This window comes from Mchenga conophoros, linkage group LG11, assembly GCF_057382185.1.
Source record: "Mchenga conophoros isolate Kocher_MC1m ecotype Shallow Benthic linkage group LG11, M_conophoros_male_GT1.1, whole genome shotgun sequence".
In the NCBI taxonomy this organism is placed as follows: domain Eukaryota; kingdom Metazoa; phylum Chordata; class Actinopteri; order Cichliformes; family Cichlidae; genus Mchenga; species Mchenga conophoros.
The window spans coordinates 2,311,128-2,370,729 of record NC_140536.1 but is presented as its reverse complement, the minus strand read 5'-3'; the positions used below and the strand labels follow the sequence as shown (position 1 = coordinate 2,370,729).

The window sequence follows — 59,602 nt, the reverse complement described above, 5'->3', positions numbered from 1 at the left end:
CTCTTCTTCTTTCATTCTCCCCCCTCCCTCTCCCGTTTCTACTTCAATCATGAAACTGATCAATGATCAGCTGATCGGCTCTCTTGTTTGTTTATCGCCCACTTTGCGGCAGAAGCAGGAAACCAGCAGATGTCGCGTTAAACAACAGCAGCACTTTTAAGCTTGATCAGCTGTTGTTAGAATTTATTTAATATTAATTTCTAGTATCAGCTGATGTTTGCTGGTCATGATATGGTTTGGTTATCTGGTGAGAGGGAAACATGAAGATGAAACCAGGAGATGTCCTTACTGAATCATCAGAGCTGAACAGGTGATGGAGAAACAGGTTTACCTTTTAGGTGACATGAATGAGTTATGAACTGTTTCTGAGAGACAAATAACACCAGGATCCTTTTTTATGTAGCAGACAGCTGGTAACTGTGCAGGGGCGGGTCTAGCAAAGTGTTGCCAGGGGGCCAGGTAGGGCATTAACGGGGAGAGGGGGGCACAAAGAAATACTTTTCTTTCTTATTCTCATTTCAAATGTCTCGCTTTTAATAAATAATTATCTGAATCTTACAACAAACGATTGATAGATTGATGCATATATACCATCAGAACAGTGTACATCACTGTCACAACAGTGTTTATTTTCATTCAAAGGCTTTATGATTTTTCCTATAATGGTGGGCCGGTCTCTAGTCAAAATGCCCGGGCTGATTTTTTGTCCCAGTCCAGCCCTGTATGCAGCTCAGCTGCAGTCTGCTGTTACCTACATCTTCCTATTCAGAAGGCAGAATTTCCGAGTTCTGAGTACAATCAAAAGCACCACGACTGCAGTTTTTGTGTTGGATGTAAAAGGCGCACATGACGCTGTGACGTAGGCTAGAATCATGGCGGCGGTCAATGACCGTCCAGGCGTGGGATTTCTCTCGTGGAAATGTGCACATTATCTTTTCCTTTGGTAGGTGGCACAGTGCACTTGTGGCAAGTAAGCAAGCTAGAAGACTGGCAAAGTTATGGAAGCAACACATTAACAAGAGAATTCTGAGTTAAACCAAAGTTACTTTCCCTAGTAACTAGTTACTCTGAAAGTAACGAGTAACTCGAAGTAACTGAGTTACTTTTGATAGAAGTAACTAGTAATGTAACTAAGTTACTAATTTAAAGTAACTTACCCAACACTGATGATTACACAGTTACACAATCATACCAAAACTCTGTCCTGATAGTTTCCACTTTCTCTTTTGTATCAGACATACTGAGACAATATTCGGGATAAATAACCATGAAAACAATTTATTTATTCAGTTTAGAGGTTTACACATCACATCATTATAATTAAAGAGCCTTTTTCACTTGAATCGTTCACTTGATGGCGCAGTAGAGCAAATGAATCATCACAATGCTTCGAACCTTGAGTCGACCAGTTGGATGGAAAGCTTCAGTTCATCGCGAGGTTTCATCTCAGCATCACGACGTTAGTGCTTTGCTTCTATGTCTCGTCGTCCCCAATTGGCTCCAGCTGTCATGCCACCTGTTCCTCGTTCCCTCATGTTCCAGTTTGTGTATTTATAGTGTGTGTCATCTCATGCTTGTTGCTGGTTCATCGGTGTTGTTTCCCCGAGTCTCCCTGCGTCTGTTTAAAGGTTTCTGGTTTATTTTTCTTAGTTTTTCCAGTTTAGGTATTCTTAGGTTCTGCATGCCATCCTCACTGCTGTTTGTACTGTCACTGTTAAAATAAAGCTCACTCGCCACAGAAGCCGTGCTTGCATCAAGGGGCATTCTCAAACACCACATGTCTCTGTGCGCTCTGGGTGAAGTAGTCTCCCATCTTAAGCCCTCTATGTGTCACCTCGACACTCTCCCCTCTCGCCTTTCCAAAGAAGTCTTTGACACTATTGGACCTAATTTATTAAACCTCCCTTCTAATGCGAACCATCCCAGCTGATCTTAAGCATGCTACAGTGCACCCATTTCTCAACAAAACAAATCTTCATGCAACAGCTCTCTCAAATTTTAGACCAATCTCTGAACTCCCCTTCCTGCCCCAAATCCTCAAAGAAATGATCTTCCTTCAGCTCCAGGCTTTTCTGGAAATGAATGACACATTTCAGTCTGGTTTCAAAGCATTACTGATCAGCCAGGTTCTGCTCTCTCGACTTCAGCGTGTTCAGGATGCTGCAGCCCGACTCTTGACAGGCACTTGTAAACACGACCATCTTTCTCCAGTCTTGGCTCGTTTGCATTGTCTTCCTGTATGTTATAGAATTGATTTAAAGATTTTATTCCTTGTTTTTAAGTCTCTAAATGGATTAGCTCTGTCTTACCTCTTAACCTGTTAACTAAAAATACTCCAATTAGCACTCTTAGGTCAGCTGATAAGTTACTTCTGATTGTTCCTAAAACCCAGAGGAGACCGGGCCTTTGTGATTGCTGCACTTTGGAACAGTCTGCCTCTTCAAATTAGTGTCTCTTCAACACTCAACATCTTTAAAACCCATCTGAAAACCCATCTTTACTCACTAGCTTTTAATTGTGACTGAGGTTTTTACTGTTTACTGTGTACAACACTTTGATCAACCTGTGTTGCTTTTAAATGTGCTTATAAATAAATATATTGATTGAATGAAACGGTGCAGGTGGCTCCAGCAGATTATTAAACAGAATATGTGACAGCAATTGTTCCTTTGTAAAAAAACAAAAAACATGCAGCTGCTATATGTCAGGCAAGTGACCCCAGATTCTTCAGCATTGCGTGATATCAGTAAATATGATGTGAGGGAAATGAATGACACTCCTCCTTTGGTGGTGATATTGTAAGTGAGGTTATTTATTGAGCGCTTTTTGTAGACAGGCAGTCACAAAGCGCTGTACACAAGGGTTAAAATAAAGAAAACATTAAGTAATAAAATAGACAATGTAAATAATGCAAATTCAAAACAATTCAAAAGTGTTGATTCACAGAAGGCCTGTTGAAACAAAAACGTTTTTAACTGCTTTTTGTCACGGTCCGCTGTGACGGACCGAGTGGAGAATGCGTGTAATGGACCCAGGTGCGTACACAAGTGAACAGACGGGAGTGAACTTTAACAGAAGGCGAGCCTTTAATATGGCTGAAAACAAGGTGTGCAAATACAGCAGGGATGGCGTGGCTAAACAAAAACCTAAACTGGGAACAAACTATGGTGAGGCTATGGCTTAGAAGACAACAGCCCAGGCATGGAAACACGGAGGGTGGGAACACAGACGACGCAACACAGACTGTAAGAAACACAGAGACTAAATACACATGAGGGATGATCAGGGGAAGTGGCCACACATGGGAACGCAGCTGACACACATGAACTTAACGACAGGACAGGAGGAGTGAGCTGAATACACAGACAGTGAATGCAGGCCTTCAAAGTAAAACAGGAAACATGAGACATGAACGGGGGAGACGTAGTACAGGGGGAGGTGACATGACTGACAGCATGAACTTGACAGTACAAGACACACAGACGTAAACACACGAAGGGCAAGGGAGACGTAATGCAAGGGTAACATAATTACAAAAGGACTGGACTACCTTAAAGAACCTAAGCAAACAATAAACATCAAAATAGGTTAAGCATAACACACTGGGTCACACGACCCAGGACCATGACACTTTTTAAAGGATTCCACAGAGTCAACCAAACGTAGCTGTGGAGGTAAACTGTTCCACAGCCTTGGTGCAACAGACTGAAAGGTTCCGCCCCTTTAGTCTTCAGTTGTGTAACAACGAGCGGAGACAACGAGTAGCAGTGTATTTTATAAGAAGCTTGGATAAATAATCTGGGGCCATTTAGTGCTCTACTTGTTAAAACAAGAATTTTAAAACAAATTCTAAAATCTATTGGGAGCCAATGTAAAGAATATAAGATGGGAGTAATGTGAGCTCGCTTGCTAGAACATGTTAGTAGCCTGGCCACTGCATTTTGTATAGCTTGGAGGCAAGAAAGAGATGATTTATCCAAGCTGGTAAACAGGGAATTACAATAACCTGAACGCGATGACACAAATGCATGAACAATTGGTGCAATATATTGCACCAATTGTTCATGCATTTGTGTTAATGAGTTAATGAGTTAATCACTTGTTCTCCTTCTAAGCAGCCTGTGAGACTGCCACAAAAGTACCATTGAAATACCTGCTGAGAAATTTCACAAAGGGAGCCTCTCCAAATTACAATGTGCTTTGAGAAAGCCAGCTACCAGGCTGACTGTCTGACTGACTGTCGGACACGTGATCAGGTCTCTGTAAAAAGGATTGCAGTGATTTCTGGCATGACTTCCAGAGTATGGCTGGGTAAGTGGATACCCAACTAGGCTGAGCGAGGGGCTCCACTATTAGCAATGATACACAGGAGGGGAACTGACTCCAAATGACAAACTGAAATAGACTGGTGAGCAAACAAAAGCTTTCACTGACTTTACAAACTGCATTAAGTGTGCCTGTAAATGTTAGAATGTAAGGTAAAACTGCTAAGGTGTAGATAAAAAAATGAGTAGTAGTAGTAAAAAGCATTGTGAATGTTCAAACTTAAGTAGAATGTGCTATATAAGTACCAGTTCATAAACCATCCATTTGCCAACTCTAGGATCATGATGACAAACTATTTATTTCAGACAGTGGATGGAAAATGTTCATACATGACGTGTGTTTTATTGCACAGGGTATGGCTGTTCCCGTGTTCCATGACCAGGACATCGTGATTTGAGGTATGACTTATGGATTTGATTCAGTTGAGTTTTATTTATACAGCCCCAAATCAGAACAAGGTGCTTTAAATTGTAGAGAAAACTCCAACCATCATATGACCCCCTATGAGCAGCACTTTGGCGACATTGGGAAGGAAAAACTCCCTTTTAACAGGAAGAAACCTCCAGCAGAACCAGGCTCAGGGAGGGGCGGGGCCATCTGCTGTGATCGGTTGGGGTGAGAGAAGGAAGACAGGATAAAGACATGCTGTGGAAGAGAGACAGAGGTTAATAACAGATATGATTCAATGCAGAGAGGTCTGTTAACACATAGTGAGTGAAGAAGAAACACCCAGTGCATCATGGGAATCCCCCAGCAGCCTACACCAATCAAGAGCACCTGGCTGCAGCCACTGGGGAGCGCCATATTGTGACCTCCACAGTAACCGGAAACACGTAACTTCAGTTAAATCGACTTTGACAGCGAAAACTAAATTGTGTTTTTGTTACTATTGATGCTGATGAGAAATAAACATGGTTTAAAATGTTTTTTAACACTCTGGGTTTGTTTAAAAAAATCACCATCCCTTCAGCGTGTTCGTTGCCAAAAGTGTCCATGTTTTATGTTTTTGTTTTGGTTTTTTTGCTACTTTTCCTTTTGGCTCTCGGAGGAGGTGGACGCCCTTTTTCTCCTCTCCCTTATCTTCCCTGCTTAGTTCTTATGTCCTTGTCTAGTCTCGTGTTTTTGTATTACTTTCCCTGGAACACTCTCTCACAGTCTGTTTCTAAAACCTAAAGAGAATTATGGATTTGATCAACTGGTCTCTGAATGCTATTGACTCCCTTTTCTCAACGAGAAGTCTGGGCTCGGGAGAGCCCGAGTGCCCTGGAGGGACTTTCCCTGCCGGATACACGATGGACGGGTGGCAGACATGGAGGATCGTGTGCCTGGTGGGACTGTCGATCGAGGACGCTGAAGATATCTACCTATTCGGAACCATGGTAACAGGGTTCTTGCTGATCGGAGCTGGCTTGGCTCTGGCTTATCGGAGGATTAAGAAAGCCGAACCGGCTGTTCAAACCCCCACAAAGCTGCCCGCTGGGATTGAAATGATGGGACGAGACGCGACTTCTCAGAACGGGCTCATTGAGAGCAGCATGGTTAAGAGCTTGGAGACGCTTACAGCTGCCGTGAATACTCAGAATAAGACATCTGAGCGTATATTGGATTACATCAAGGAAAAGTCCACTCAGAACAACATCTCTGAGCGGACGTTGGATTACATCTTGGAAAAAGCTGACTGCGGTCGTGAGGTCTCAGAATCTGCTCTTTGAGCAAAAGAATGACAAGACCACGGAAATGAAGGTTAATACCATCATGGGGAAGCTCGGGGTTCTCCAACGGGAGATTGAGAGACCAGTGTCGGAGTGTTAAAGAACAGCTTTGAAATTCTCACGAGTTGTCGCAAAAGAAAAATCACCATCATAATCCAGCTACCCCTTCGGAGCCAGCTGTAGGCTCAAGGCTGGAGCCGAACAAAAGCTCCCTGATAATGACTGTGTTTAGTCTGTTCTTCCCATTCCCTACAAGGTTGGCTGGGTTGGCTGGAAGACTGTTTACTTAGCCTGGCAGGGCGAAGGACACTGTCTCAGCTGAACTATGGACACACACACACATACATATACTGATAAGCACTCACTGACGCATCACCCTCCCTACGCCGGATCCAACGCCACCTCCAACGCTTACCTCCCCTCTGATGTGGACATCGGGGCAGCTGGAGGCGCAGTCGAAGATTGCAGCGGTCCCAGATCAGGTGTACACACTGGGACTCTTTCCCATGTTGCTGTCTGTGTTTATTGTGCTATGGTGTGTTGATATCTGTGCATTCCTGTATTATCCTTCTGTGTTACACATTTCGATGTTTTTTTTCTCGCTACCTGGCCTGACCTAGTATAACCAATGTGATGTTTGTATTGTATGTACGGTCGGCAAGGTCTGTCATCTCGGTTGTGGGTAAAAGACCTGCAACTGACAAATAAAGGTTATCTCATCATCTCATCATCTCATCAAGTTTTTTTCATAAATATAAAATAGTCATTACTTTTTACATTTTCAATCCTTCAAGCACCTTTTTTTTGTACAATGCACTTGTTTGAAGACAACCTCAAAACTCACCATATCAGCAGTGCTACTGGAAATTATTGTACGGTGGTCCCTCACTATAACGCGGTTTACCTTTCGCGGACTCGCTGTTACGCTGATTTTTTATTTTTTAATTTACAGCACATTGTGTTGTGCGTTCTGATTGCTGTAGACCATTGTCAATCAATCTAGTGGCATGTCTCCTGTACAGCAGCGGTCCCCAACACCCGGGCCGTGAGAGCTGAGGCTCGGGTGTGAAATGTATGGTTTTCTGAGGTTTTATCGTTAATTCGGTTTCCCTGGGTCTTTTGCCGTGTTGTAGTCGTGTGTCCTATTTTGAAAGAACTATTTACGCGTTACCGTAGCGACCAGAGAGCATTAAGAAGCAGAGAGGAGGATGTTACTCTCAATGTTGTTGGCGCATTTCAGGAGGATGCTGCTAATAAAATTACACAATTACACAGTGAATTCACGTTTATTATTATATTTACAAAATACCACATTTTTTGTCTTGGTCGTATCATTTTATTTTGTTGTATTTATCCGCGACATCTTAAAGGCCGGTCCATGAAAATATTGTCTGACATTAAACTGGTCCGTGGAGCAAAAAAGGTTGGGGACCGCTGCTGTACAGCTCAGAATGCGTTCAGCTTGTCTTGAAGATTGTAAGTTTTCTCCCCAACAAACACAACAATGCCGACGAAACGTTTTGCATTCTATAATACTGGACTTATGTTTCTACGAAGGTTTGAACTGTTTAAACAAAAGAGAAAAGTGTGAAAATGTTCGTGCCTGTCTGAGGAAAGTAAAGCATGTAGTGAGGGAGTTTTACAGTTTTAAAACATCTATAATAATTGTAAAAAATAAAGTTGGCTACTTTGCAGATTTCACCTGCCGCGGGGGACATCTAATTGATTAACATCAACATTGATTATTGTGCTCTATTATTTTTGTTCAAGGAGAGCAAAAAATATAAAACTCTCTCTCAGCTTGTTCGTTGCCAAAAATGGCCACTTTTGTGTATGTTCACAAAATGCTATAAAATGTATATTTATTAAAACATTTTTCTACTTTTACCGACTTGACTCTTTAAATTAGCTCCAGTCCTTTTCATCAAAACCAAAATTTTATCTACATTCTTTTTTTACTCTTTAAATGCCAGTTAGGTTATATATATTACCAGTAACCTTTCAGATAAAAAGGTTTATTTATTTATCTTTTCATCTGAGCATCGGGGACAAGGCTGTCTTGCACTTGTTGAGGTCACTATAGTGTGCGCCCCATTTCTTCCAGGATCACTCTTCATTTGTAGGTTTTAGTGGACTCCTACTACTGTGAAGTGATTTTCATGGGACAGAGGCTTGTATTCCAAGATCTGGGAGATTGTAGAAATGAGCAGTGATGCCCTTCTTGCCATCTTTCCAGAAAAATAAGTGATCTAGAAGCTGTTAGGCTTATTTACAGCAGCAGCACTTTCTGCACCTGCATAAACTCCAGGACACATTTACTAACAGTGTTTGTTGCTGTATGTGCTGCAGCTTTGAATTTGTTTTTGAGAGTTAATATTTTGGCTATGGTGTCTTGTTGTGAACTCTACAAGAGTAAAACGGTTTTTAGCAGGTGCTTCAAAGCTAAGTTTGACTGGGAAACTCAAACTCAACAGAAATTCAATGCAGCCTGTGTAATATTTAATGCGTCATTTTTTCCCCCAGTCTATCTTGCAAACACATATTTGTGCTGCAATGCCATGCACAAACTATTGGTGTCGCGGAGGAGCAGGGAGGACTCGGCGCAGACTGAAATCTCAGAAAAAACAGGTTTATTTACACACTCCAGGTGCACTATATACAGGTGAAGGAGAAGGGGGCCAGGGTTCCCAGGGGTGCAGAGCGGGGTCGGGAAAAGCGTCCAGAGTCTCCAAACCAAACACGAGAAATCTGCATACAGAGAACAAGGGTTAGCACGGAACTTTCACGGACAGAGCTCAAAACTGGCTGAGGCTAAAGTAGCACTGACGAGCGTTATTCAATAGTCCAGCGGCGAGGTGCTCTCAGTCACTGCCTTAAGTAGCGGGAGCAAACAAGGTGAGGAGCCACAGGTGATTGCCTACAGGTGGTGGAGGCCGGGAGCTCACAATGAGCTCCGCCCAGGCAGCGAGCAGAGAGAGAGGAGAGAGAGAAAAGACAAAACATAACATGTAGCCACACAGGGCCAGCCGAGCAGGCACGGGGACCATGACAATTGGACCCTTAAGATCAAACCTATGTCATTCTTTTGGTCCACTGCGGTGTAGTAAGCCATCAAACACCCCTGTTTGAAACTAAAAATATTACATGAAATTTGTTGTTCAGCCAAAAATGGGTAAATGATGTAATTTGGTTAAAAAAACAAAAAAAACAACAACAACAACCATAATTTTTATGTGCTGAGTTTAGAATAAAAGCAATTTTACCTAAATTGCATGATTTAGCACTGTCAACAACAAGGAATTTAAAAATGTCATAATAATGGGTTTCAAGTGGCCAAAAGCTGAAAACAATCTAGACCCTTTCATTCCATTTGCATTAACACAGCAAAAATGGTCAAAAAAAGAAAGAAAAAGGAAGTGAAGTGGCCACATAAGGCCAGGATAGAGCCCAGAGGGTTAATGCGTAAAATGTATAAAAATATTATGGATTACAGGGTAATACATTAATGTTAATAGCAACTGTAAGCTTTTTATTTTGAAGTTACAAGTATAAACAATTCTGTTACATTTACACTTAATTTTTTTACTATAAGTATGGACATGGAAACAAGTAAACAACATTTTATAACAAGTTTAACTGGAATTCTGTACACTGAAAAAAAACCAACCCAACAACACATAAAAACACAAACAAGCAGCCAGTGCCTTCATCTGTCCATTAAGTGTCAAACGTCACATGACCCGTAGTCCCTGCTCGTCAGCACATGCTTTTAAAAAGAGCTCCATGTCCTCTGCAAACTGAAAAACATAAATAAAGTATGAAATAGTAAATGCCATGAAGTGCAGTGAAAAATACACAAATAAAACGAAACATAGAGTGGCTAGATGAACATAGTTGTCAAGTTGAATGCTTCTGTGAGAAAGAGAAAGGATAATTACATTTTTGCAAATCATTTTGCTCGCTTTTGTTTTGTTTGTCTTTAATATTAGCTACATAGAGATGTGAGAGATGTTTGTGCAGCAGCATAGATGTCCTCTCTGTCTGGTCGAGGTGAGTTGGACTATTTGCTGGATGGAAGAAAGTGATTGTGGCTGCTCTATCTGGGACAGCAGAGAAGGACACTGAGGAGTGAAGAGAAATGAGGTGCCAGTTTGTGACCTATTTATGGAGGATAAGAGAGTTTATGTCTTTGGGACGTACTGCGTGTGTCTGTGCACATATTTGGTAACACACATGAGACTCATTTGCAGGTATTTATCTCCATACATATCATCAGACAGCTAACACCAGCTATTTTTAGGGCCTGGACAGTCTGTGTATGTGTGAGTGACTCTGTCCATGAATATGAGAGCAGTCTTCAGTCTGAGAGCTCAGATAGCCATACATGACAAAGGGACAGAATTATTGTTGGTGTGTATGCAGAAAGAAGGCCGTGTGGTTGCTACTGTCGAGCAGCATATGTGTCTAGTCGAACACCACCGTCCCCCAAAACACACTCCCCAAAGTGACGTAATTAATCTCATGAGCCTCCGTGTTATGGCCAGTACTATTTTATTTTTAGCCATGCATAGTAGAACACATTGGGCAGAGTCACACTTGCATTGCTCCATTCCAGAAGGTCTCAGGTTGCCACAGATCACACTCACCAGTGTATGTGGTCTAGGAGCTCTCCCCAGAGGTTTGTAGTTGTAAACTGTGATTTGCTCAGAACTCATTGTTGCATTTTGTTTAAAAAGTAAACATACTCCTGTACAAACGCCATCCACTGGACCAGGTCTAGGCACTTTTTTGGGTGAAATCAGTCAGGGGGCTGGGCAGGTCCGCAAAACCGGTCATGAACCAAAAATAGCAACGAGCCAATCCCAAGAACTGCCTAATTAGTCAATAAGACTCTGGAGAGTCTGGAGAAAAGAGAATCTGCCAGTAGTCCTGGTTATTTCCAGTTTGGAAATCCAGGGGCTCGTCAAACCGGGGCATGGAATAAGCACCAAGCTGAGACACTTCATTCAGTTTAAAACTCTTCTTAACACATTTTTATTTGCTGAAGCCTTTTGCCCTCTTTAAGGGGTTAACTCAGTTTGTTTTAACATGTTTTATCTTATTTATTCATTTATTTATTTTATCTTATTGTATCTTATTTTATTTTACTTTGCTTATGCTTTTTGTATATGTACAGCACTTTGTGAACCCTGGTTTTATGTTAAAGTGCTTTATAAATAAAGCTGATATGGTATAATTATAATTATAGTTGCAGTACAGTGGCCCTTGTTTATCGCAGGAGTTATGTTCTAAAAATAACCCACGATAGGTAAAATCTGCAAAGTAGCCAATTTTATTTTTTTACAATTATTATAGATGTTTTGAGACTGTAAAACCCCTCACTGCATGCTTTATACACTTTTCTCAGACAGGCATGAACATTTTCACACTTTTCTCTCTATTTTAAACACTCAAAGTTCAAACCTTTGTAGAAAAATAAGTCCAGTATTATAGAATGAAACCAAAGGCACCTGTAGGTGATGATGTTTAGTTGACACTGTTGTGTATCTTGGCGAGAAAACTTACAAACATAAAGTACAGCACTTCAGGGTCACACTGCTAGCGATCGAAGATTTATGTAAATTTGACAGGCTGAACGCATTCTGAGCTGTACAGGGGACACGGCATGGAGGAAATTGATTGACAGTGGTCTGCAGCCAATAAGGACACAGAACACTATAAGCTGTAAAAAAAAAAAAAAGGGGGGGGGGGGGGGAAGGACAATTTAAAACTGCTGGCTAGGGTTAAACATAAATTCATTGAAATTATAATTCATGTCTGCAGTAATTACACGAGTTATGTCAGTTGGAGGTAACTAAAATTAATACTGAATCAGTGTGTAACTGAAACAATGTCAGACTTGTGGTGGTCTTTTTTACTGAAAGAAGTTCGGGAGACAATCTAGCAGTTCACGCCGTTTTATCATGCGGCAGTTGCAGATTCGGCTTGCACAGCTGTTGGTCTTCTCTATGTCAGGTCGTCTGCTCACAGAGAAGTGAAGTACAGTTCATAATTCAAAATATATATCAGACACATGAAAACAGGAAACATTTGTAATTGGCTATTGATGTGCAGATTCCCTGTTTTAGACTCGGTGCTCCCTGATTTGTTCTCCTCGTGGTCCTTCTGCATGGCAACGGTCTTTGACCTCAAGTCAGGGATCTTCTCCTGTGTGAGAAAACTCCTTCCTACCTTACAGTTGTTACCAGACATGTTATTTCCAATTTAACTGACAAATCACAAGTTTCAATTATTTTTGACTGGAACACCATGTTGTACCCCACACAAAGCCAAGGCAGCCTCTATCTATCTGAAGCAGTGTTCTATAAGTGTGGAGCAATTTACCTTCAACACTCAACTCTATGCCTCTTAGTTTACCCTTCACACTGTGGGGTTAGTGCTCATATCCTTCTAACAAGGAGTGTATCAACTCTATTCTGAGCATGCATTGCAATGCATGTTAAAAATGAACTTTATTAAAAAGCTTCTACCCCATCGGACCAGAATGGACATGTCCTAAAAACGATTTGGGCTTTATAGATAATTGTGAAACATTATGGGGGAAACCTGGTCTTGTTAGCACAAGCGGCATCCATCCCACTTTGGATGGAGCAGCTCTCATTTCAAGAAACCTGGCAGCAATTTTTCACACCAGCCTATTAATCAACCAGCAGGAGCTGCGAGGGCTACGCCGCAAACTTGCACTAAAAAAATCTGTGAAACAGCGAGGTGAAAGGTGAACCGCGTTATAGCGAGGGACCGCTGTAATTTTGAAGGTAAGTCACAACATACCCTTCGTACATACTAATGTATAGAAACCGTTACCCGCAATCATTCATTTTTGTGTGGTTTTCACGGTTTGTTGACATGCTGTGTAGGTGTGTACTTGACTAGCTGATCTCGACATAACGGGAAACATCTGGTTTGACTGTTCTTCACCTGTAGTTTGAATGCTGAACATTTGCCTGTTTAGATCATGAGACCAGTCACTATACAGAGATGTGCTTCTGAGTGTGGACGATGTGTCTTCTGCTGCAGTGATGCAGTTCTGCTTGTGTTGAGTGATGTAAACAACTGATCGATCTAAACGCTTTAAACGTCAAAATTGATCATTAGATTTTTTATGACACAGCAGCGGTGAGTGTTCCCACCTTCTGCTCTTTGTAACTTAACGCCATCTTTCCGTTTTCGAGTTCTGGACATGATTTTGGAGGATATCTTCGCAGTAGCGATTGACCGCAAAGTAAAGCTACCGGAAATGTACAACCCCACATCCGGTCTCAAAACAGGAAGTTAGCATTGTCTCGTGCACATAGTCAATACCTGTTTCACCTTACTCACTTTATTTAAACCCTACAGTTCCAGGATGTTATCTTAATAGTCATAGATTGGGACATAATTGTAGATAGTAAGTTGACTGCAGTAGATTAAAGCTGAAAATATGAAGATGGCCATTCTTGGGAAGGTAAAATAGTAATAATAGTGAATTTTTTAAAAAAGGAGAGAAGAAAAAGAAAGAGCAAACGCGCTCTAGTGTGAACCCTCAAAGCGGCCCGCATGCGCAAAAGAAGATGTCACACACAACACGCTCTGTTTAGACCCAGACCAAACAGGATTGTTGGCCGTTAATATAAAGACTTGTTTCGGACTTTACGTTTCCCAATTTTGCTTTAAGTTATAGTTATTTTGGTATTTACATACGGCCAAATAATTATCCTTATTGCTGTTTTAGAGGAGCGGTGCTTCAAAGGATAGTTGCAGATTTCTGTCAGAATCTGCAGATTATACAGTACAAATAAAATGTTCATGGTTCTCCAACGTTGTCTTCCAGACAGTTTCACTAACATCTACATGGGATGGCCAGGAAGCGTTCGCAATGTCTTATTGGGCGCTTCTCTGGAGCTGATAATTGGCGTCTGTCTTGTGTCAGTGACGTAAAAGACGGATTTAATGCGACATGACTATTCAAACAGCAGTCGCTTTCTAAAACATCAGATATGTATCGGATTCAGCACCACATACGAAAGTGACCCAGATCGGATTTGAAAATATCGGATTTGTACTGTTCACACTGTCATAGCATGATTGGATATGGGTTGCATAGGGTCAGAAAAGTCGGACTTGATGCGATTTTGCCTGCAGTGTGAAAGTAGCCTTAGTCTCTGAAGTTTAAAAACTTCATAATGACAGGCTGAGGCACCTAGGAATTATTTGAGGGAAGACTGTGACATCTTTCAACATCCAGTGGGCTCCTTAGAGTGTTTTGGAGAGCCAGCTCTCCATGAAAGCGCATGCATCTCTTCGTTCTGCTCCTTCAGGTAGGTTGATCAATCTCAAGTTGGATCTGCGACTTGTTCTCTAGGTCATTGACCTTTGAACGGAGCGTCTCTGCCTCCTTTTCCAGCTTTTTAACTGCGATTCTCCACTTGTGTCACTCTCTCAACGCATCCCTGTATGTCTTCTCGCACAGCGGAAAGCACACGGTCCAGTCTGCCGGAAAACTCTGACTTAAGTGTGTCGAGAGCTTTCAGAATTTTCAACTTTTATTTTCAACTGGCAGTGTGCTGATGTAACAGCCTTGTTAGTTTCTTCCTCGTCCTCAACGCCATCATGTAGCACACTAGCTGCAAACTTTGTCATGTCCATTTCCTTGTGAGACATTTACAGTGGGGCAAAAAAGTATTTAGTCAGCCACCGATTGTGCAAGTTCCCCCACTTAAAATGATGACAGAGGTCAGTAATTTGCACCAGAGGTACACTTCAACTGTGAGAGACAGAATGTGGAAAAAAAAATCCATGAATCCACATGGTAGGATTTGTAAAGAATTTATTGGTAAATCAGGGTGGAAAATAAGTATTTGGTCAATAACAAAAATACAACTCAATACTTTGTAACATAACCTTTGTTGGCAATAACAGAGGTCAAACGTTTACTATAGGTCTTTACCAGGTTTGCACACACAGTAGCTGGTATTTTGGTCCATTCCTCCATGCAGATCTTCTCGAGAGCAGTGATGTTTTGGGGCTGTCGCCGAGCAACACGGACTTTCAACTCCCGCCACAGATTTTCTATGGGGTTGAGGTCTGGAGACTGGCTAGGCCACTCCAGGACTTTCAAATGCTTCTTACGGAGCCACTCCTTTGTTGCCCGGGCGGTGTGTTTTGGATCATTGTCATGTTGGAAGACCCAGCCTCGTTTCATCTTCAAAGTTCTCACTGATGGAAGGAGGTTTTGGCTCAAAATCTCACGATACATGGCCCCATTCATTCTGTCCTTAACACGGATCAGTCGTCCTGTCCCCTTGGCAGAAAAACAGCCCCATAGCATGATGTTTCCACCCCCATGCTTCACAGTAGGTATGGTGTTCTTGGGATGCAACTCAGTATTCTTCTTCCTCCAAACACGACGAGTTGAGTTTATACCAAAAAGTTCTACTTTGGTTTCATCTGACCACATGACATTCTCCCAATCCTCTGCTGTATCATCCATGTGCTCTCTGGCAAACTTCAGACGGGCCTGGACATGCACTGGCTTCAGCAGCGGAACACGTCTGGCACTGCGGGATTTGATTCCCTGCCGTTGTAGTGTGTTACTGATGGTGACCTTTGTTACTTTGGTCCCAGCTCTCTGCAGGTCATTCACCAGGTCCCCCCGTGTGGTTCTGGGATCTTTGCTCACCGTTCTCATGATCATTTTGACCCCACGGGATGAGATCTTGCGTGGAGCCCCAGATCGAGGGAGATTATCAGTGGTCTTGTATGTCTTCCATTTTCTGATGATTGCTCCCACAGTTGATTTTTTCACACCAAGCTGCTTGCCTATTGTAGATTCACTCTTCCCAGTCTGGTGCAGGTCTACAATACTTTTCCTGGTGTCCTTCCAAAGCTCTTTGGTCTTGGCCATGGCGGAGTTTGGAATCTGACTGTTTGAGGCTGTGGACAGGTGTCTTTTATACAGATGATGAGTTCAAACAGGTGCCATTCATACAGGTAACGAGTGGGGGACAGAAAAGCTTCTTACAGAAGACGTTACAGGTCTGTGAGAGCCAGAGATTTTCCTTGTTTGAGGTGACCAAATACTTATTTTCCACCCTAATTTACGAATAAATTCTTTACAAAGCCTACCATGTGGATTCATGGATTTTTTTTTCACATTCTGTCTCTCACAGTTGAAGTGTACCTCTGGTGCAAATTACTGACCTCTGTCATCATTTTAGGTGGGGGAACTTGCACAATCGGTGGCTGACTAAATACTTTTTTGCCCCACTGTACCTTGTCTCTTCCTTCGGGTATAACAGGATAAGAGTTTAGAAAAGTGTGAAGTAGGAAATTTCAGAATTTGAAAAAAAAAAAAAAAATGCAGCAGAGCTCCGAAACATGTGGCTTACAGCTACACCGTCTAAGCCAGAAGTCTAATTTAATTGTTACACCTGGTAGAGAAGCCACACTGATCATTTTATTAAAGATGAAAGAATTTAGACATTTTGTAACTCTCAGTGATGCGCAGTGTTCGTTTGACTTTGGGACCTGAAGCGGAGTTTAGGACCCAGATTACTCCGCGAGGCTCCTGACTACGGTAGCCATAATGATCCGAATATCCATCAAGCGGTGCGGCTTCGTAGCTTACCAAAGTCGTACTAAAACATTTTTTGACAGATTTTTGAGCACCGTATACCACATAAAATCCGTTTGAGGTCAGTAAGCACAAACAGAATTCATACATAAGGTGCACTGGATTATAAAGTGCACTGTCGATTTTTAAGAAAATTAAAAGATTTTAAGTGTGTCTTATACTTCAAAATATATGGTACATAAGGTTACAGATTTTTAGGATCACCTCTAAAGGCTGAAAAGAAACCCCAAAACAAGTGGATAAAAATCAAAAAAATAAATGAATGCATGAGAAAAAAAAACAAAAAAAAAAAAACTGCTCTAAACAGACCATTACAGACTGAAGCAGGCAGAAAGGGCCAGAGGGATTCTCAGCTTCAACTTCAAAGTCTCACATAAAACACTGACCACAAACAGGAATACAGCATAAAAGACATTTATTTCTGGAAAACAACAACCTGTGAGAGTTCTCATGCAGTCTATCAAATTCCTACTCACACTGAAACATTTTACGAGCCTCTGGCTTTTCACCTGTGAGTTTTCTTGTGATGCATCAATATACTTTTTCGACTGAAACTTTTCCCACATGTTTCACAGGGATATGGCCTCTCACCTGTGTGGGTTCTCCTGTGAATATACAAATGGCTGCTTCGACTGAAACTTTTCCCACATATATCACAGGGATATGGCCTCTCACCTGTGTGGGTTCTCATGTGAATATACAAAGTACTGCTTCGACTGAAACTTTTCCCACATATATCACAGGGATATGGCCTCTCACCTGTGTGGGTTCTCCTGTGAATATACAAATTACTGCTTCGACTGAAACTTTTCCCACATGTATCACAGGGATATGGCCTCTCACCTGTGTGGGTTCTCCTGTGATTATACAAATTACTGCTTCGACTGAAACTTTTCCCACACGTATCACAGGGATATGGCCTCTCACCTGTGTGGGTTCTCCTGTGAATATACAAACGACTGCTTTGAGTAAAACATTTCCCACATGTATCACAGGGATATGGCTTCTCACCTGTGTGGATTCTCATGTGATCATACAAATTACTGCTTCGACTGAAACTTTTCCCACACGTATCACAGGGATATGGCCTCTCACCTGTGTGGGTTCTCATGTGAATATACAGAGTACCGCTTCGACTGAAACTTTTCCCACATGTATCACAGGGATATGGCCTCTCACCAGTGTGAATTGCAAGGTGATGTTTCCATGTACTTCTAGCTCTGAAACTTTTCCCACATGTATCACAAGGATACGGTTTCACATCAATGTGGGGTTTCTTTCTTTGGGCCTGATTCTTGATGGATTTTTGGCAAACATCAGACACAGTCCGGCTCTCCACATCATTGTGACTTCTGTCTCGCTTCTGTCTCTTCTTTGACACTGAGGTCACAGTTTCGCTTAGCCCTGACTCTTCACACTTGCTGGATTCTTCATCTGTGCTTTCACTTTGAGGAGAGTCATCACAGAGGAGCTGCTCCCCATCTCCTCCTGGTTCACTGTGCTCTCCTTCCTCAGCAGCAGTCACCATAAAGGTATCAGGCTCCTCCTTCAGTCCCAGCTGCTCTCCTTCCTGACTGCTGCACAGTTCCTCCTGTTCCTCTTTAATTTGTGGAGGTTCTGGGTCCTTCTGCTCCACACTGGAGCTCCTCTCCTGGTCACAGAGCTGCTGCTCAGGGAGAACCTCCTGTTCCTCATAGATATGCTGCTGTGGGACGTCTACAGGGACAGAAGAAAAAAGTTACTGATGCAACCACAGAAACATTAACAGGACTTTACAGCATGACTGCATCACTCATGTATGTGGACTGACACCCGAGTTCACCTGTTTTGTGGTTTGAAAGCCACAGAGTTTAGAGAAAATGGGTCTCAATTGTTCCCATACTACTGACACATACGGGATCACTGAGGGTAACAAATTTCCCACGTGTGGGACTAATAAAGGTTATCTTATCTTATCTTTCTCTTTTGCTCTTCTCCAGCTTTGACAAAAGTCCAGCTGGGATAACCACATTTACTCAGGGCCTTCTTGATTAGGGATGGGTATCATTTAGGTTTTATCCGATACCGGTGCCAAATCGGTACTTTTGAAACTGTGCTGGTGCTTAAATGGTGCTCAAACCGGTGCTTAAAGAATGGAGAACACAAAATTGGTCCAAAAACCTCTCATGTTCAGCTGTTTTTTTGTAAAAAGATAACAATGTTAGCCTTTTCTGCAGCTATAGGGCATATATGGTATCACTCTTGGATGGAAGCAGTGCTTAAACAGTGGAAAAAAAACAAAACAAAACCATAAACCTTGTCCAAAACCTCTCATGTTTAACTGTTTTCCACTTTTTCTTTGGTCATTTTAGCCTTTTTGGCCAGGGTGAAGGGAGTATCTGCCATCAAACAAGAACACAGCTGCATGTAACTACGACGGTGTTTGCTAGTTCACCTTACATGCATTAATGTAATAACGTGGTTAGCCTACTCAACGTAAATTACACACGAACAACATTTAGCTACTCACGCAGAGAAGAACGGCTGCTGCTGCATCATCATCCTCATCATTTCTGCTACACTGGCAGGGCTAGGGGCCAGTACTCTCCTCTTTGGGTTCTTGAGGGATGTTGCTAACTCTGGGTCCGACAACAGGCACCACACCCGCAGTAGATGTGCACTGCGTGAGGTTTCGCAGTAAGCTATCAAATACGGTGCATTTCTCGGCTTTTAAAAAAAAAACAAAAAAAAAAAACGCTATGCGTCGCCAGGTGTTTCATCAGATTTGAGGTGTTACCTCCTTTGACAGTATCACAGTATCAGCTTAAAGCACTTGTTGCGGCTGAGTTTGCATATTTTGCTGTGAAGTACAGCCAGACTTTGACCGCTTCGCCTTGAGCATTTTTAATCTGTAGCTCTGCTCTAAAAGAACGTACGTACCTGGACCCGCCTACTATCCTTGCTAAAGTTAAATGATTGGCTAGAATCCAAAGTGTGTGACAATTCAGGAAAAAAAAAAAAAAAAAAAAAAAGCATATGGCCACAATGGCACCGGATACCGGTACCCATCCCTATTCCTGATGTGCTGTTTTTCCGCTTCCCTGGCTGCTGGGTCAGTGGGGATGGTGTTCGCTCTGTGGTGTAGCAGCCTAATGACACCCAGTTTGTGTTCCAGTGGATGATGAGAGTCAAACCTTAGATACTGATCTGTATGCGTAGGTTTCTGGTACACATCAGCTTTTAGATGTCCCCCATTACTGATGGAAATCTCACACTCAAAGAAGGCTAACCTGCCACTTTTCATATCCTCGCTGGTGAATTTGATGTGTCGGTCCACCGAGTTAATGTGATCCGTGAATTGTGGTATGTCCTGAGATTTGATTTTCACCCAGGTGTCACCTTCGACTGGCACAAACAATTATTCTGATAGTCGATTAGTCAATGATTAATTTTGCGATTAGTCGACTAATCAGATCATCATCCATTGGACGTAAAACGTATTGCACCAGCAGCGTCTGCTCTTATATAACTATCATTAGCTTACAGCTTTAAGTGTTTAAGGTATGTGCTAACTAAAAATGAAGACAAGATGATAGTTTATTAAACGTTTAATGACCTTTGCAGTTTGTCCTGGTGGAGTTTAATAAACTCAGCCATCTGCTCCTTGCTATCTAAAATATAACACGACACTGGAGTAAATTCTCGACCATCTCACACTTCTGTTTAATCAGTTTTCAGCTTGACGTTTATTCAGCTGTGTGAAAAGTAGAGATGGACCGATCCGATATTACGTATCTGTATCGGTCCCATACTGACCTAAATTACTGGATCGGATATCGGAGAAAAATAAAAAATGTAATCCGATCCATTAAATATCTCGAAAGCACCTCACAAAACTTGCAACACGCCGTAACTCACCTCAGAACCTTAGCACGTCGGAGCAGTATGCATCACGTGATAGAGCGGCTGTGGCATGCAGGACCTGTCGGTGGTCTGGATAGCATTTGGAGCTTCGCCACCAAACCGACATTTCATCTCCAACAAAGTTATCACAGAGAGAAGTAAAGCAAGTGTGTAAGTCCATCTCTGAATGTTTGTAAAGCATTCCAGCGTTAAGCTTAACAACCGATATATGGAGCGACTGCCTCTTCTTGCTGCTACTTCAATCATGAAACTGCTTAATGATCAGCTGATCGGCTTTTCTGTCGGGAGTCCGTCTCTCTTGTTTGTTTTTGGCCCACTTTGCACCAGAAAGAGGAAACCAGCGGCTGAACAACAGCAGCACGTTTAAGCTTGATCAGCTGTTGTTAGAATGTATTTAATATTACTTTCTACACCAGGATCCTTTTCTACGCAGCTGACGGCTGTAACTGTGCAGGGGCGGATCTAGCAAAGTTTAGCCAGGGGGGCCGATAGGGCATTAACAGGGAAAAGAGGGCACAAAGACATACTTTTCTTTCTTATTCTCATTTAAAATGTCTAGCTTTTAATAAATAATTATCTGAATCTTACACCAAAGTTTTAATCTGATGTAAAATGTATAGAAGTCCATTACTGTATATAGTAACTATTAAGTCTAATATATATACCCTAGTAAGCTATAGTACTTTTTCCTTTGGGAAGGTACCATCTGTGCAGTCTGCAATTCTGTTGAAGAAAGATGTTGAATCTATTTAATATTTCTTGAAAAATAATTGATTTCTGTGCATTGTTTTTCACACTGCATCAAATTAAGGTTGATTACATCGATTAAGCATCATGAGGTGGCGCGTGAGGGGTGGTTCCCTATTTTTTATTTATTTATTTTTGTTGTTGCTGGGAGTTGGAACCCTATTAGTTAGGCTGCTTAATATTTATGCTAAGTACTCTTTAAAATACCAGAATAGGGAGGATGGTATAGGTTTAAGTTTATTAGATTGATCAGTATTTCGGAACTATGAAATATTTTTTTTTTTTTGCATACAGGTATAACAGAATAGCTTTAGTGTTGTTGTTGTTTTAAACTTGAGTATGAACTTATACAAAATGCAGCAAGATATTAAAAAAACAGTTTTGTTGATTAAAAAACACTATATCGGATTCATATCGGTATCGGCAGATATCCAAATTTATGATATCAGTATCGGACATAAAAAAGTGGTATCGTGCCATCTCTAGTGAAAAGTAGAGATGGCACGATACCACTTTTATGCTCAACCTCAGGTCGAAACCGGGCAAATCCGGAGAAAATCGCCCTCCGCTCAGCGATCATGCTGTAGCGGTTATGGCGGAGGCCCAGTCGTCCCCACTTCTCGGCCAAATGGACGTCGACAAATTGGTGGAGATGGTATCGGCGCAGCTGCAGAAGGCTGTGGAGGCCTCCTTTGAGAAGAAGATTGATCCGGTTCTGAAAAGACTGGAAACATGCGCAGCTAACATCTCTGCATTGGATGTTAAAATGAAGGAGGCAGAGGTGCGTATATCAACGCAGGAAGATGTTACAGTGGGATATGGCGCCAAGATTTCTGAAGTGGAGCTTAAGCTGGAGGCCGCTTTGGATAAGATTGATGACTTGGAGAACAGGAGCCGACGGTGTAACATACGTGTTATTGGGCTACCCGAAGGCAGTGAAGGTACCAACCCTGTGTCTTTTTTCAAAACGTGGTTACCGGAGTTGGTGGCTGTGAGTTTCAAGGGCGGCGCTGTTAAAATCGATCGCTGCCACCGGGTGCTTGCACGCCTCCCTTCCAGTGCCCAGCGGCCCCGCGCGGTCATCATAAAGCTCCACAACTTCCAGGATAAAGCACGGATCATGCAAGCGGCTAGGAGGAAGCAGTCCTTATTTCATAACGGCATTCCTATTATGATATTCGAGGACTTCTCCGCCGCTGTTCTGAAGAAACGCCAGGGATTCTACCACGTCAAACAACGCCTCAGGGAGATGGGTGTCCCCTTCGCCATGATGTACCCGGCTGTCCTTAGGATCAAGATCGATGGCCAGGAGAAATCTTTTAGAACTCCAGAAGCAGCCTCAGCTTACCTGGATAACGTGCCTCAAGGGGCGGGGCCGCGCTCATCCTCGGTGGCTCCAGCGGACTGTTGATCTGTGCTCCTGTCCCATACGTGAGGCATTCGCCAATCCCTCGTCTCCTCCTTTCTTTTTACTTTTTTATTTATTTATTTATTTTTTATTATTGTTATTTTTTTTCTGTTTGGTTTCTTTTTTTCTTTTCGGGTCTGCGCGGAGATAATAACCCCATACACATAGACTATTTTATTTAGCCATTTATAATCCGAATCCTTGTTTTAGCTGCGGGCGCGCAGCTGTTTCACGTTACTGATTAAGAAAAGACTCGTACTCTGGTCCAGCATCTTTCTATGTCCAAGTTGGAAAGTTTGCTTGCGCCCCCTGCTGGGCGTTGGAGACCTTTGTCTGACCTCCATACTCACTGGTTTCTTGACGGTTCTGTTTCTTGTAAATAGTTTTTTGTTAATTGTTAGCAAAGCAGGACGTTTGTTTTTCTATGTGTATTTTACTTGCCACTGGTGTTGTAGAGCAGTGTTTGGGAGCCCTACATATCAGCTATGCTTTGGTCACCTGAGCGTGGTTCCATGCTTATTTAAAATGTTGTATGATAAGTGATAATTCAGTGTTAAATGTTTGTTCCTGGAATGTAGGAGGTATACATAACCCTATTAAACGGAAAAAAATATTGAGTTTTCTTAAGAGGGAGAATGTCCATGTTGCCTTGTTGCAAGAAACTCACCTGTCTCCTCAGGAGCATCTAAAACTGAAACGTGATTGGGTCGGTCAAGTTTTTAGTTCCTCCTTTACGAGTAAGAGCCGCGGTGTAGCCGTTTTAATACATAAACACCTACTGCTGAGAGTTGACCAAACAATTTGTGATAAGTCTGGTAGATATGTTTCCTTAAAGGGCACCCTAGGTGGTCAGGCGGTGTCATTTCTGAATATTTACTTTCCACCAGTACAGTCTAACGACTTTATTGCTCATACTTTCTCTTCCTTTTCTGATTGGGTTTGTGATAATTCTGTGATAGCCGGTGATTTTAACTGTTATTTTTCTACAACTAAGGACAGATCCCCTCCTAAACAAATTCAAATGTCTACAAGGGCCAAAGCACTTTTAGATACTTGTAACGAACTTGATCTGGTTGATACCTGGCGGACTCTTCATCCTAACGATAAAGAATTTACTTTTTTTTCCAGTGTTCATAGAACAAGTAGTAGAATCGATCGTTTTCACCCCCAAACGATCACTGGGAAACATTTTGGGATGTACAATAGGCGATATTATTATATCAGATCATGCGCCGGTCTTTGTTCAGCTAAGTGATCTAAATCCTGTCCCTCGGTCTCATACCTGGAGATTTAACAATTTTTTGATTCACGACCCAAAATTCGAAATATTTTTAAATGATCAGCTTGAACATTTTTTAAAAGGTTAATGCAGCCCCTGAAGTTTCTCCAGGCCTGCTTTGGGACACCCTGAAGGCTTACACCCGTGGACTGATTACCGTATTTCCCGGACTACAAAGCGCACCTAAATATTAGCCGCACAAGCTAAAATCAGGGGAAAATCCTGTTTTGTACATACATTAGCCGCACCTGACCAAAAGCCGCAGGTGTTTCAATGTTGACTTATCATATGTAAGAGAATATGCACAAAGGGAATTGTCAGGAAAGAGATGGCTGTTTGGAGACATCACTTTTATTAATATTTTGAAAAACAAGTTATGGGTACATATTTGCACATGTAGTACATAACAGTAACCTACAGCACACCAGAAAATAGATTCGGACTACCTTTTAGGCTCAGGTGCAGTGACACAGCTTTAACAAGAAGAAAAGTCAGTCATTCACCATCTTTCTCTTCTTCCTGCGCACTAAAACCACCAAAGTCCTCTTCTCCAGTGTCGGATACAAACAGGCTCAGGATGGCTTCGTCATCCACTCTTCTTCTCTCCTTCGTTGTCACTTTCAAAACCAAAGAAATCCTCATTGTCAGTGTCAGAGTCGAACACCCTCAGAAGGGCCGTGGCGGTGTCCTCCTCTCCATCATGCAGCAGTCCAGCCCTTCAAAATCCGTTGGTGATCGTGGATGTTTTCACACTTTTCCACGCTGTCAGAATCCACCGGTGGAGTTGGGCATAACTTGCTTTTTGGGCATAACTTGCAAGTTTATCGCCGCTCATCATCCACGCCTCCCGCTGAATGCGTAGCGCTACTTTGAAGTTTGTTTTTCGCGCTACTTCGTACGGCACTACGTTGCCTGGCGGACGGACATCAGACTAACATACCACTCTTGAACCCCGATCCTTCCGCCAGGCAACGTAGTGCCGTACAACAGCGGAACACACAAAACAAATCGTCTTACGATATGACAAAAATCAGGAACAATCCATAGAAAAGCCGCACCTGACTAAAAGCCGCAGGGTTCAAAGCTTGTGCAAAAAGTAGCGGCTTATAGCCCGACATTTACGGTATATCATATTCAGCAGGCCTGAAGCGGAAAAATCAGATGGAACAACGGAAATTGGAACTGGAATTGCACAAACTGCAAGCTAAACATAATGAATCACCTTCAGAGCAATTAAGGAATGAAATTCAGGTGGTTAAAACAGCTTTGGAGGCACTATTGACAAGAAAGGCTGAGAAATCTCTTTTCTTCATGGCAGAGGTTGTATGAGTTTGCTAATAAACCTAACCGCTATCTGGCTAATCTTCTTCATAATAAGGGTGCTGGTTGTAATATCCCATGTGTTAGAGACTCATCTGGTTTACCTAAATATGACAATTTAATTATTAATGATACTTTTAAAACTTTTTATAAGCAGTTATATACCTCCCAGTTTAAATCAACATTGGAACAAGGTATGCATCACTTCTTCTTAGGACTAAATTTACCTAAAGTTACTGAAATCCAAAGGGATGATTTATGTAAGCCTATAACGCAAAGTGAAATTTTGAAAGTTATTCAGATGCTTCCAAATAACAAAGCCCCGGGTCCAGACGGGTTCACAGGGGAATTTTTTAAGAAATTTAGTAAGTTTAGTCTGACTTCCCCACTGCATAAGATGCTTCTGTCCTCTTTTGAGGCAGGCACTCTCCCCCCCCTCCTTAATGGAGGCTAATATTTCGCTAATTCTGAAGAAGGGGAACCCTCCAGAAGAATGCGCCTCCTATAGGCCTATATCTGTTTTAAATCTTGATTTGAAGATACTTGCTAAGGTCCTAGCTATACGTCTTGAGCCAATACTACCTTCGATCGTTAAGAATGATCAAACTGGTTTTATACGGGGGCGGTATTCCACACATAGCGTGAGGCGCCTACTTAACATTATTCAGCACTCATCTTTGTTCAACCCTGAGGCTCTAGTCATCTCACTTGATGCTGAAAAGGCCTTTGACCGTCTGGAATGGCCGTTTCTTCTTTTCACACTTCAAGAATTTGGTTTAGGTGACAACTTCGTTAAATGGATCCAGATCCTTTATACTTCCCCTCTTTCGGCAGTGATTACCAATGGTTATAGGTCGGACAATTTCAGTATTGAACATGGCAGTCGACAGGGCTGTCCGCTGAGCCCTTTGTTATTCGCCCTGGCTATGGAACCCCTTGCCACAGCCATTAGGAAGGATGCTGCTATTGAAGGACTCTGTTTGAACAATTCTCAACATAAGATTTCACTTTATGCAGATGACGTCTTAATTTTTCTAAATTTTCCTGCTCACTCAAATTCCTAGATTAGTTGCGTTAATTTCCTTCTCAGGCTACAAGATCAATTTTTCTAAAAGTGAGGCTATGCCCCTCTCTGTTCTAAATGAGGTTGATCCAAACATTTCTCAGCCTTTTCGTTGGTCTCCCTCCGGTTTCACTTATTTAGGGGTAAAGATTTCACCGAATCTAAAAGAAATGTATAGTCTGAACTACACCCCTTTAATTCAGACCATCAATCGCGATTTGGGTAGGTGGTGCAGCCTCCCTCTGTCTCTCTTAGGTCGTATTCATCTGGTCAAGATGAATATCCTCCCTCGCCTCTTGTATTTATTCCAGATGTTACCGCTTGCTCTGTCAAAAAGGTTTTGTCAAAATTAAATGGTTCAATTATTTCTTTTATATGGCGTAAGAAAAGACCTAGGCTGAGATTCGGTTTTCTGTGTTTGCCGGTTCAGAAAGGCGGTCTTGCCGCTCCCTCCTTCCCACAATACCTCTTGGCTGCACAGTTTAAATTTCTTACAGACTGGTTTATGGACGATCCGGATTCCATTTACCTCAGCGCTGAGTCCACTTCTTTAAAGGGTATCCGTTGCGGAACCTGCTATATATTTCCTCAGGTAAAGCCACAGTTCTAACACAAGATAATATGGTGCTAAAGAATATGCTCGTTGTTTGGCGCAAAGTCAGGCGCCTGGAAGGATATTATAATTGTTTCTCCCTTCTTACTCCTATTCATGAAAACCCTGACTTCTTACCTGGTCTTCGGGCTGGTTTTGCGGACTGGTCTCAAAAAGGGATTAATACAGTGGGTGATCTTGTTCATGAGAACTCTCTTCTTACTTTTAATCAACTGAAAAGCAAGTTTGGTCTGACCAATAAGGATTTTTTGAAGTACTTTCAGGTAAAGCACTATATTACTTCTAAATTGAAGGATTTGAATGGAGGGTTTGGTCTTTCCCCTATAGAATCACTCATGGTAAAAACTACCCAACTAAAATGTATCACTAAAAAGATTTATAACATTCTGTCTGATCTTAGAATGGATGACTCTAACAAAATCAAGGGCCAATGGGAATCAGACGTAGGCGCTATAGATGCTGAAGCTTGGGATGAGTTGTGTTGTCGTCCTTTTAAAGCCTTGGCATCTAATTCTATTTGGGAAAGGCAGTTTAAACTTTATAAATAGGCTTTATATTACACCCGAGAAGAGACACATAATGTTTCCAGCTTTGCCTAATCTTTGTAACAAATGTCAGTCTGCTGTTGGTTCCTTTTTTCATTGTCTGTGGAGCTGCCCTGTTATTCTACAGTTTTGGAGATCACTCATAGATAAGCTATGTACTATATTTAATTGCCGACTGCATCTGGGTCCAAGGACTTGCCTGTTAGGACTGAACGATGAGCTACCTGCCGGCTTTCGCAGCAAAGATCTCCTTCACATACTGCAACACTACGCTCGAAAGTGCATTATGGTACTGTGGATTTCTGATAAGGCTCCATCTGTCAACCAGTGGCTACAGTCTGTGATATGTATTATGCCAATGGAAGCCTTCTCTACGGCACTTAAGGACAAACCTTTCCTTTTCTATCGCATATGGGACCCTTTTTTGGCCCACCTGGACACTCCTTCTGCTCAGAGGTTGAAATCGGGCTTACGGGATTTAGCCTGGCAACAAAGGGACGATTGTTAACCTTTTTCATTGTTTATTACTATTGCTGTTGGCTTTCTCTTTCTGCCTCCCACGTCCTGCTATACATGTAGATGCATCTTTGTCCTGTGTATGTATATGCTGGTGACTGCTGTTTTCCTGCTTTGCAATTAAAAGTTCAATAATGAAAAAAAAAACAAAAACAAAAAAAACTGCAGGAATGTCTTAAAGACATAAAGACCTGGATGGCCGCTAACTTTCTGCTTCTTAATTCAGATCAAACTGAGGTTATTGTACTCGGCCCTGAAAAGCTTAGAAATATGGTATCTAACCAGATTCTTACTCTGGATGGCATTACCTTGGCCTCCAGTAACACTGTGAGGAACCTTGGAGTCATTTTGACCAGGACATGTCCTTCAACGCACATATTAAACAAATATGTAAGACTGCTTTCTTCCATTTGTGCAACATCTCTAAAGTTAGAAATATCCTGTCTCAGAGTGACGCTGAAAAACTAGTTCATGCATTTATTACTTCCAGGCTGGACGACTGTAATTCATTATTATCAGGAAGTCCTAAAAACTCCCTGAAAAGCCTTCAGCTGATCCAAAATGCTGCAGCAAGAGTCCTGACAGGGACTAGAAAGAGAGAGCATATTTCTCCTGTTTTGGCTTCCTGTTAAATCCAGGAATCAAAATCCTGCTCCTCACATACAAGGTCTTAAATAATCAGGCCCCATCTTATCTTAATGACCTTGTAGTACCATATCACCCTATTAGAGCACTTCGCTCTCGCTCTGCAGGCCTACTTGTTGTTCCTAGAGTATTTAAAAGTAGAATGGGAGGCAGAGCCTTCAGTTTTCAGGCCCCTCTTCTGTGGAACCAGCTTCCAGTTTGGATTCAGGAGACAGACACTATCTCTACTTTCAAGATTAGGCTTCAAACTTTCCTTTTTGCTAAAGCATACAGTGGGGCAAAAAAGTATTTAGTCAGCCACCGATTGTGCAAGTTCCCCCACTTAAAATGACGACAGAGGTCAGTAATTTGCACCAGAGGTACACTTCAACTGTGAGAGACAGAATGTGAAAAAAAAATCCATGAATCCACATGGTAGGATTTGTAAAGAATTTATTCGTAAATTAGGGTGGAAAATAAGTATTTGGTCACCTCAAACAAGGAAAATCTCTGGCTCTCACAGACCTGTAACGTCTTCTGTAAGAAGCTTTTCTGTCCCCCACTCGTTACCTGTATGAATGGCACCTGTTTGAACTCATCATCTGTATAAAAGACACCTGTCCACAGCCTCAAACAGTCAGACTGCAAACTCCGCCATGGCCAAGACCAAAGAGCTTTGGAAGGACACCAGGAAAAGTATTGTAGACCTGCACCAGACTGGGAAGAGTGAATCTACAATAGGCAAGCAGCTTGGTGTGAAAAAATCAACTGTGGGAGCAATCATCAGAAAATGGAAGACATACAAGACCACTGATAATCTCCCTCGATCTGGGGCTCCACGCAAGATCTCATCCCGTGGGGTCAAAATGATCATGAGAACGGTGAGCAAAGATCCCAGAACCACACGGGGGGACCTGGTGAATGACCTGCAGAGAGCTGGGACCAAAGTAACAAAGGTCACCATCAGTAACACACTACAACGGCAGGGAATCAAATCCCGCAGTGCCAGACGTGTTCCGCTGCTGAAGCCAGTGCATGTCCAGGCCCGTCTGAAGTTTGCCAGAGAGCACATGGATGATACAGCAGAGGATTGGGAGAATGTCATGTGGTCAGATGAAACCAAAGTAGAACTTTTTGGTATAAACTCAACTCGTCGTGTTTGGAGGAAGAAGAATACTGAGTTGCATCCCAAGAACACCATACCTACTGTGAAGCATGGGGGTGGAAACATCATGCTATGGGGCTGTTTTTCTGCCAAGGGGACAGGACGACTGATCCGTGTTAAGGACAGAATGAATGGGGCCATGTATCGTGAGATTTTGAGCCAAAACCTCCTTCCATCAGTGAGAACTTTGAAGATGAAACGAGGCTGGGTCTTCCAACATGACAATGATCCAAAACACACCGCCCGGGCAACAAAGGAGTGGCTCCGTAAGAAGCATTTGAAAGTCCTGGAGTGGCCTAGCCAGTCTCCAGACCTCAACCCCATAGAAAATCTGTGGCGGGAGTTGAAAGTCCGTGTTGCTCGGCGACAGCCCCAAAACATCACTGCTCTCGAGAAGATCTGCATGGAGGAATGGGCCGAAATACCAGCTACTGTGTGTGCAAACCTGGTAAAGACCTATAGTAAACGTTTGACCTCTGTTATTGCCAACAAAGGTTATGTTACACAGTATTGAGTTGTATTTTTGTTATTGACCAAATACTTATTTTCCACCCTGATTTACAAATAAATTCTTTACAAATCCTACCATGTGGATTCATGGATTTTTTTTTCACATTCTGTCTCTCACAGTTGAAGTGTACCTCTGGTGCAAATTACTGACCTCTGTCATCATGTTAGGTGGGGGAACTTGCACAATCGGTGGCTGGCTAAATACTTTTTTGCCCCACTGTATAGTTAGGGCTGGACCAGGTGACCCTGAATCCTCCCTTAGTTATGCTGCAATAGACGTAGGCTGCCGGGGATTCCCATGATGCATTGAGTTTTTCCTTTCCAGTCACCTTTCTCACTCACTATGTGTTAACAGACCTCTCTGCATTGAATCATATCTGTTATTAATCTCTGTCTCTCTTCCACAGCATGTCTTTATCCTGTCTTCCTTCTCTCACTCCAACCAATCACAGCAGATGGCCCCGCCCCTCCCTGAGCCTGGTTCTGCTGGAGGTTTCTTCCTGTTAAAAGGGAGTTTTTCCTTCCCACTGTCGCCAAAGTGCTGCTCATAGGGGGTCATATGATTGTTGGGTTTTTCTCTGCATCTACTGTATAATATAAAGCGCCTTGAGGAGTCTGTTGTTGTGATTTGGTGCTATATAAATAAAATTGAATTGGAAGTGTGAGAGGAAAACCCCAACCCTGCCTCAGTGCAGTGTCCTCGGGTGAGTTTAGAGCTGAATGCTTGTTTAAACAGAGACACATTCACCTTCTGTCCTCCAGAAACATCCCCGCAGCCTCAAAGTAAACGTACCACAGAGCTGTGATCAGGATCCTCCCTCAGAGGGACACTCACCTGTCCTGTGCAGCTTTATTTCTGGTTTCCAGGTGATATCTAGCAGTCTGCGCTGACGGTCGATCTCTTCCTCGTACTGCACAGGATCATTACGAACTTCAGGCTCCTCCTTCAGTCCCAGCTGCTCTCCCTCCTGACTGCTGCACAGTTCCTCCTGTTCCTCTTTAATCTGTGGAGCTTCTGGTTCCTCCTGGTCCACATTGAAGCTTCTTTCCTGGTTCCAGAGCTGCTGCTCAGGGAGAACCTCCTCCTCCTCACAGACCTGCTGCTGTGGGACGTCTGGAGAGACAGAAGAAAGACGTCACAACCACAGAAACATTAACAGGACTTTACAGCATGACTGCGTCGCCCATGTGTGTGAGAGTAAAGCCGTCCAATCAGCTGTAAGTCACTGATCTCAGATCTGCATTTATTCAGATAAAGACAAGACGTGTGGAAATGTGACCACAGGAACCGTGCACGTGCTGTGTATGACTTTAGCTTTTATGAACTGTGACAATCACCACAACGGGCCCGGGCGACCACTTTGACGTCACTGATGGAGAAATAAAAAAAGCCTTATTGTTATGACATTAACACTGAACTCTTTACAGCTCTGCAGAAGAAGAAAGGAAATCAAGGAAAAACCTTTTCAGGCTAGATTACTGAGTTTATGAGGTGCACCTGAACGCACCATCAAACACACGTTTCACCGCCAAACAAAAAGATTTTCAAACGATTCACAGGATTGAGTGATGGATCCAGGTCAGAGAAAAGCTCAAATCCAGGCTGATTTCAGCGCCTGCTGTTTGAATGCAGCGCAGCGCAGTCCTGTCCTCTGTTTGCTCTTTGTTAGCTCACATCTCCAAAAAGTCCTCACAATCAGAAACGTCCCGCAGAGCTGTGATCAGGATCCTCCCTCAGAGGGACACTCACCTGTCCTGTGCAGCTTGATTTGGGGTTTCCAGGTGATATCCAGCAGTCTGCGCTGACGGTCGATCTCTTCCTCGTACTGGACGATCGTTTTTTCAAACTCCAAGAATATTTGTTCAGCAGCAGCAGTTAGTCGCTCGTTGATGAACTCTCTCAGATACTGAACTGGAGGCATCGTTACTGCCTCGGCTCACACACAGCACAAAGCGAGCCTTCAAAAGTTCACGCTGGAACAACCAAACTGCCGGCTTTTAAAAATGTTTACTTCCGCTTCGTGTCCCGCTCTGAAGTTCCGGCAGGAGGAGGATGTGCAAATACTTTGTTCCGCCTGGAATAAACGTCCTTCTTTCTTTCTAAAAACCTATTTAAATGTACCAAACAGAGCCATAAACACATAAACAACGTGTTATAAATAATAAAGGAGAGAAAATGAAAAGAAAAGGCCTCATTCAGGTTTTTATCCATAATGAATCATATCCATTCTAGTACTGATCATTCATATACTCAACACCAAAAAGTCTGACGTGAATGAATACTAACACACGGCTTTATAATATTTTATTGCTTGATGTAGGTCTAGAATAAATGAGGAATTACACATGCTGTTCATTAAATGTGTTTGTGGCGTGCTCAGAGTCTTCATTGGTGGAAATCATTTGTAAAAAGTTCAAAACATAATGTCTAGATTTGAAAATGCAAACGCACAGCTCTTTGTGCCAAATTTAATGAGATATGATGATGATTAAAGCATGTCCTGTTATGGAAATGTGAAATAAATCCACACAGACACAAACAGGTTTGAGTTAGCTTCACTCAGGGCACAAAGAGCAGCACAGAGTGTGGCAACAAGCTGACAGTCGTGTGTAGAGATGGGTTTTGTGGAGGGTGTTTCTATTCCTGTGCAAAATGTGTATTCATGAGAGATTTTTGAAGTAGGTTTTGCTGTTGATAACACAATCAGGCATATAACATGGCACAGACTGTCCAAGACAGCTACCCAGGAATTTTTTGTGTTGAATAAATGACAATATTTTGGTGAACGTCTTGTTTAGATATCTGGAAAAACTTCATCGGATCACAAGCGAAGACGTCCTGGGGACAAATTTGTGCCTGGCCTGCTGAAACTGTACCGGTCTAAGAACAGTGGCGTGTCTAGAAAATCTTTGTTGGGGGGGCCAGGTAGGGGCACAGATTTGGAGAAGGGTGGCAGATTTAATTGGCAGATAATGTTAAAAAAAAAAATTCTACCAACCCTTAACCATAATTCAATAATCCTATAAACCTAATAACCAAATGCACTTTTAACTCTTATTAGAATGAGATTTTAACCACTACGGTGCAAAGTTTTTAGATACTGCGTTGATAAAGTACAAGAGATACAATCAGTGCTTTGTCAGTGCTTACTCAGCATTCAAGGACAGCAATATTTGCATAGTATTTTTACTGACATATAGTGCACATATGTTTTGGGCAAAAACATTTTTGAAAATTAAAATACGAACATTTGTAACAAACAATTGACAAATTAGCCAATGCAAAACTTTATCTGCCTGTTAAAAAAAGAAGATAATCTTCTCACAAACTGGTGTTTGATTTTGAAACAGGAAAAAAGTGGGGAAACAACTGAAAAGACTAACATTTGAATAAAACCTGAAAGCAAGTAAATACTTTCTATGCTGCCTTATGGTAAACTTTGGTAATATTGATAAAGAACAACACTGGCTGATGATAAAATACAGTCAGCTGGCATGGTGACACTGCCAGTATTAACCTGCAGGGCTGGACTGGGACAAAAAAATTGGGCATTTTTACTACAGACCGACCCACCAGGTAGTAAAGCCATAAAGACTTTGACTGAAAACAAACCCTGTTGTGACAGTGATGTACAGTCTTGTTGGTATATGTATGATTTCTATACATTTTACGTCAGATAAAAACTTTGGTCGTAAGATTTAGATAATTATTTAATAAAAACTAGATATTTAAATTGAGAATAAGAAAGAAAAGTATTTCTTTGTGCCCACCTTTCCCTGTTAATGCTCTACCTGGCCCCCTGGCAACACTTTGCTAGACCCGCCCCTGCACAGTTACCAGCTGTCAGCTACATAAAAAAGGATCCTGGTGTTATTTGTCTCTCAGAAACAGTTCATAACTTCAACTCATTCATGTCACCTAAAAGGTAAACCTGTTTCTCCATCACCTGTTCAGCTCTGATGATCCAGTAAGGACATCTCCTGGTTTCATCTTCATGTTTCCCTCTCACCACATATCTAAACAGACATCATGACCAGCAGCTTTACAGCTGTGGCTCCAGCAAACATCAGCTGATACTAGAAATTAATATTAAATAAATTCTAACAACAGCTGATCAAGCTTAAACGTGCTGCTGTTGTTTAGCGCAATATCCGCTGGTTTCCTCTTTCTGGCGCAAAGTGGGCGATAAACAAACAAGAGAGAAAAGCCGATCAGCTGATCATTGATCAGTTTCATGATTGAAGTAGCAACAGGAGAGGGAGGGGGAGAGAATGAGAGAAGAGGCAGCTGTGCAGCGTAACGACAGAATAAATCCAGCTTTGTGTCTTTTTCCATTCTAGCTGAAGTTCGGGACAAACTGCGTCTCTTCTCAGCTCAATACGAAACGTGTAATATTTTCTCTGATTGAGGGACCATTCCATTTTTTAAGGAGCCGTTGGCAACTCTACTAACCTTATGAATAAAATAAAGTTCACTATCAGTAACATCATAGCACCCACCCAGCTGTATAAAAACTCCATCAAACTGGCTAGAACGCAGTACGAGTTATTGCAACTGACAGTAAAAAGTCAGCAACATGAAAATAAACTCCACCTAAACTTGGTTTATATCTGACCCAGATAGACTGCAGCTCATAACTTCTTACCTGAAGTTCAGTTCACCTGACACTCGGACTGGCGGCTGCTTCGGGGCTCTCCTCCTGCCTCCCCTTCCCTCATCCACCTGTTGCCTCTGTGGAAGCCCCGCCATAGCCACCACCAAACAACGGAGTTATTTCTACACATCGACCTGCATCTGGCCAATCCACCACCTCTCATTGTTCATGCCGTTACAAAAAAAATAGAAAATAAGTCAAATAAGCCCGATGGCCAGTCCAGCTATGTTAACCTGCAACCAAATCTGCAGCTCCATACAGCAATGTTACGACTTAGATTATATCTTATAACTCATAACTCTTATGTTAGCTGCCCTCAGTAGCATACTGTCTGAAATATTCCACGGCTGCAATAATTCTTTAAGTGTTATTTTTTTTCCTTGGTATTCTAATTTCACCGAAGTTTACTAAACTCAACAAACTTAATATTACTTACCGGGACATTTATTCTGTCCTCATTTTCTTTCACCGAAAAATTGTTTCCTGCAGTGACGTCTTTTGCGCTTGGCTCTCCTACCTTTGCTAACGTGATGCGCATAGCGCAGAAGCGATGCTGCATTCACTTACACTCGGATATCTGAGCGTCACCGTGAAAACATAATCGGACATTTGATATTTGATTGAATTTTATTGTTTTGCCTTTGGGGTGGCACCTGGGGTGGCCAGTCTGGTTTGGGGGGTGGCCTGTGCCCCCCCAGGCCACCCCGCTGGACACGCCATTGTCTAAGAAGGGAGCTCTTGGTGAGGAGATGGAAGACCTCCTGGATGAACTTGATGAACAGGTGAATGGCCTGCATTTGTATAGCGCTTTTCTAGTCCCTAAGGACCCCAAAGCGCTTCACACTACATTCAGTCATTCAAACATTCACACACTGGTGATGGCAGCTACATTGTAGCCACAGCTGCCCTGGGGCGCACTGACAGAGGCGAGGCTGCCGGACACTGGCGCCACCGGGCCCTCTGACCACCACCAGTAGGCAAACATGGGCAGTGGCGGTCCTAGCCCTGGGCGAACACTCCTTCTGCCCCCCCCCCACCCACACACACACACACACACACACACACACACAAACACACACACACACAAAACATATTACAGTTTTTTACAGCCACTAGGACACATTTCCCAATACTTAGGTCACTTTTGCAAAACTCTTCACACAATCCTCCTAACTGACCTTCAGCTTGGCAAAGCAGTTCATTTCACATTCAAAATGCACTACAACTACCAAAACACTTCATTCAGGTCTCAAATAAACTCATTCTTCCAGAACACTAGCAAAGGTTGACAGCCGACAAACACACTTTGTCACCCACAAAACAATGACCTAAAAAACACTAACAACATGTAGCATTACAGTGTTTTCTTGTGTAAAACAAGGACACATCTCTGTTTATAATTTCAATATATGTTACTGGAATGAATCAGACATCATGCAGAATTCGTTAATATTTGTTTATGTATTTTTATGTTTTTGCACTAAGTAATCCCAAAATACAAGAATTTGTATACACACCATCCACTGATACACATACAATAGTAATGCTAATCTACTCGGTCTTCTCCATTTGGCCACAGGTTCTCATCCACATCACATCTTATGTCATCCAGGGCAACACACCTAGGAAAGAATCTTCTGGCTGCCAGAATTGAAGGAGTTGAACAATTGAAGGAGTAACACCTGTGCAGATGTTCATCTACAATGAGAATCAGCTGTGGCTGGTTAAACTGCATTTTTAGATTTAAAATATGTTTCAATAAAATATTGTTGTTGAATTTTGCTGTCTTTTCAAGTTTTGCATTGTGTTATTGTTTTGGCCATAAGTTTAACAGTTTTGAAAACAGTATGTAAGCACATGCAAAATGTCCTGTACATACAAAGATTTTTGGCAGTTGTTGTGTCTGAGTGAGAAGATAATTCATGAAATTTGAGAGATGTAGTCATTGAATGCATTTTGTGCCAAAACAATGATAACTGGTCCTCAGTTTAGCCCACATAGACTTCTGTTGTGCTCACTGTGTGAGGAGGTTTGCCAACGTGACCTAAGTATTGAGAAATGTGTCCTAGCGTCTGTAAAAAACTGTAACATAAAACTGTTGTCGGAACCATACTGAATTTCACCAGAGAGACACACACACACATATGAAGAGAGAGAGAGTGCACATAGTATGCAAACAGCCACCAAACATCCATCATGATTCATCATACAATGAGAACAGAACAACTCAACAACTGACGATGACTAATTATTATTAAAATCTGTAACATAATGTTTGGAGTTTAGTCTGTTACTGTTGCTATTTTTACCATTTCTTCTTGGAGCAACTGTAACCCACATCATTTCCTTCAGGATCAATAAAGTATTCTGATTCTGATTGTTTCAGGATGACCTGCCTTTATCCAATCACACATCTGCTTACCTGCATCTTTTGCTCGTTTCTCCTCCTCTTCTTTTCTATTTTTTCTAAACTGAAGACATGATGGCTTTGAACTTTTCTTGTCCATCTTCCATTGGTTTTAATTTTACACTCCAGTATGAACACCTATGCCTCAGGGATCACCACAACATAACCTAATAAACCTACACCTTAGTTCACTTTGTCTAGGGTTTATTTCGCACAACCCAGGATTCAAATCATGAATACATAATAGGCTTGGATTTACAACATTATGAATGAAATGTGGTCTACTTGGAAGCAGCAGGACTCTCCTCCCCTTTCCAACGGCTTGTGTGTGAGACTTTAAATCATCAAACTGTAAATGTTAAATTGCAGTTGTCAGATAATTTTATGCAGGTAAGCAGATGTGTGATTGGATAATTTTATGGTGAGGATTGCAGTTGTCATAACTCTCACTGCTTTTTTCTGCTGAGGAGCAGCTGGGCGTTGTTCCAGAAGAAAATATTTTTGTACAAAACTCATCACAAGGTTGGTGGGTGAAAGATACTGTGCCATTAATTAAAGGAAAGTAAGCTTTTTCTTTTAAAACCTCCATGAGTCAAATGACCATCATGGTATAGAGGTTAAAGTTAAAATCTTTAGAAATGCATTTTGTCCTTAGTTTTTCTTGGCTCTCAATACTTCATATTTTACTTTTCTTCAGGACACTGACATTGTTTTTGGAACCAGTGTTGAACGGTGCATCAGTTGTTATCCTCACCATCCTGCAAGATGCCGATGCCGATACGTCTGTGTGAGACTGTGCAGTTGTGTTGGAAGGAGACATCGTGCTACATAACGTTTAACTATAAAGACATCTCCTGGATGCACTGGTACGCATCTTCAGTGATGTATCCTGGGGTCATCAGGTGTTTCGGGTCTCACAACATCCTACACCCTCGCCCAGGCGACCCAGCCGGGGGTGATCAGGCCCCGACTTGTGTACCAGTAGCTACCCATATCTCCTATATGATATATGCAAGTGACATTTTTTACTGTAACAGCGATTCATACAGGAAAATAATGACTATTAATAAGGTTGCCCAAACGGTTGCATCACACTGGTTATAGGAACATAGTGAAGACAAGTTATTTAGAGAGTAAAGAGAGGTTAGTTTATTTTGGAGTAGAGCTGCATTTATTAAGAAAATTTTAAAAAGACAGGAACACTCTTTAGAGGTTTGTGGGTGGCTCTTAAAAGAGCCGTTGTGGGGAAGTCACTCAGACTTCAAACAGGCTACTCCTTTGGTTGCCAAGACACGGCTCCCTGCGCCGAGAAGTGAGCCATGAACTTCTCCCTCACCAGGACAGCCTCTCTGGAGGAGTTGTTTGCTGCTACACGACCCAGGCCTTGCAACGGCTCCACCACAGCAGGTGCCACACCCCTCACAGCAGGTGCCACACCCCTCACAGCAGGTGCCCCTCTCTCGGCACCTCTCTCGGCAGAAAATTGTGGAGAACACACATTGCCTTCACGCACTTCTCCGCAATTTCAGGACAGAGCTCCATGGAGCGCAGATGCAACCTCTACTGTGAGGGAGAGAGGGAAGTTCCAGCGCTCCTGGAATCCCTCTGCAATGCACCGCCAGTCTGCAGTTGAAGGCACAGCCATGAAGTCGTCCACTAGACAGTCCCAGATGGACGTCGCTACCTGGGGGGTGATCTGGCTCACCGTGGACACACCAACTCGAAAACTGAATGTGATGGTCCTGAAGGAGTCCTCGGTGGCAAGGAACCTGGACAAAATGCTGCAGTTACAAAATACATTATTCAAATTCCAAAATACTTTTGTGATGTCAGATTTAAATTACAAAACATAAATCTTACATAAAACCTTTTGTAATTATCAGGATAATTGCATGATATATATTAGATATAATCTAAAACAGTCTGCTGGGATTATATACAAAGATTCAACTATCCCAGAATTAAACCAGGTCTAAATAAAAAGGAGTGAGTATCACTACAAAGGTTAACCCACAGTGGTCCTCATACCACAGTCTGATATCAGCAAACAGCGAGAGCATACACTGATAGGACACCACAGCCATGCTATCATGCAAACACTGATAACAGCATAAATCGAATTAAATCGGGACTTGATGAGACCTTCTGAGTATCACTAGAAATATTATAAACAGTCGTCTCCGTACCACAGTTTGCTTTCAGTAAACACCGACAGCATTCGTTGATAGCATAGCACATCCATGTTAGCACAGGTATCAATAAAGGACTACCGTATTAAACACTAACCTCAGGCAGATGGACAGGCGCTCTGCAGGTGGGATTGAGCGCCTGTAGTTGGTGTCTAGGCGGGCGATGCTGGGACCAATGCGGGACAGCAGGTCCTCAAACTGGGCGAGTGAAAGACGGTGGTATTGCTGGAATCGGCCGTCATCCAGGCGCAGCTCCTGGGGCAAATGGTGAAACTCACCAAACTGCTCACGCGTCTGGAGGACCTGATGGACCCAGGTACGGCGAGGACGTCCTTAACGCCGCTGCTCTGCTCCTTTTTGGCTCCTACCTTAAAGCACACTGTGCGCTGTCGATCTTACGTGCTGCACAATAATGTTTAACATTTAGTATTTACTGTTATATTCCCATAGATCATCATGATGTTGTTTATTTTATTGCTCTAGTCTTCTTCTGCTTGTTTTCTTTTTTCTTTCTCAACAGGTGATCCAGGAAAAAAAAAAGATCCCGACGTATCAGCCAGAGGTCCCTTTACTACAGTTCGGAGCCGCGACCTGTTTTATATACGAGATCGCTGCAAAAAGTGCAGCCTTACCTGATGTGCACCTACTGTTACTCATTTATATTAAGATTTAAACATCTAGTTGGTGTTGGTGTGGAGAGTAACCTTCAGTAACAGTAATAAATCACACAGCAATAGGACATTCATGTAGTTGTAAAGTATTCAGAATACATTACTTCTATAATCTTTGGTGGAATACATTTTAAAATTAACACTGTCAACAGGTTAGTACCTCATACCACAGTGCAGCAAAGCAGTCTCATGAGCGCTGGGAAGGACACGCCCCAAAACAGACAGTGCAGGAGATGACAAGGTTAGTAAATGTATGGTGAAAATTATACTTTTAGTTATCTTGTTAGTTATCTACAAAATCTGCTTCTCACATATAGAGCATTTCCAAGATTTTTTTTCAAAACTTCTTCAATTTCTTTCATTACAGCTGTCCTGTGCCAGAAGTTCTGTTGACCCACAGTGAGAGGCATCATTTCAGAAACACCAGGAAGACTGAAACTCGTCGCCAGGATCAAGCAGGGCTCGTGATCTTCACCAGCAGCTCCCTCACAAGAAGGATAAACCCAGCATTTCATGAACACTGATGGAGACCTTTGCTTTGTGGGCTTGTGGCCCTGATGAAGGCCACACGCTGAAACGCATTGGTCTATTATTAAAGTTGTTCATCTTCCCTCAAGTGTTAGAAGTACTCAGATAATCCTCAGAGGGTCTGGACTTTTACATAATATCATAGCTTTAAGTCCTGTAGAAAGTTAAATATATGTTGTGCTCTCTGGTTACTCTGGTATGAATGACTCTGAATTACTTTATGATAAATAACACTATTGTCAAAAACAGTGAAAGAATTCCAGATCACAAGTTTTTAGTTCAAATACAAGTAACAACCTTTGACTTTAATCAGGTTTTATTTAATTGTGTCAGAGAAAACATCATGTGCTCTTCATGTAGCAGGTCTGAGATCAGCAGCTTTCTGAAACACCAAACTGAGGTCCTGTTAATGCTGATGTACAGTGACACAGTTACAGGGGTGATTAATCCTTTTGACTTTTTGTCTTTAAATTTATCAATAAAACAGCTGCAGCTTTCAGTGACAGCACATGTGGTACTTTAACCTTTGTACTGTTTTCTTCAGTTAATTTTGGAGTTACTACAAAGAGTGAAGATATAGGATGATCTGTCTGCTGTCACTGGGTGGTGCTGAGGTCTGAATCTGAGGACGGCTCCTGTAATCACAAACAGAATCATCACAAACTGAAATATAAAGTTTATCTCAAATCTGAAATAGAGCTGATCCTTCTCTGTCCTCACACACTCAGGATCTGAAGTTGTTCAGTCCTACAGTTCTGCCGACAGCTGTTTATTTTTTATTTGTTTTAAAGGGTTTAGGGAGTCTTTTGACAACCAGAAGTATACCTGTACAAGGTTGCCTCAGGGATTCCAGAATAGCCCCACTCTTTATGCAGAAGCTCTGAGAAAATCCATGTCATTTTGCACGCTTCCTGCCCCAGGTAAATTCCTGCTATACGTTGATGATATCTTGATTACAGGCTACACACAAACGGATTGCAAAGCAAACACACACAGTTTTGCAACATCTAGCAGAGCAAGGTCTCACAGCAAGGTCTCACAGCATAAATTGCAATTGTGGAGCCGAGAAGTAACGTACCTTGGCCACAGACTGACAGGACAAGGCAGACAGCTGTTAGACAGCAGAAAAGTAGCTGTACAGAACGCTCCTAAAACCTGTCACCAAACAACAAATGATGAGTTATTTAGGTCTCTGCAACTTTTGCAGATGTTGGATACCTGAATATGCACTGCTGGCCCAACCTTTGCAAAACCTGATCTATGGCAAACACTTAGCTCTGAAAGATGAAATAGAATGGACACCAGAGGCAGACAAAGCATTTATTGACTTAAAACTTGCCCTGCAAACAAGCACAGTTTTAGCTTTGCCTGACTGTGACAAGCACTCTCCTTCCTGCGGAAGTAGATGGTGCCGAACACAGCTGTATGCAGAAGCTAACTGAAAAAATGAAACCCCGACCAGACATTTTTAGTACACTGCAGCCTACTTTTGTAGACACTGTTTTAGAAGCGAAACCTTTAGCTTCCTCTTTTTCAGCACAGAGTGCAGAACTAGCGGCTATCATACGTGCATGCTGCGCAAAGGTCGAGAAATAGAAATATATAAATATTCACACTGACAGTCAATATGCGTTGCACACCAAAAAAGATAATTCAGAAATTACTGAAGGCAATAACTTTGCAGACCGAGCAGCAAAGAAGGCAGCACAGCAACCTGTACAGACTTTGATGTCTGAAACCTCACATCTAATACCACTTGATGTACTTAAAGATGAACAGAAAGCCGCACCTATTGCAGAGCGTAAGAAATGGCTAAAGTGTGGAGTAGAACTACACAATGACTTACTGACCTGTAATGGCAAACCAGTATTGCCACAATCCCTACACAAGACGGCAGCATTAGCGACACACGGATTAACACGTGTGTCGGAAAGGGGGGAATGTCAGATATCCTCCCTAAGCACTTCACGGGAGACCTTTTTCCCACTGCCTCTCACTAGTGAGCCTATTAATAAGTCTATAAGAGAAACCACCCTAGCAGAGTGGATGATTAAATTATTTGAGAATAAAGAGATTCTCTCCAGTTTCTTGCAGGTTGCAACCAGGTGATTGGATCCTGATCAAAGTGCTCCAGAGAAAGAATTGGAGTTCACCAAGGTGGGAAGGCCCATATCAGGTCTTACTCAGCACACCGACTGCCTGCAAAATAGCAGAAAGACCATCTTGGATCCACCAAAGCCACTGCAAAAAAGTGAGTGACAACACAAGCATAGACGCCGGTTCCCCCAACTCCTAGGTGTTCCCTGGTGGAGGAAAGGGCTGTTTGGGTATATCCCGCCCTTTTGTCTTCTCGCCAGTGGTCTACTCACCTGGAGCCCGGGTGTGCCTGGTCATCATGAAGAACCTTGTCCTCATAATGACTGGCATTGCGCTCCTAGTGAGCCTACTGATACTCACCTGGACAGACGAGGACCCACAGCACCACCTGCAGAAGAAATGGTCATATGACAACTTACACCTAAAGGATATGGACAAAGAGCACAACCACCCCTGACTGAACAATGCCTGGTACCGGTACGTCTACAACCGAGTACATACAGAAGACAACCACACTGGCTGCTACGTCTGTTCTCACCTCCCAACAACAGCAATGCAAGCCACCCTGTATGGAAAATCACCCAGCCTTTCCGAAGCCCTATGTATATTCTACAAAGCCACCAGCGGAACATGTTCCCCCGAAGACATCTTCTTCTTCAAGGTTGAGTTAAAGACACAAGTCTCAAAACCCGACCTGCCACGGTGTAATGGAACACTGATCAACTATAAACCTAATGAGGTAGTATTTTGTGTATCAGAGGTCTCAGACTGGAACTACAGCTGTGATGACCGATACTGGGTACACCTGAATGCGACCAATGACAAGGGAAAATCTTTCAACGTCAGGAGGGAACCAGGAATACAACATCCAATGTGTTTCACCTTCGCATACGGCAACAGAAAGCTGGGGATGAACCAAAACTGCTCCCAGACTTTCCGGATGCCGCAGGACAGAAAGGCACGGATAAGCTTCCTGAATGGCACATATTGGGTGCAGGGTACAGCTTGGGCATGTGGCTCAAAGACATACTTCACCATCCCACCCAACAGCACCGGACTCTGCGCCCCAATTTTAGTGTCAGACCACACATTCAGAATATTCCATCAGGACCAACCAAGACGCAAGAGGAGCACTGATGACGTGCAACCTCATGATCCAATCTGGGGCAGTGATGTGCCAGCGGAGTTCAAGTTGTGGACCACCGGACAGAAAGTCCTGCACTCACTTTTCCCATGGATCGGGAATGGAAAAAACATGCTAAGAATCGAGACTCTTGACTACCGATTTGGACTTTTCCTGAACAGCTCAACATGGATAAACAAGGCTCAGAATGAGGAAATCGACGCGATCAGAACAGTGGTCATGCAACACAGAGTTGCCCTGGACATGATTCTCGCTGAGAGAGGGGGCCTCTGTGTCTTATTCAACACCACTTGCTGCACCTATATTCCAGATAGCGTGCATTCCTTGACCATGACCACCGCCCTGGAGAAGTTACGACAACTGAGTAATGCACAGCAACAAGACTATGTCATGAACACAGAGGACTGGCTGACCTGGCTGCTGAGCGGCAGCTGAAAGACCCTCGTGATCAAAGGACTTGTCTTGATAGGAGTTCTTCTTTTATTGCTTTGCATGTTCTCAACTTGCATTCTACCCTGTATCAGATCAATGATTGGCAAAATGGTACAGGCCACAGTGATCACCTATGTTGGACTGCCACAAGAAGATGAACCGGACGAAGAAGATTTAGTATAGGAACACACACATTCGCATATACTGAATGATGCTACAATTGAAAATGTTATGTGCAAGTGATTGTTAGCTGATAATAAAGTATGATTGAAGTGGTGAAATACGGTAACAACAGGGAGGGATGTTAGGGAGTTTTTATTGTTTTATTTGCTTATGCTTCAAAAGTTATGTTATACATATTTCACCAGACACAGTTTTCTGTAGAAACAGGAAGCTGACCCTGTGACACTGGCCTTTACCGCAAGAGACCAGCACAGAAATACATATCCGCAGAAGTTGACTTGCATTATATTATTCTTAGAAATTGACTTGCAACACACATACTTTGTGACACACACACACACACACACACACACACACACACACACACACACACACACACACACACACACACACACACACACACACAGCATCAGAATCTGCGTAACAGGAAATGTGATTATATTTGCATATTGACGATGTAACCTATAAAAATAAACGAATACTGCAGTTCGGTGTGATTTGCTCTGAGCTTTTCACCCGTGCAGCACGTTAACCTACACAAGTGTCTCAGTGTTGATTATTCACCTGACTGTTTGTTAACTGAATATCACTGACAAAAGGCCTTACTAACACATTTTCTAACATCATGTTTACCTTTGAGTTGTTGATGCTTTATAAATGGACATCTGCAAAGATGAGATGATGGAGCAGGTTTCAGTCGAGGTTCAGTCTGCTGCTGCATCCTGGTCACAACATACAGAGGTGTTATCAGCTCAGTATTGAACAAGAAATATTAATGCTTCAAATTATTTGTCCTAAAGGATGCAAGCTATACAGAGTACTGCACATGTGACTTTGTGAACATAACTCATTAAAAATAATTCGGACAGTTTTTTAACCTGAATATTTGCAACGAACAAAAAATACACAGAGTCAGTGCTAAAAAATAATCAGAGGAAAAAATTAACATTTTAACTTAAGCTGCCAAGCGGAAGTAGTTGGTTTCAGTACATAAGTATCGGGCTTTGCTATTTAATCCGTAGCTATTGACTAATGACGGGTTACTGAAGTGCCAGCTTTTTAAAAGTTGGCGTTAATGTCGTTCCACATGTGGAAAGCGACAGAAAACATGCTTCTGTTTGCACATATTTAATAATCAGCTCTGCACAGGAGCAGAAGCAGAGTCCAGCCTGTTGCTCTTACAGTATAATACTCATAATAAAAGTACAGTAACCGTGGTTAGTCACTGAGCAGCCCGGTGCGTTTCTCTTGATTTCTTTAGTCAGGGGAAATTCATTCACCTGCACGGGTTAGCTAAACGACCTTTACAAAACAAGTTTCCCCGACAGCCGAGTGCTCACCTAACACACAAATCCTGATTTACAAGTACAAAATATTTATGAGCACAATTTGAGCCCATATACTCTCTCTACCACAGCTGCCTTTGAACTTGCCTGGGCCAGGTCTGAGTCCAGCTTTGCTACTCCTGCCAGGTCACATGACACAGGGGTGTGCTGTGATGTCAGCAGGCAGGTCAGTGGAGCCCTCTGGTGGTGGATATATGGCAGTGAAACAGGAGGAGGCCTGAGAACAGACAGCAGGCTTAACTAGCAGGACAAAGTAGCATGTAGTACTTGAAGGAGTCATCACAGCCAATCAGCTCTCAGGAAGATGGAACATCATATAAATATTTCTCTTCTTTCATTTTCATCAATGTATTTCCTTTGATAGATTTTCTGTCAATACTTCTGCTTGATTAGAAGCTCATAGGCAGTTCCTGTCACTCTACAATAAAACAATGTAAAGGCTGCGCTCTCTGCCCTCCCACTAGCTGACACAAGTAAACTGTGTATATGTAAGCATTTAAACACTGCAGAGAGTCAAATTAACAGTAACACTATTTTGTCTAAGTCCGCCATTGTAGAAATTCTTTTCACCGAAACAATAACATGGCGCACAATGTGACAATAAACGTATAAAACAAATTCTTACCTCGCAGCAGAATAAATAATCAGTATTTTAAGGCTACTGCATGTATAGATGTCACTGCTGGCTCACATAAGCTAGCTCTGAGACCCGCCAGAGTTTACGCCACAGTTGACTGTCGCGAAAGAGTCGTAAATCACCGGCATTGTAAAACTTAAAATGATTCCAGGGCATGTTATAAGAAAACACCCAATAGATGTGCTGGATATTAAACGGTATCAAACGACTAAATGAACACAGGGTTACAATTACATGCTCACGTCGTCACATCGAGAGTTTATTCATTAATCATCAGAGTTCAACAATGTTACATTGTTGAAAGCAGCTTCACTAACGCCAGCAAAACAGTATATAAGAGCACAGAAACAGCCGTGCTTATCGACAGCTCCACATATCCTCAACAACTCACCTCAGTATGGCTGCCATCGGTCACCTTTTAACTCCGTTTTACAGCCTCTTCCAGAAATTGAACGCGTTCGCGGTGCACTATACACATATGCAGCATATTTATTTTACTTGGTTTTAGAGTTGGAGTATTTACATATTGATCTGAAATATTTTGCTGCTGAGCAGCGGAGCTCCAAAGGGTCCCCTGTAACCATGGTTACGCAGATTCGTTCCGACTGTCACGTGACAGAGGAGAACCTGTTTCAAACGATACCTGGATCAACCTGAAATCAGTTTGAAAGCAGAAGAGGACAGCAGATTGAGAAGAGATTTCTTCAAACGGTAAGGAGCTTCTAACAAGTGATATCTGATAAGCTTAAAACTTAAATCTTAAATCTAATGTCCAGATTCATGCTAAACTTTTCTGATTACTCCGTGAATCTGTTCATGTTTTGAATCGGGTAATTTCATGGTGAGAAATGTCTTTGACAAAAAAAATGCAGGATTAATTGACTATGTGCACGAGACAATGCTAACTTCCTGTTTTGAGACCAGATGTGGGGTTGTGCATTTCCGGTAGCTTTACTTTGCGGTCAATCGCTACTGCGAAGATATCCTCCAAAATCATGTCCAAAACTCGAAAACGGAAAGATGGCGTTAAGTTACAAAGAGCAGAAGGTGGGAACACTCACCGCTGCTGTGTCATAAAAAATCTAATGATCAATTTTGACGTTTAAAGAGTTTAGATCGATCAGTTGTTTACATCACTCAACACAAGCAGAACTGCATCACTGCAGCAGAAGACACCTCGTCCACATTCAGAAGCACATCTCTGTATAGTGACTGGTCTCATGATCTAAACAGGCAAATGTTCAGCATTCAAACTACAGGTGAAGAACAGTCAAACCAGATGTTTCCCGTTATGTCGAGATCAGCTAGTCAAGTACACACCTACACAGCATGTCAACAAACCGTGAAAACCACACAAAAATGAATGATTGCTGGTAACGGTTTCTATACATTAGTATGTACGAAGGGTATGTTGTGACTTACCTTCAAAATTACAGCGGTCCCTCGCTATAACGCGGTTCACCTTTCACCTCGCTGTTTCACGGATTTTTTAGTGCAAGTTTGCATGCTTATTTTTACGTCACATTGTGTCCTGCGTCCTGATCACTGCAGACGATCTCCTCCGTGATGTCTCTCCTGTACAGTACAGAATCGCTGCATCGATGCTAGCAGCGTGACTCTGAAGTGCAGTACTGTATGTCCACGATGTCCACCAAACATTTTGCAACGTCAAAAAATAAAATTGGCTACTTGATTTCACCTCTCGCTGGTTATTTTTAGAACATAACACCCGCGATAAACGAGGGACAGCTGAGAAATATAACATTTGAATCCTTTTCTCTTTTGCTCTGAGGCGCGGGGAAAAATATCGACAAGTCGATGAACATCATTTACTGATATATTGGGTAAATGCCCGAGACATCTATAGAAATGTAAATCGCCGCTTGATTCATTCATTTGCTTAACTTGTTTTGGACCGTAAACCAGGCGCGAATAGGACACCGGAAACACAGCTCCCCACAGGAGTTTCCGCACCGGAAGTAGCATATGCTTACGTGCACACATTCTTTTTTTGTTATTTTTTAAATGAACTTTTATTTAGAACAATAACAATGACAATCTCAAAGAGACAAGCCACATATTAAATCAATCAGAACAGAATCACATCTCCTGTACACCACGATGAAATCGACAATAACTGAAAATAAACATACATACACACACACACATATATACATATATATGCATATACACATGCATACATACACATCCATATTCACACATCTACATAATAATAATATAAAAAGATGAATAACCAATACAAAAATAAATAACAATAAAAAAAAGAATGAAAAACAAGGAACAGAAATAAAGAAGACAAGGGGGATCATAAAATCTCTAAAATTGAGGTTCCATAAACAAGACACATAACTTAAATAAGGGGCTAAGAAAAATCAAACTCTTCTAAAAATCTATGCAATTTGATTGCTTGGGGCTTATTTATTAGCTTAAGAGATTTACGGAACAGGGAGAGGTCGTTTTTAAGAGCAGACCATGAAGGGGGGGATTTAGCATATCGGCATTTATGTGTGTAATACTTTGTTATAATAATGAGATTGTTAGCTAAAAACTCACTATTTTTGTCCTTAAGGATTACTCCAATTTGAACGTGCACATAGTCAATTAATAGCTAACCTAATTGGCTTACGGGATGATGACGTCACATATATTTAGAATCTTACCACCAACTTGGTCCTTTGATTCTTAAATCCATAAATAGGGGTGAAAAGCAACGACTTTTAGTCCGTTAACTGCAGCATTTATGTTTGCAGAATGGAAATGTTTGCCAGAGAAGTATTTTGAAACATCTGGATCCTTTCCAGAGTAACTGATTACAGATTCTGGTGGGCGGGGCCACCCCATGACAAGGGCTGGCCAGGCTTTCGGAGCCTGGGGAAGGTCCACCCATATAAAGGGTGGCGAGGTGGCCTGGTCTGGGTTTTTTCTGCTTTCTTTTACACGCCTGGGACAGTGCCACCCCATCATGAGGGCTGGCTAGGCTTTCGGAGCCTGTGTGTGTGTATGTGTCTGTATGACTATGCTTACTGTTTTGTCTATTTCAAACAGATGCCTGTCCTCACCTCTGCAGTGCTGCTGCCTCCTGTAACCCAGCATTTTTCTAAGCTAAGTTCTCTCCTTTTTTATGTTGTTCTTTTAGTTTTTGTACTGAGATGAGGCTTGAAGTGTCTGTGGTGCAGCTGGTCTGGTCTGTCTCGAGACAGTCCAGGCTGCACTGACCTGTAACAGGTGGAGACTCACCATGATATTCAGAACTCAAAAGTTTTTTCTTTCCTAACTCTTCTGTAGAAGGTTTCTCTGAGAAGGGGAGGGCAGTGAGACCTGGGGGAGGTCCACCCATATAAAGTGTGGCCAGGCGGCCCGGTCGGGCATTTTTCTTTACTTTATATGCCTGAGGGTGGTGCCAGCCCATCAAGAGGGCTGGCCAGGCATTCGGAGCCTAGAGGAGGTCCACATTTATAATCGTTGGCCATGTATGTGTGTATGTCAATATCTGGATGTGTGCAAATGTATGTGCAGTCATGTGTGCTTGCGTGGAGATCTGAGGTTGGCTTGTAGGGTGGACCTCTGCGCATAATCACATGTGTGTGCAAACATTTCCATTTCTGGATATCTTGGAATTTGGTTTCTCTGGGGGAGTTTATTTTTGGATGTGTGCAAATGTATGTGCATTCATGTGTTCCCGCGTTGAGATCTGAGGTTTGCTGGTAGGGTGGACCTCTGCGCATAATCACATGTGTGTGCAAGCATTGCCACGGCTGGATATCTTGGAATTTGTTTTCTGAGGGGGAGTTTATCTCTGGATGTGTGCAAATGTATGTGCATTCATGTGTGCCTGCGTTTAGATCTGAGGTTGGCTGGTAGGGTGGACCTCTGCGCATAATCACATGTGTGTGCCAGCATTGCCACGGCTCGATTTCTTGGAATTTGTTTTCTGAGGGGGAGTTTATCTCTGGATGTGTGCAAATGTATGTGCATTCATGTGTACTTGCGTGGAGATCTGAGGTTGGCTGGTAGGGTGGACCTCTGCGCATAATCACATGTGTGTGCAAGCATGGCCACGGCTGGATTTCTTGGAATTTGGTTTCTCTGGGGGAGTTTATCTCTGGATGTGTGCAAATGTATGTGCATTCATGTGTGCCTGCGTGGAGATCTGAGGTTGGCTCGTAGGGTGGACCTCTGCGCATAATCACATGTGTGTGCAAACATTTCCATTTCTGGATTTCTTGGAATTTGGTTTCTGAGGGGGAGTTTATTTCTGGATGTGTGCAAATGTATGTGCATTCATGTGTTCCTGCGTTGAGATCTGAGGTTGGCTGGTAGGGTGGACCTCTGCGCATAATCACATGTGTGTGCAAGCATTGCCACGGCTCGATTTCTTGAAATTTGGTTTCTGAGTGGGAGTTTATCTCTGGATGTGTGCAAATGTATGCGCATTCATGCGTGCCTGCGTGGAGATCTGAGGTTGGCTGGTAGGGTGGACCTCTGCGCATAATCACATGTGTGTGCAAACATTTCCATTTCTGGATTTCTTGGAATTTGGTTTCTGAAGGGGAGTTTATCTCTGGATGTGTGCAAATGTATGTGCATTCATGTGTTCCTGCGTTGAGATCTGAGGTTGGCTGGTAGGGTGTACCTCTGCGCATAATCACATGTGTGTGCAAGCATTGCCACGGCTCAATTTTTTGGAATTTGGTTTCTGAAGGGGAGTTTATCTCTGGATGTGTGCAAATGTATGTGCATTCATGTGTTCCTGCGTTGAGATCTGAGGTTGGCTGGCAGGGTGTACCTCTGCGCATAATCACATGTGTGTGCAAACATTGCCACGGCTCGATTTTTTGGAATTTGGATTCTTTGGGGTGAGTTTATCTCTGGATGTGTGCAAATGTATGTGCATTCATGTGTTCCTGCGTTGAGATCTGAGGTTGGCTGGTAGGGTGGACCTCTGCGCATAATCACATGTGTGTGCAAGCATTGCCACGGCTAGATTTCTTGAAATTTGGTTTCTGAGGGGGAGTTTATCTCTGGATGTGTGCAAATGTATGTGCATTCATGTGTGCCTGCGTTGAGACCTGAGGTCGGCTGGTAGGGTGGACCTCTGCGCATAATCACATGTGTGTGCAAACATTGCCACGGCTCGATTTCTTGGAATTTGGTTTCTCTTGGGGAGTTTATCTCTGTATGTGTGCAAATGTATGTGCATTCATGTGTTCCTGCGTTGAGATCTGAGGTTGGCTGGTAGGGTGGACCTCTGCGCATAATCACATGTGTGTGCAAGCATTGCCACAGCTGGATTTCTTCAAATTTGGTTTCTGAGGGGGAGTTTATCTCTGGATGTGTGCAAATGTATGTGCATTCATCTGTGCTTGCATGGAGATCTGAGGTTGGATCGTAGGGTGGACCTCTGCACATAATCACATGTGTGTGCAAGCATTGCCACGGCTCGATTTCTTGGAATTTGGTTTCTGTTGGGGAGTTTATCTCTGGATGTGTGCAAATGTATGTGCATTCATGTGTGCTTGCGTGGAGATCTGAGGTTGGCTGGTAGGGTGGACCTCTGCGCATAATCACATGTGTGTGCAAGCATTGCCACGGCTCGATTTCTTGGAATTTGGTTTCTGAAGGGAAGTTTATCTCTGGATGTGTGCAAATATATGTGCATTCATGTGTGCCTGCGTGGAGATCTGAGGTTGGCTGGTAGGGTGTACCTCTGCGGATAATAACATGTGTGTGCAAGCATTGCCACGGCTGGATTTCTTGCAATTTGGTTTCTTTGGGGTGAGTTTATCTCTGGATGTGTGCAAATATATGTGCATTCATGTGTTCCTGCGCTGAGATCTGAGGTTGGCTGGCAGGGTGTACCTCTGCGCATAATCACATGTGTGTGCAAACATTGCCACGGCTCGATTTCTTGGAATTTGGTTTCTTTGGGGTGAGTTTATCTCTGGATGTGTGCAAATGTATGTGCATTCATGTGTGCCTGCGTTGAGACCTGTGGTCGGCTGGTAGGGTGGAACTCTGCGCATAATCACATGTGTGTGCAAACATTGCCACGGCTCGATTTCTTGGAATTTGGTTTCTCTTGGTGAGTTTATCTCTGGATGTGTGCAAATGTATGTGCATTCATGTGTTCCTGCGTTGAGATCTGAGGTTGGCTGGTAGGGTGGACCTCTGCGCATAATCACATGTGTGTGCAAGCATTGCCACGGCTCGATTTCTTGGAATTTGGTTTCTGAAGGGGAGTTTATCTCTGGATGTGTGCAAATATATGTGCATTCATGTGTGCCTGCGTGGAGATCTGAGGTTGGCTGGTAGGGTGTACCTCTGCGCATAATAACATGTGTGTGCAAGCATTGCCACGGCTGGATTTCTTGGAATTTGGTTTCTGAAGGGGAGTTTATCTCTGGATGTGTGCAAATGTATGTGCATTCATGTGTGCTTGCGTTGAGATCTGAGGTTGGCTGGTAGGGTGGACCTCTGCGCATAATCACATGTGTGTGCAAGCATTGCCACGGCTCGATTTCTTGGAATTTGGTTTCTCTTGGTGAGTTTATCTCTGGATGTGTGCAAATGTATGTGCATTCATGTGTTCCTGCGCTGAGATCTGAGGTCGGATGGTAGGGTGGACCTCTGCGCATAATCACATGTGTGTGCAAGCATTGCCACGGCTGGATTTCTTGAAATTTGGTTTCTGAGGGGGAGTTTATCTCTGGATGTGTGCAAATGTATGTGCATTCATCTGTGCTTGCGTGGAGATCTGAGGTTGGCTGGTAGGGTGGACCTCTGCGCATAATCACATGTGTGTGCAAGCATTGCCACAGCTCGATTTCTTCAAATTTGGTTTCTGAGGGGGAGTTTATCTCTGGATGTGTGCAAATGTATGTGCATTCATGTGTTCCTGCGTTGAGATCTGAGGTTGGCTGGTAGGGTGGACCTCTGCGCATAATCACATGTGTGTGCAAGCATTGCCACGGCTGGATTTCTTGGAATTTGGTTTCTGAAGGGGAGTTTATCTCTGGATGTGTGCAAATGTATGTGCATTCATGTGTTCCTGCGTTGAGATCTGAGGTTGGCTGGCAGGGTGTACCTCTGCGCATAATCACATGTGTGTGCAAACATTGCCACGGCTCGATTTCTTGGAATTTGGTTTCTGAGGGGGAGTTTATCTCTGGATGTGTGCAAATGTATGTGCATTCATGTGTTCCTGCGTGTAGATCTGAGGTTGGCTGGTAGGGTGTACCTCTGCGCATAATAACATGTGTGTGCAAGCATTGCCACGGCTCGATTTCTTGGAATTTGGTTTCTGAGGGGGAGTTTATCTCTGGATGTGTGCAAATGTATGTGCATTCATGTGTTCCTGCGTTGAGATCTGAGGTCGGCTGGTAGGGTGGACCTCTGCGCATAATCACATGTGTGTGCAAGCATTGCCACGGCTAGATTTCTTGAAATTTGGTTTCTGAGGGGGAGTTTATCTCTGGATGTGTGCAAATGTATGTGCATTCATGTGTGCCTGCGTGGAGACCTGAGGTCGGCTGGTAGGGTGGACCTCTGCGCATAATCACATGTGTGTGCAAACATTGCCACGGCTCGATTTCTTGGAATTTGGTTTCTCTTGGGGAGTTTATCTCTGGATGTGTGCAAATGTATGTGCATTCATGTGTTCCTGCGTTGAGATCTGAGGTTGGCTGGTAGGGTGGACCTCTGCGCATAATCACATGTGTGTGCAAGCATTGCCACAGCTGGATTTCTTCAAATTTGGTTTCTGAGGGGGAGTTTATCTCTGGATGTGTGCAAATGTATGTGCATTCATCTGTGCTTGCATGGAGATCTGAGGTTGGATCGTAGGGTGGACCTCTGCACATAATCACATGTGTGTGCAAGCATTGCCACGGCTCGATTTCTTGGAATTTGGTTTCTGAGGGGGAGTTTATCTCTGGATGTGTGCAAATGTATGTGCATTCATCTGTGCTTGCGTGGAGATCTGAGGTTGGCTGGTAGGGTGGACCTCTGCGCATAATCACATGTGTGTGCAAGCATTGCCACGGCTCGATTTCTTGGAATTTGGTTTCTGAAGGGGAGTTTATCTCTGGATGTGTGCAAATATATGTGCATTCATGTGTGCCTGCGTGGAGATCTGAGGTTGGCTGGTAGGGTGTACCTCTGCGCATAATAACATGTGTGTGCAAGCATTGCCACGGCTGGATTTCTTGGAATTTGGTTTCTGAAGGGGAGTTTATCTCTGGATGTGTGCAAATGTATGTGCATTCATGTGTGCTTGCGCTGAGATCTGAGGTCGGCTGGTAGGGTGGACCTCTGCGCATAATCACATGTGTGTGCAAGCATTGCCACGGCAGGATTTCTTGCAATTTGGTTTCTTTGGGGTGAGTTTATCTCTGGATGTGTGCAAATATATGTGCATTCATGTGTTCCTGCGCTGAGATCTGAGGTCGGCTGGTAGGGTGGACATCTGCGCATAATCACATGTGTGTGCAAGCATTGCCACGGCTGGATTTCTTGCAATTTGGTTTCTGTTGGGGAGTTTATCTCTGGATGTGTGCAAATGTATGTGCATTCATCTGTGCTTGCGTGGAGATCTGAGGTTGGCTGGTAGGGTGGACCTCTGCGCATAATCACATGTGTGTGCAAGCATTGCCACGGCTCGATTTCTTGGAATTTGGTTTCTGAGGGGGAGTTTATCTCTGGATGTGTGCAAATGTATGTGCATTCATGTGTTCCTGCGTTGAGATCTGAGGTTGGCTGGTAGGGTGGACCTCTGCGCATAATCACATGTGTGTGCAAGCATTGCCACGGCTGGATTTCTTGAAATTTGGTTTCTGAGGGGGAGTTTATCTCTGGATGTGTGCAAATGTATGTGCATTCATGTGTGCCTGCGTGGAGATCTGAGGTTGGCTGGTAGGGTGTACCTCTGCGCATAATAACATGTGTGTGCAAGCATTGCCACGGCTCGATTTTTTGGAATTTGGTTTCTGAGGGGGAGTTTATCTCTGGATGTGTGCAAATGTATGTGCATTCATGTGTTCCTGCGTTGAGATCTGAGGTTGGCTGGTACGGTGGACCTCTGCGCATAATCACATGTGTGTGCAAGCATTGCCACGGCTCGATTTCTTGGAATTTGGTTTCTGAGGGGGAGTTTATCTCTGGATGTGTGCAAATGTATGTGCATTAATGTGTGCTTGCGTGGAGATCTGAGGTTGGCTGGTAGGGTGGACCTCTGCGCATAATCACATGTGTGTGCAAGCATTGCCACGGCTCGATTTCTTGAAATTTGGTTTCTGAGGGGGAGTTTATCTCTGGATGTGTGCAAATGTATGTGCATTCATGTGTGCTTGCGTGTAGATCTGAGGTCGGCTGGTAAGGTGGACCTCTGCGCATAATCACATATGTGTGCAAGCATTGCCACGGCTCGATTTTTTGGAATTTGGATTCTTTGGGGTGAGTTTATCTCTGGATGTGTGCAAATGTATGTGCATTCATGTGTGCCTGCGTGTAGATCTGAGGTTGGCTGGCAGGGTGTACCTCTGCGAATAATGACATGTGTGTGCAAGCATTGCCACGGCTGGATTTCTTGCAATTTGGTTTCTTTGGGGTGAGTTTATCTCTGGATGTGTGCAAATATATGTGCATTCATGTGTTCCTGCGCTGAGATCTGAGGTTGGCTGGTAGGGTGTACCTCTGCGCATAATCACATGTGTGTGCAAACATTGCCACGGCTCGATTTCTTGGAATTTGGTTTCTTTGGGGTGAGTTTATCTCTGGATGTGTGCAAATGTATGTGCATTCATGTGTGCCTGCGTTGAGACCTGAGGTTGGCTGGTAGGGTGGACCTCTGCGCATAATCACATGTGTGTGCAAACATTGCCACGGCTCGATTTCTTGGAATTTGGTTTCTCTTGGTGAGTTTATCTCTGGATGTGTGCAAATGTATGTGCATTCATGTGTTCCTGCGCTGAGATCTGAGGTCGGATGGTAGGGTGGACCTCTGCGCATAATCACATGTGTGTGCAAGCATTGCCACGGCTGGATTTCTTGAAATTTGGTTTCTGAGGGGGAGTTTATCTCTGGATGTGTGCAAATGTATGTGCATTCATCTGTGCTTGCGTGGAGATCTGAGGTTGGCTGGTAGGGTGGACCTCTGCGCATAATCACGTGTGTGCAAGCATTGCCACGGCTGGATTTCTTGAAATTTGGTTTCTGTTGGGGAGTTTATCTCTGGATGTGTGCAAATGTATGTGCATTCATGTGTGCTTGCGTGGAGATCTGAGGTTGGCTCGTCGGGTGGACCTCTGCGCATAATCACATGTGTGTGCAAGCATTGCCACGGCTCGATTTCTTGGAATTTGGTTTCTGAGGGGGAGTTTATCTTTGGATGTGTGCAAATGTATGTGCATTCATGTGTTCCTGCGTTGAGATCTGAGGTTGGCTGGTAGGGTGGACCTCTGCGCATAATCACATGTGTGTGCAAGCATTGCCACGGCTGGATTTCTTGGAATTTGGTTTCTGAGGGGGAGTTTATCTCTGGATGTGTGCAAATGTATGTGCATTCATGTGTTCCTGCGTTGAGATCTGAGGTTGGCTGGTAGGGTGGACCTCTGCGCATAATCACATGTGTGTGCAAGCATTGCCACGGCTCGATTTTTTGGAATTTGGTTTCTCTTGGGGAGTTTATCTCTGGATGTGTGCAAATGTATGTGCATTCATGTGTTCCTGCGTTGAGATCTGAGGTTGGCTGGCAGGGTGTACCTCTGCGCATAATCACATGTGTGTGCAAACATTGCCACGGCTCGATTTTTTGGAATTTGGATTCTTTGGGGTGAGTTTATCTCTGGATGTGTGCAAATGTATGTGCATTCATGTGTTCCCGCGTTGAGATCTGAGGTTGGCTGGTAGGGTGGACCTCTGCGCATAATCACATGTGTGTGCAAACATTGCCACGGCTCGATTTCTTGGAATTTGGTTTCTCTTGTGGAGTTTATCTCTGGATGTGTGCAAATGTATGTGCATTCATGCGTGCCTGCGTGGAGATCTGAGGTTGGCTGGTAGGGTGGACCTCTGCGCATAATCACATGTGTGTGCAAACATTTCCCTTTCTGGATTTCTTGGAATTTGGTTTCTGAGGGGGAGTTTATCTCTGGATGTGTGCAAATGTATGTGCATTCATGTGTGCCTGCGTGTAGATCAAAGGTTGGCTGGTAGGGTGGACCTCTGCGCATAATCACATGTGTGTGCAAACATTGCCACGGCTCGATTTCTTGGAATTTGGTTCCTTTGGGGTGAGTTTATCTCTGGATGTGTGAAAATGTATGTTCATTCATGTGTTCCTGCGTTGAGATCTGAGGTTGGCTGGCAGGGTGGACCTCTGCGCATAATCACATGTGTGTGCAAACATTGCCACGGCTCGATTTCTTGGAATTTGGTTCCTTTGGGGTGAGTTTATCTCTGTATGTGTGCAAATGTATGTGCATTCATGTGTTCCTGCGTTGAGATCTGAGGTTGGCTGGTATGGGGGACCTCTGCGCATAATCACATGTGTGTGCAAGCATTGCCACGGCTCGATTTCTTGGAATTTAGTTTCTGTTGGGGAGTTTATCTCTGGATGTGTGCAAATGTATGTGCATTCATGTGTTCCTGCGTTGAGATCTGAGGTTGGCTGGTAGGGTGGACCTCTGCGCATAATCACATGTGTGTGCAAACATTGCCACGGCTCGATTTCTTGGAATTTGGTTTCTGTTGGGGAGTTTATCTCTGGATGTGTGCAAATGTATGTGCATTCATCTGTGCTTGCGTGGAGATCTGAGGTTGGCTGGTAGGGTGGACCTCTGCGCATAATCACATGTGTGTGCAAACATTGCCACGGCTCGATTTCTTGGAATTTGGTTTCTGTTGGGGAGTTTATCTCTGGATGTGTGCAAATATATGTGCATTCATGTGTGCCTGCGTGGAGATCTGAGGTTGGCTGGTAGGGTGTACCTCTGCGTATAATAACATGTGTGTGCAAGCATTGCCACGGCTGGATTTCTTGGAATTTGGTTTCTGAGGGGGAGTTTATCTCTGGATGTGTGCAAATGTATGTGCATTCATGTGTTCCTGCGTTGAGATCTGAGGTTGGCTGGTACGGTGGACCTCTGCGCATAATCACATGTGTGTGCAAGCATTGCCACGGCTCGATTTTTTGGAATTTGGATTCTTTGGGGTGAGTTTATCTCTGGATGTGTGCAAATGTATGTGCATTCATGTGTTCCTGCGTTGAGATCTGAGGTTGGCTGGTAGGGTGGACCTCTGCGCATAATCACATGTGTGTGCAAGCATTGCCACGGCTGGATTTCTTGGAATTTGGTTTCTGAAGGGGAGTCTATCTCTGGATGTGTGCAAATGTATGTGCATTCATGTGTGCCTGCGTGGAGATCTGAGGTTGGCTGGCAGGGTGGACCTCTGCGCATAATCACATGTGTGTGCAAACATTGCCACGGCTCGATTTCTTGGAATTTGGTTTCTTTGGGGTGAGTTTATCTCTGGATGTGTGCAAATATATGTGCATTCATGTGTGCCTGCGTTGAGACCTGAGGTCGGCTGGTAGGGTGGACCTCTGCGCATAATCACATGTGTGTGCAAACATTGCCACGGCTCGATTTCTTGGAATTTGGTTTCTGTTGGGGAGTTTATCTCTGGATGTGTGCAAATGTATGTGCATTCATGTGTGCTTGCGTGGAGATCTGAGGTTGGCTCGTCGGGTGGACCTCTGCGCATAATCACATGTGTGTGCAAGCATTGCCACGGCTCGATTTCTTGGAATTTGGTTTCTGAAGGGGAGTTTATCTCTGGATGTGTGCAATTATATGTGCATTCATGTGTGCCTGCGTGGAGATCTGAGGTT

The 59,602-nt window shown here is 43.1% G+C and overlaps 1 protein-coding gene, 1 long non-coding RNA gene and 1 pseudogene across 2 annotated transcripts; 1 reads left to right on the top strand and 2 right to left on the bottom strand.

Moving 5' to 3' along the window:
- Positions 1-17,109: 17,109 nt before the first annotated feature.
- LOC146563419 (uncharacterized) lies at positions 17,110-32,434 on the bottom strand. Its single transcript, XM_085290504.1, has 3 exons — positions 32,154-32,434; positions 31,239-31,517; positions 17,110-18,426 (listed from the first exon to the last, which is right to left on the bottom strand). Exons 1-3 carry the CDS (start codon positions 32,323-32,325, stop codon positions 17,216-17,218), a joined length of 1,662 nt encoding a protein of 553 aa, XP_085146630.1. The 5' UTR covers positions 32,326-32,434; the 3' UTR covers positions 17,110-17,215.
- An 8,717-nt stretch (positions 32,435-41,151) lies between these two features.
- Positions 41,152-47,271, bottom strand: LOC146563417 (uncharacterized). The gene is made up of 4 exons (XR_014894311.1): positions 47,084-47,271; positions 46,143-46,272; positions 45,343-45,431; positions 41,152-42,008 (listed from the first exon to the last, which is right to left on the bottom strand). It is a non-coding gene; the product is annotated as an uncharacterized LOC146563417 (long non-coding RNA).
- On the top strand, positions 43,158-44,529 carry LOC146563418 (uncharacterized; annotated as a pseudogene).
- Positions 47,272-59,602: the final 12,331 nt, after the last annotated feature.

Coding starts and splice junctions, on each gene's coding strand:
- LOC146563419 (XM_085290504.1), bottom strand. CDS start 32,325: ATGCCTCCAGTTCAGTATCTGAGAGAGTTCATCAACGAGCGACTAACT. Junction 31,518..32,153: donor AATCAAGCTGCACAGGACAG/GTGAGTGTCCCT, acceptor CTGTCTCTCCAG/ACGTCCCACAGCAGCAGGTC. Junction 18,427..31,238: donor AATAAAGCTGCACAGGACAG/GTGAGTGTCCCT, acceptor CTGTCCCTGTAG/ACGTCCCACAGCAGCATATC.